This window comes from Gopherus flavomarginatus, chromosome 1 (assembly GCF_025201925.1).
Source record: "Gopherus flavomarginatus isolate rGopFla2 chromosome 1, rGopFla2.mat.asm, whole genome shotgun sequence".
Classification (NCBI taxonomy): domain Eukaryota; kingdom Metazoa; phylum Chordata; order Testudines; family Testudinidae; genus Gopherus; species Gopherus flavomarginatus.
In genome coordinates this window covers 374,604,201-374,665,293 of record NC_066617.1, presented here as the reverse complement: position 1 = coordinate 374,665,293, position 61,093 = coordinate 374,604,201, and the positions used below count along the sequence as shown (strand labels likewise).

The 61,093-nt window shown below is 48.2% G+C and overlaps 3 protein-coding genes across 3 annotated transcripts; all 3 read left to right on the top strand.

Annotated features, from left to right (window-relative positions):
- The first annotated feature begins 10,372 nt into the window (after positions 1–10,372).
- Positions 10,373–11,308, top strand: LOC127058093 (olfactory receptor 52B2-like). Its single transcript, XM_050967579.1, has one exon. It carries the CDS (start codon positions 10,373–10,375, stop codon positions 11,306–11,308), a length of 936 nt encoding a protein of 311 aa, XP_050823536.1.
- A 13,321-nt stretch (positions 11,309–24,629) lies between these two features.
- LOC127044501 (olfactory receptor 52B2-like) lies at positions 24,630–25,595 on the top strand. The gene has a single exon (XM_050939484.1). The coding sequence runs from the start codon at positions 24,630–24,632 to the stop codon at positions 25,593–25,595; it is 966 nt and encodes a 321-aa protein (XP_050795441.1).
- A 12,269-nt stretch (positions 25,596–37,864) lies between these two features.
- Positions 37,865–38,719, top strand: LOC127044497 (olfactory receptor 52B2-like). Its single transcript, XM_050939480.1, has one exon. It carries the CDS (start codon positions 37,865–37,867, stop codon positions 38,717–38,719), a length of 855 nt encoding a protein of 284 aa, XP_050795437.1.
- The last annotated feature ends 22,374 nt before the right edge of the window (positions 38,720–61,093 follow it).

Below are 61,093 nucleotides of genomic sequence, written 5' to 3'. Positions count from 1 at the left end.
ACGTTTGGGGATGGGGCTTCCAGCTACAAACTGACCATGCTGCGCTATAGTGGCTTCATACTGACAAAAGAAACAACAAAAAACTGCTTCGATGCTCTCCAAGATTTTGATTTTGAAATTCAACACATTTCAGGAGCTTTTAACAAGTAGCTGATGCACTCTCCCATGAAAGTTTCCCAGAATCCACTGGTTAAAAATTGTCCTTAAAATGTAGAAAGTATTGTAGTTTACATACTTAATAGTATATGTAAAGGTGCATGTGTTGTATTAATCTGCTTATTCTAAAGTTCTAGGAAGAAATCACTGCCAGTGAGGTTCCCCACTGTCTAGGATTTGGGGGTGTGTGTCATAAACAGATGGTTAAGGGTTAATGTCTCTTTTACCTATAAAGGGTTAACTAGCAGTAAACCTGGACCACCTGACCAGAGGACCAAATCAGGAGACAAGATACTTTCAAATCTTGGTGGAGTGAAGCCTTTGTTTGTGCTTCTTGGTTTTTTTTCTGTGTATTCTCTCTGGGTTCTGAGAGGGGCCAGACATGTAAGCAGATTCCTCCAATCTTTCTGAAAAAATCTCTTCTGCTCAAATTAGTAAGAACCAGTGAGAAAGGCGGTTTAGTCTTTTTTGTTTGTTGTCTTTATTTGCAAATGTGTATTTTGCTGGAAGGATTGTATTTGTGCTAGGGGGAGGACTCTGCCTAGTGTCTATAAGCTGAAAGACCCTGTAACATTTTCCAACCTGATTTTACAGAGACAATTTTTACTTTTTCTTTCTTTTATTAAAAGCTTTTCTTTTTAAAAGACCTGACTGATTTTTTCCCCTGTTTAAGGTTCAAGGAATTGAATCTAAACTCACCAGGGAGTGGGGGGGGAAGGAGGAGGGGGAAGGCAAATTTCCCTTTGTTTTAGATTCACGGAGCTTGAATCTGTCTCTCTCTCCAGGATAGCCCAGGGAGGGAAAGCCTGGGAGAGGACCCAGTGGGGAAAGGGTTTATTTTCCCTTGTGTTAAGATTCAAGGAATTTGGATCTTGTTTCACCACGGAGTTGGTGAAGCCTCTCCGGATGACCCAGGGAGGGAAAGTCTAAGAGGAGGAAAGCTGGGAGGGAGAGTCAGTTCCTCCTTGTTTTAAGATCCAGGGGGTCTGGATCTTGGGGTCTCCTGGGAAGGTTTTTGGGGGACCAGAGTGTACCAGGCACTGCAAGCCCTGGTTGATGGCAGCCCTATCAGATCTAAGCTAGTAATTTAGCTTAGAGGAATTCATGCTGGTACCCCATCTTTTGGACTCTAAGGTTCAGAGTGGGGGTTCATACCATGAGAAAGGCGAACTAGGCAATCGCCTAGGGCACCAGGATTTTAGAGGGGCGGCATTTTGCCGGTGCGGGGGGGAGCGGCAGGCAGCTCCGGTGGACCTCCTGCAGTCGTGCCTGAGGAGGGTCCGTTGGTCTGCGGCTCCGGTGAGCTGTCGCAGGCATGCGTGTGGACGGTCCTCTGGTCCCGCGCGGCTCCTGTGGACATCCATCTAGCGCCAGTCCTGCAGGAGGGAGTGTCATGCTAGGACCCCCAAAGGAAAAGGTCAGGGCTCAGGAACTGCTGAGAGAAAGGGAGAGTCTCCTTCATTCTTCCGCAGAACTGGGAAGCCACACGCTTCCAGGTGGGAGGGAGGTTGAGACCAACTCCTGCACTGCAGCTGGAGGAAACACCACATCAGGAAGGGACAAGGGGGTAAGGCCTGCCACAGAGGGCATTGTCCAGGTTGTTAGCTGCTGGCAGGTTGCAGCTGAACCAGAGACAACCCAGGCTCCTGGGAGCAGAGAGAAATGTGTCCCAGAGGATGGCCGAGAGCAGGGGGAGGGAATCTCCAAAACCACTGAGCTGGGTGAGGATTACGGCTACTCTGTAACACAGGGAAGCAGGGTGCTTCCAAGCATGGGAGTTGCTGAGACTGGCTCCTTTCCAGCAGAAGGCAACATGCCCTGAGGCGCAGGGGCAGGAGAGGAGCTGTCAGAGATTAGGGATCCTGTTCCTGTTGTTAGCTGGCAGAGCTCTGCAGCTGAGCAAGGGATAGAGCCCTTCCTAGGGAGCACCAAGAAATGTCTCTTAGGAGAGAAGGAAAGAGAGCACAGATCACAGCCCTCAGGGGGCAGGGAACGACTCAGTGTCGGGAGGGAGAAACACAGGGTAACCCCAAAGGTGGAGCTGGATTTTCTGGATATGTACAGTCCTGGGGCTGGGAGACTGTTCCCCAAAGGGTCAGCCTATGTACAGGATCCCTCTGAACACCTATCTGGCCAGACCTGAGGCACCAAAAATCCAGGAACATGATTAAATAAAGAGCCAACCCAGAGGGGAACATTGAAGGGAAAGAAAAGCCAGTGACTGATTACATGGGAGAGAGTCAAAGGACAGCGTGGGTAATGAACAAACTAACCTCAGACTGCACCATCTGATCAGAGGGTGTGGTATCATACAGATACTTGTAAGTGCACATGCGTGATAAAAAAAATTGGTACTAATGTTGGTTTGGGGGATAAGAATTTTGACACGGATGTTAATGCTACACTTCAATTAATACCTGTAAACAAACTTCTAGCTTACCACGGTGAAGACACCTGTTCCGCTAGGTGAGTGAGAAACTGAGACATGCTGCCTCGTGGCCTTAATGGCTTGATGCCAAGAGAACTATAACACAAACTGCCTTCAAGATAGTCAGTGACTAACCCTTTTGCAGTAAAATAAGGGGACAAGTGTGTGACACTCTGTATTTCAGGGAATACCCAGCACCCCCATGTTCATCCTTATAATACGATTGTGTGCTTTCCAATGCAAAGTTTGCAATGTCAGGTGTTTCGGAAGGCTTATGATGCACTGAACATTGTTGTACTAGTAATTTTATCTTATAGGTTGTAATTTCATGTATATAGTTAGGAGGCTGAAAATGTTTTCTCGTGGCTTACAACAAACGCAGGCAAAACTCTCCGGGAACAGAGGTGCAGTTCACACGCCATCAGGGCATTTATGGGACAAACCCAGCCCAGTCTCACAGGAACAAAGGACACTGGCCTAGGCAGCAGCAAAAGATCTGTTGGATTATCGAGTGAATTACCCCCTTCCCCTTGGTCACCTTGGGACTACGATGAGGTAGTGCTCACCTAACTCTGAAGTGGGGTGGGGGTAAAACCAGGAGGGAATAAAGAACATGATAAAAGGAAGAGACATTTGCCATGCTCTCTCTCTCTCTCTTCCAACTCCATCTACAGACACCACCACCAAGACACTGAAGCGCTGATCAAAGGGGAGAGCCTGGCTGAAGGGCAGCCAGCCAGCCAGTGGTGAGAAGCATCTACATTTGTAAGGGCACTGAAAGTGTTAAGATCAGCTTAGGCTGCATTTTACTTTTATTTCATTTGACCAAATCTAGCTTCTTGAGCTTTAACTTATAATCACTCAAAATCTATCTTTTGTAGTTAATAAATGTGTTTGTTTGTTCTACCTGAAACAGTGCATTTGATTTGAAGCGTGTCAGTGACTCCCCTTGAGATAACAATCTTGGTACATATCAATTATTTTGTTAAATTGACAAACTCGTATAAGCTCGCACTGTGCAGCGAGAATAACTGGATAATGCAAGACGGAGGTTCCTAGGGCTGTGTCTGGGACCGGAGATATTGGCTAGTGTCATTTGGTTGCACAATCCAAGCAGCACCTGTACAAAAGTGCTGACTCACGGCGCTGGGAGCAGCTTACATGCTGGAGGCTGTGCGTGAACAGCCCAGGAGCGGGGGGTTCTCACAGCAAAGCAAGGCAAGGCTCTCTCCCAGCTATGAGGATTGGAGAGCACTAGCCTATCACTGGTCCAGATAACATCAGGAGAACATCACAATAGTATGTCACAACCAATTTTGTCATAAATCACCAATCTTGTATTACTCACGGTGCTTGGGAGCACATATAATAAAACAAGTCTGTTTAATTAAGAAGAAAGGAGAGGTAACTAGAAACGAGAGAGACATTGAAACAAATGGTTACAGGATAACATCACAAAATGCAAAGTTTGGTCAATAGTTCCTTTTCCTAGCTAATAAAGTAGGTTGCACACTCTCCAAGTTTAGTGTGTTTGCAGAGCTGGCTGGATTCATAAGAACCAATACAGGGAAGTCGCATCTTACGTGGGATTAGGTTCTGAAGTCAGCGTGTAAGTCAAAATTGCATAGAGTCAAATGCTCATTGAGTGGAATGGCGGGCGAAATCGCCCACAATACAAGTACAGGATTTAAATTGTTATTTTTCACTTTTTTGTTTTGTTTTGCCGAGTGTGTATAGCTAAAATCGTGTGAGTTAAATGCGCCTATGATGCGACTCCTCTCTATCCAATTTTTCATGAGAATGTCCCTGCATCATAAGATGTCTCCTCAGTGAAAGGATCCAGGGGGCCTTTCCCCACTCTGTGTTATCCGGAAACAGTCTTTTGTCTCTGTTCATATGCAGGGCAATCCCATGTGTTGTAATGTCCCTTTATTTACTTCCAAAAGGTGTTGATTGTCTGCAGTTGTCTCTGATGGTTTTCCATTGATAATCTTGGGGTGGAGCAAGGCTGGAGAACTGAGCTTGGCATTACATTCCAGCTAATCAGGATTGGGTGACGACGCCCTCCTGGACGATGCCATCACCTCGACACTCTATGCCATGGTGACTAACTTATACTCCAAATCCATAACTGTTACCTGGACATGCATTTTGCAATGGTTATGAAGCTTGACAAGTTACAAGCTTTCTAAACCCCCTTTATATGCTACTTGTTAGGATATAGATATTCAGGCCTCTCTGCAAAGGCCTATACTTTTAAGAATTTCGGTGTATTCTTATCACTTAGGTAGTTATAGAGGTATAAAAGAAAGAATCAAAATCACTGTCTGTCTGTGTAATGGCCTTCTCTTACTGTGACAGTCTGAGGCCTGGTTCTTCGGCTAAGCAGCAGAGGCAGCCATAAGCTGGGAAGTGTATGGTCACATCCTCACTTTAAAAACTAGTCACATTGAAAAAAGGTGCTATTGGGCTATTAGGAATACAATCCTGCCCTGATATTCCATCACCTCCAGAGAAAGGGAAGAGCCTAGAAGATGAAAAAGGAAACTTAGTTTGATAGCATCCTGTCTGGCAAGAACTCACTTATCAATAGAGAGAGCTGGAAAACCCTTATGTCTGTATTGATGTCGTTATGAAATCCTCACTTCTGTATTGTTTTGTATGTTTATTTGCATGGTCTCTGTCTGGTTCTGTGATTGTTTCTGTCTGCTGTATCATTAATTTTGTTGAGTGTAAAGCAATGAAGGTGGTGGAATATAATTGGTTAAATAACCATGTTACAATATGTTAGGATTGGTTAGTTAAATTTCAGTAAAATGATTGGTTAAGGAACAGCAAAGCAAAACTCAGGTTTTACTTTATAGTCTGCAGTCAATCAGGAAGAGGGTGGGGGCAGGAATGGAAACAGGGACCAGGGATGGGGGAATTAAAATCATGTCTTGCTGAAGGATAAAATAAGGGAACAGGGCATGGGAACAGGAAGAGGAACACAGGCAAGGCTCTGTGGTGTCAGAGCTGGGAAGGGGGACACTAAGGAAGGAAACTGGAATCATACTTGCTGGAAGTTCACCTCAACATACGTCAAATTGTTTGCACCATCGGACTTGAGGTATTGTTGGTCTCTGTTCATGCGAGAAGGACCAGGGAAGTGAGAGGGTGAAGGAATAAGCCCCTAACACTACACTTTATGGGTAAACATTCCATAGGACTTGGTGTGGTGTAGTGAGTTTGTCAGGCCTGAGATGAGAGGTGTTTGCAAAGAACAGGGAACTCTTTGCCAGGGCCTCAGTGTCACAAGGACCTTTCTAAATAACGTACAAAGGGAGAAATGATCAGATCAAACAAGTGAGAGGAGGAAAGGGTTAATTCTTTGCTGCTTTTCCCCACCTGAGCCAGGCACAGAGGCAGGTCCCTGGGGCTCTGTTCTGGCTCTGAGCTCCCCCTGGGATTCCCAGGGCAGCAGTATAAATATCCCTGTACCTCAGCCCCGGTCAGTACAGATTCCCTGCCGCCTGCAGCTCCCCGAGCCGGTCACAGGCAGAGATTCCTCCTCCCCAGCTCAGGCCGCAGCCTGGTGAGTTGTTTGCATGGAATGAATCTGTGAAGGGCGAATGGAAACACATGAAACCTAGGAAATGTTTGAGCTGGAGTTGGCTAGAATGGGGGTGCGTAACTCTGACTGCAGGGGCAGGACGGGAACCGGGACTCTGAGATACGCTCCTGTGACTATGCTGAGGTTCGGTGCTGGGAAGAGGTCGACGGGTTACCATGATCCACTCCCACGGACGTCACTGGGGGTCTTACTGTTCAACTCAGTGGGCTCTGGACTAGGACATTCTTGGTTACGTTACTGTTCAGAGTAAATCTCACTGGAAATCTACTCAGGCCCTGTAATATTCTACACCCCAAATCCTGAGGCCTTCACTCAGGCAGCACTTCCATGAAAATCAATCAGGACCCCAGGACTGAGTCTGTTCTGGTTTGCAGAAATTAGCTGGTTTTAAGCAGCATAGCTGTAAATGTCCAAAATAACCCAGGAGCAACCAATTCTAAGGGCTGCTTTGATACTGATTGTGACAGGTTCCCCCGAGGGTGGCATCTGGAACTGTGGTACCACTGAGCCCACTGACCCTGCAGCCTGGGCTCCCTCTCACCCTGTACTGCTCTGACAAACTGCATAATCCTCCTGCCTGCACTTTCACCAGCATTCACACAGGTAGAGACACACCCAGCTGCAACTGGACACAGGCTTTTGAACTACCAGCTTTCCAGGCTAGGACCCCAGAGCAGTACCATCCTGCCTGGTTAAATCTGAGCAGTGTGTGTGTTTAATACCCCGTTGGCCTCTCCCTCCATGTGAAGAGAACCATGCACACTTGTGGTAACCAAGTCGAGATTTTCCCCAATCACTCCAGTCAAAGCTCACGGTTTAGATTATAACAAAACAAGTTTATTAAATAGAAAAGAGAGATTGTAAGTGATTATAAGTGATGCCAAGCAGATTACCTAGCAAATAAATAAAAATGCAACCTAAGCTTAATATACTGAACAGATTTGATAGGAACTAGCATATTCTCACCCTAACCGTGATACAGGCAGATTTTTAGATTCTTAAGGCACAAGCTGCATTTCTTTGCAGCTTGGGAATCTCCAGGTGTTTCATACACAGACTAGAAATCCCTTTAGCCTGGGTCCAGCATTTCTCCCTTTTGAGTCTTTGTTCCTCAGCTGTTTCCAGAAGTCTTCTTCTGTGGCGAAGTAAAGAACCCCAGATCACGTCACTCCCTGCCTTATCTAGCTTTTGAATGTGTTGGGATCCCTTTATTTCAAAACTTGGTTCCCAGACAGTTCTATGGAAGAATATTGACATCCCAAGATGGAGTCCAGAGACATGTGGTCTCATCACATGTCGTTGTAGAGTCATAGCAGTCATTACTTGGAGGCTGTCTGGAGCGTTCACAGGAAGGCTCCCCTGATTGAGAGATAAGCTTCTCCTAAGGCCTATTAATTTTTCTAATGGTCCATTGCCCTGAATAGGCCATTCTCCCCCAGCTATCTAGACTGAAAGTATCGTGGCTAGTGGGTGTCACCCGGGTGTCACTACTTTTGAAATACAGACACATAGTCAATTTTCATAATTTCAGATAGAAAAATGATACATGCACACAAATAGGATAATCATGTTCAGCAAATCATAACTTTTCCGATGATACCTTCTTGCATAAAATACATCATAACTATGCCATACTCATATCATAATAATATCACCGTGAAGGATATGGGGTGCAGTGTCAGACTACTCTTTATGGGTAAAGATTGTGTGTGGTGTAGTGAGTTTGTCAGGTCTGAAATGAAAGTTGTTTGCAAGGAAGAGGAAACTCTTTGCCTGGGGCGTGAGTGTCATAATGAGTTTTCCAAATGATGTACAAAAGGAGAAATGATCAGATCTAACAAGTGAGAGGAGGAAAGGGTTAATTCTCTGCTGCTCTTGACCGTCTGATTCAGTCACAGAGGGGTGGTGCCTGGAGCTGCATGTTGGCTCTGAGCCCTGACTGTGCAGAGTAAACTTCATTTGAGATTTACTTAGGCCCTGTAATATTCTACACCCTAAATCCCGAGGCCTTCACTCAGGTAACACTTCCAGGCTTAAAATACTGCAGCAGCGCAGCTGCACCGCTGTGGTGCGTTAATGTAGACTCTGTGCTGATGGGTGAGAGCTCTACTGTCAGCGTTGTTAATCCTCCTCTCTGAGAGGCAACTCTCCCGCTGGCAGAGCGCTGCCTATATAGGGGATTAGGTCGCTCAGGAGGCGGGAGGGGTTTTCCACACACCTAGGCAACGTAGTTATCCCAGTGTAGATCTGGAGTGGCGACCAGATCTTAACTGAGATTGTCCCACATATTTAGGACCAAATCCTAAAAAAAAATTGCAACTTTACTCAGGTGAATATTTTCATAAAACTCAATGGGAGTTGCTTGTGAATGAGTTTTCTCGTAGGCTTGAGTGTCGTTTCGGTCAAGGCCACAGAGCCAGTAGGATCCAGTAGGAGGATTGTGAAGGAAAGAGGTTCTGCTCTCACCCCATTATAAACTGGGAGAGACTCCGCAGTGGTGAGTATGAAACCAGTGTAAGTGAAAGAAGAACCAGCTGTGTGGCTGCTTTAACTCACTTTCGCAGTCACCGCTGGAGCCCTCAGGGTGACTGCAGCAAATGCGAGGAGGAGACATTCTGCTGTGAACAGCAACACCAGGAGGGCGCGACCTGCTTCACCTGGGGCCAGAACCGTCCAAACCTGGAGACATTCCGTAGCAGGAGCGTGTTTCTGGATTTATGGTCCCACCCGACAGGCTGCTGTCACATGAAGTTTTTCATGGAATCTATAATTCTCTCTGTGACACTGCACCACATATTCTTCACGGTGATATTATTATGATATAATTGTGATGCATTTTTTGTATAAGAAAAATCATGTGAGGTGTCATTGGAAATGTTCTAATTTGCTGAATATGATTATCCTATTTCTGTGCACATACATATTTTGTAGCTAAAGTTATAAATATTGACTATGTATCTATACTTCAATTGTGGGTACACCTGGTTACGCCCACTAGGCAAGATGCCTTCAGTCTAGATAGCTGCTCCGGAAGGGGCTTTTCAAGCCAACGACCCATTAGAGTAAACAATAGGCCTTAGTAGAAACTTCTCTCCCACGTGATGAGCCTTCCTGAGAGTGCTCCAGACAGCCTGTGGATAATGGCTGCTATCACTCTGCAGGGGTGTGTGACCAGCCCATGTGACTCTGGACTCCATCTTGAGATATCTGAATCTTTCAACAAACTGGTGTTGGAAACAAGTTTTGACACAGAGGGTTCCCATCGTATGCTAAAGCTATAGCATATAGCTTCATCTTTTCTTCTTCACTCTCCGCACAAGAAGACTCCTGGAAACACCCAAGGAACAAAGTGTGAACTGGGGGGAAGTGCTGGACTCAGGCTAAAGGGATTTCCAACCTGCGTATGAAAGATCTGGAGCTTCCAAGCTGTAAAGCAAGTGCAATTGTATCTTGAGAATCTGCCACCCTGGTTCTACCATCTGCCAGGGTGAGAATTTGCTATTACATAAGCCTATCTTTTTAGCATTTTAGGACTAGTTTCAGGTTTTGTTTATTTGCTAGGAAAGCTGCTTTGATCTGCTTGGTATCACTTATCATCACTTAAAATCTATTTTTGGTATGTAATAAACTTGTTTTGCCTTTATCTACACTAGTGAGTTGGAATGAAGTACCTGGGAAAATCATAGCTCAACTGGCAGAGGCTGTTGTATATTCCTTTCCACATTCAGGGAGGAGGCGAATTCTATGAGTTTACGCTGTACAGTTCTCTATGCAGGGTGAGACTGTAACATTTTGGGTTTACACTCCAGTGGGGGTACGAATCTGGGAAGCTGGTGATTAATTTGGCTGCAGCCTCTCTATTGTTGTTTCATGCAGTGGCTGGTCAGTGAGCCTATATGTAACTGCAGCGGGGTGTGACCCTGCGTGTGTAGATGCTGGTGTAAGTGTAAGATGGGGAGCAGATCTGCAGCTTGTCACAGCAGCACAGTGTGAGGGAGGCACAGACTGGGGGAGTCAGAAGGCTCAATGAAACCCCAGTTCCATGTGGTTCCCCTGGTGGAACCCATCACACTGTAACAAATGCAGTCCAGTCCTAGCCGACACTCACCTTCTCACTGATTGTCTCTTTTGCTATTAATTACAGGAAACTGAACAGAAAATCCAAATGATGGCACATGATGACAGCTGACAATCACACCTTTTCTGACCCCATGACCTACATCCTGACCGGCATCCCGGGTACGGAGGAGTTTCATGTCTGGATCTCCATCCCCTTCTGTCTGATGTACATTGCAACACTTTTTGGAAACTCTCTCCTACTATTCATCATACTAACAGAACAAAGCCTCCACGAGCCCATGTATCTATTCGTGTCCATGCTGGCCACTGTTGATCTGCTGTTATCTACCACTACGGTGCCCAAGATGCTGGCTGTATTCTGGTTTAGAGCAGGGGAAATTTCTTTTGCTGCCTGCCTGACCCAGATGTTCTTCATCCATATCAGTTTTATGGCCGAGTCGGCCATCCTACTGGCTATGGCGTTTGATCGGTACGTTGCCATTTGCAACCCCCTGAGATACACCATCATTCTGACCAAGTCTGTGATTGGGAAGATAGGGCTGGCAGTTGTCACAAGAAGTTTCTGTTTCATTTTCCCTGTCATCTTTCTTGTGAAGCAGCTGAAGTTCTGCAGAACCAACCGCCTGCCTCACAATTATTGTGACTACGTGGACATAGCCCGGTTGGCCTGCGACGACATCACAGTCAGTATCTGGTATGGCATAGCTACGGCTATTTTAGTAATTGGTTTGGATGCTGTGCTCATTGCTGTATCTTATGGACTGATCCTCAGGGCCGTATTCCAGCTCCCCACCAAGGATGCCCGGCTCAAGGCTCTCCACACCTGCGGCTCCCATGTCTGTGTCATATTGATGTTCTACATCTCATCTGTTTTCTCCTACTTTGCACACAAGTTTGGGCACATCATCCCAGGTTATATTCTCAACCTCCTGGCCAACCTCTATGTGCTTTTCCCCCCCATGTTAAACCCCATTGTTTATGGGGTGACAACAAAAGAGATCCTGAAACGGGTGATCAATGTGTTTCATTGATGCTGCAGCAGAAGCTCCCTGCTGAGCTAAAGGAGGCAACAGAAAATGCTGTGGGACTTGGAAATTAAAGTCAGGTTTTCATTGGAATTATAGGGGTGTTTGAACTATGTCCTTCCACTTCGTAAGGTTGAAAGCTGGTCTCTCTTACCTCAGAATTTGGGTCCAATGAAAGCTCTTTCCTCCTCATGTTGTCTCTGTAATATCCTGGGATACACATGGCTACAACAACACAGCTCACTTCCACAAAAAGCAGCCAAACTGAATAAGTCTCTGTTCTAAATTGAAGGGAAACCACAAACCAAGAAAGCACAGGCTTAAAGTGACCATGAGAGAGAGAGAGCACGGTGTGTGCATGGAAAGCAGCAGCCAAGGGGGAGGTGCCATACAGCATGCAAAGTGCACTGTGCTGAACTTTGGGAGACAGGTGCTCTAGACTTCGTTCTCCCTCCAATCTGCTGTGTCATCTTGGATTCGTTTCTTTCCTTCTTAATTTCCTCTGTGGCAAAGTGAGCACACTTTGGGGCCAGCATGGAAGTCAGGAGAAAGTCTCCTGAGGGAGGCAGCACAGGGATTGCATGGCCCTCCAGTGCACATCCCAGAACCTGAGCAGGGGTGGCTTTGCCTGTGTCATCATAGGCCTCCTCGACCTGGAGATCCACCCCAAGAGGACATGTCTAGGGCAGCACAGTCTCCCACACACCACCCAACAGCAAACATGGAGATTCATAATGTTTAAGGCCAGAAGGAACCACAATCTGACCTCCTGTATAACACAAGCCCTAGAATTATACCCAGTCACCCCTGGATTGAACGCATTAACTTGATTTTTGTTACAGTACCTTCCACAAAGAGATGCAAACTCCAAAATCCCTCTCAGGGTCACTGCATTCTATCCACCTTATAGTCCATTCATCCAGCCCATACTTCTTTAACTTGCTGGCATGAATACTGTGGGAGATTACATCAAAAACTTTGCTAAAGTCAAGATATATCACATCAAGCACTTTCCCTATATCCACAGAGCCAGTTATCTCATCACAGAAGGCCATTAGTTTAGTCAGACATGACTGGCCGTTGATGAATCTATATTGACTGTTCCTAATCACCTTTCTCTCCTCCAAGTGATTCAAAATGGATCCTTTGAGGACTTGTTTCAGGAATTTGCCATGGACTGAAGTTAGGCTGACTGGTCGGTAGTTTTCTGGGTTTTCTTCCTTCTCTTTTTAAAACATGGTTAGATTTGCCTTTTCCCAACCATCCGGGGCCTCCCTCGATCACCAAAAAATTTTGAAGAGACTAGCCAATGTCTCTGCCATCGCATCAGCCAACTCCCTGAGCGTCCTTGGATGCATTAGGTCTGGACCCATGGACTTGTACATGTCCAGCTTTTCTAAATAGTCCTTACCCTGTACTTTCACCACTGAGGGCTGCTCACCTCCACCCCACACTGTCTTGCCCAGTGCAGCAGTCGGGGAGCTGACCTTGCCAGTGAAGTCCGAGGCAAAAAAAGCATTGAGCACTTCAGCTTTTACCATATCCTCTGTCACTACGTTGCCTGTCCAATTCAGTAAGAGTTGCACAACTGTCTTGGCTAATAGCCATTGATGGATCAATCCTCCATAGACTGTTCTATTTCTTTGTTTTTCCAGTTATACATGTGTCTAGTTCTTTTTTCAATGCAGTTGTACTTCTGGCCATCACTTCATTCTTCTTACAATGAGTTCCCCAGGTTACATCTCTGTTGTGTGAAAAAATATGTCCTCTTGTTTGTATTAAATCTGCTGCCTCTTAATTTCATCGGGTATCCTCTGGTTTTGTATATTGTGAGAAAGTAAATAACATTTCTCTGTTCACTTTCTCCACGCCAGGCATGATTTTATAGACCTCTGTCATATTCACCCTTAGAGGTCTTTTTTCTAAGCTGAACAGCTCAAGTCTTTTTAGTCATGTTGAAAACCCCCAAGGTAAGGAAGGATTTTGTGCGGAAGCCAGAGGGCCTTGCACCCCAACTCCACAGTCAGCCATGACTCTCAGACAGAATGGAAAAGGAAGAACAGAACTTGTTAGCAAAAAAACCCCTGTCTTTCAGAAAATTCATCTTGGGAGGACCAGGACAGACATCCTGGACTTCCATCTCTCCGAGTCCCCCACAGCAGACTGCCTAGCTTCCAGTGGCCTGACTTCTGACATGCCCATTACTCCTCCTCCTTGTCTGTGTCTCTCTTCCTAGGCAAATTGTCACATGGTTGCATCTCGCTCCTGGCTCTCAGGTAACTAAGGTCACCGACCATTGCTTACATGCAGACAGCTGGAGCGACGTCACCTGACCCCAAAGGCCTCAGCAATAGTCACACACCCGTATTCCCACCACCTCTGCATTGGTGCAGCACTCAGGGAAACTGAGACACAGACAGTATTCATGCAAAAATGTAAGAATCAAATACGCTCACATATAATGTTATGACTTTGTAACAGGTGTGTGCTGGTGCCTAAGGGCCCTCTAGACTGATGTTCAAGACCTGTGGTCCCTGACACACAGACACTAATCGAGACAGAGTCAAACACGCCAATGTCAGCCTTTTCTTCTGCCACCTTTTACTATTGCCGCCTATCAAGTCTGGACTGAGAAGACAAAATCTCTGACTTTGCCCGTCACTGGCAGAAGCTATCAGGACAGTCGACCTGACCTGAAACACCAAGGGGACATTACCCAGTGATAATCTTAGACTTGCAGGGCTGGAAGGGATCTCATGGGTCATCTAGTCCAGTCCGCTGCACTCCAGACAAACATTTTCCTAAGTGGCTGCTGATTTAAAGGGTTTCAGGTTTGGACGCTGGGGCACCGGAATGTGGGGGGCCAAGGCCCATGTCCCCATCACTTATAGAAGTTAGAGAGTTAAGCCCTCCCAATGCTTACAGCCAGAATGGTGAATGACAGAGGGAGGGGTTAGAGAGAAATGAGTGGGGGAAGGGGATTGGGGAGCAAGGGGTGGGACTGGGACCCAGGGGAAGGGGTGGTACAGGGTGGGGGCTCGGGGGACGGATGATGCGAGGGTGGGGCCCCCTGAACTCTGCAGCCTGGGCTATAATTCTCAATGCCTTGCTAATGACCAGCAACAAACCCCTCAAGGTGCTGTTATCACTCAGCACAACTGAATGAGGAGCTCCTCCCCAGCCTCGCTAGATTGCATGAATGCTCCCAAAGCCGCTCATGAATCACACAGGGAAAGGCCCCATCCAAATCCTCCCAGCTCCCAACCTTCTACCTCAGGAACACACCGACTTCCACTGCTGAAGACGAGCAGTGCACATTTATTAACTGGTTCCCTGCCTCATCAATGGAAAGTGGATATACACCAGCCTTTGCAACACCTGTGGAGAGTTACCACACGCTTCAGGCAAACTCGTTGGTAAAGACAAACTGTCAAATATATTTATTGACTATAAATGTTAGATTTTGAGTGATTGTAAGTGATAGGCAAAAAATCAGCTTTAGTCATCAAAATAATATAAAATATAAACCCTATTAGATGGGGCAAAACCTGGATTAAGCAGTTTCTATAACCCCACTGGATACTGTAGTTCTTAGCACACATATTTCACCCTTGAAACTTGGGCCAGTCCCCTCTGTTGGAGTCTTCAGTCTTCTGTCCTTGCTGCTTGCAGCAGAGGTGGGGGCAGGAGAAAGGCCAAGCATGGGGTCCCTTTGTTCTGTTTTATACCCTCAGTCCCATGTGCTGGGAGAACACAAGTCCAGGCATGTCTGGGACACTCCTGATTCTCCAGGCAAGGTTGAGCAGTTCCCCTGGGACGGCCTTATGCAGGTGAGTCATTGAATTGTAGCTCCCTTGCTGGACAATGGCTGCTGATGGGCTATTTCACAACCCGCCCGGATGCAGGTTACTTTCCTTGCTGTTGTCCTTGGGGAGCTAATATCTGGTTGGTTCCCCACCTTACAGCATGTTTTAGTGACAACCATAAAACACAAGTCCCATAACTTCATAGACACTAAAACATCCATATTTAGAGAGAAGAGTGACTTTCAGCTGATCATAATCTTTCCCCTGACAGCTTGCATGGCCTGCTTTATAAGCAATATCACAATTATATACAGATGAGGAACATGGGAGTTACAAGAAGCTGATAAGCAGCAAAGAGTCCTGGGGCACCTTATAGTCCTGGGGCAGCTTATAGTCCTGGGGCAGCTTATAGACTAGCAGACGTATTGGAGCATGAGCTTTCATGGGTGAATACCCACTTTCTCAGTTGCATCCGACGAAGTGGGTATTCACCCACGAAGGCTCATACTCCAATACGTCCGTTAGTCTATAAGGTGCCACAGGACTCTTTGCTGCTTTTACAGATCCAGACTAACATGGCTACCCCTCTGATACAAGAAGCTTATAGAATGTCACACTCAGTTTTGCTGTAAATCACCACTCTTTTATTACACACGGTGCTTGTGAGCATCAATAATAAAACAATAATCAGGTTAGTTAAGCAAAAAGGAGAGTTAACTAGAAATGAAAGAGAGGTGGAAACAAATGGATACAATATGAAATCACAAAATGAGAACTTGGGTCAATAGTTATCTTTCATAGAATCATAAAATTATAGAATATCAGGGTTGGAAGAGATCTCATTAGCTCTCTAGTCCAACCCCCGGCTCAAAGCAGGACCAACACCAACTAAATCATCCCAGCCAAGTTTTCACAAGTTGGGCTTTAAAAGCCTCTAAGGATAGAGATTCTGCCATCTTCCTAGGGAACCCATTCCAGTGCTTCACCATCCCACTGGTGAAATAATGTTTCCTAATATGCAACCTAGACCTCCTCTTTGGGACCCTTCTTCAGGTAGTAGAAGCCTGCAACCAAATCCCCCCTCACTCTTCTCTTCTGCAGACTAAATAACCCCAGTTCCCTCAACCTCTCCTCATAGTCATGTGCCCCAACCCCCTAATCATTTTTGTTGCCGTCTGCTGGACTCTTTCCATTTTGTCCATCTCCCTTCTGTAGTAGGGGGACCAAAACTGGATGCAATACTCCAGGTGTGGCCTCACCAGTGCCGAATAGAGGGGAATAAACACTTACCTCGATCTGCTGGCAATACTCCTACTAGTACAGCCTTATAAGCCGTTAGCCTGCTTGGCAACAAGGGCACCCTGCTGACTCATATCTAGCTTCTTGTCCATTGTAATTCCTAGGTCCTTCTCTGCAGAACTGCTGCTTAGCCACTTGTAACCTGGAGTGGTGCATGGGATTCTTCCATCCTAAGAGAAGGACTCTACACTCTGCTAATAATGTAGGCTCTCCTCCCCGCCGAGTTTAGTCTGCTGAAGAACTGGCTGGATTCACAAAAACCAGGAACCAATTTTTCATGAGAACTTCTCCGCCCCACAAAATGGCTCCTCAGTGAAAGGATCCAGAGGGCCACTCTTTATGGATAAATATTCCATAAGACTTGTGTGTGGTGTAGCGATTTTGTCAGGCCTGAGATATGGGCAGTTTGCAAGGAAGAAGTAACTTTTTGCTTTCGGCCTCAATGTCACAACGACCTTTCTACATAACATACAAAAGGAGAAATGATCAGATCAAACAAGTGAGATGTCACGGCGTCCTCGGGCGATGCTCTGGAACTGCTCCCCACAAAGCCAGTCCGGACTTTGGGGAGCCTCCTCTCCCTCGGAGCACACTCTCTTCAGGGCAAGAAGCTCACATGGCTTCACCTCCTGGGTCTCTCCTTGAAGCATTCAGCATGTGCCCCTCCGTGCAATTCCCATAGCGAGTCTGCCCAGGCGGGGTCCTGGTGAAGCCACTGGGTCCTGCACCCCCACTCTGTAGTCAGACATGACTCTTAGCCAGCCAATAAAACAGAGATTTATTTGGATGACAGGAACACAGTCCAGGACAGGTCTTGCTGGTACAGACAACAGGACCCCCTTTAGTTTTGTCCTTCTGGGGCCCCAGGGAGGCCCCAGTCCCGTTGAGAGACTAGACGCATATTGGGCGCCCATCTCCATTTCCCAGCCAGCTTCCAAGCTGAAAAACTCCCCCCAGCCTCTTCTTCAGCCTCTGTTCAGTTTCCTAGGCAGAGGTGTCAGCTGGCCTCTAACCTCTTCCTGGGTTCTAGCGTTAGTAAGAACAGTCCCATTTCATCACATCTCTCCCCCTTCGAGACCGAACTGAGCAGGGTCACTTCAGCCAGTGACCTGGAGAAGTTTGAACCAACCCACGTTTCCATGGATGCCCCAACATCCCTCCCATTCGTTGGTGAGAATTACACCAGCCCCTTCTAGTTTCATGCCCCCTCTAGGTCAGGGGTGCTCCATGGCACCTGCAGTCTGCAGTGGGAAGGTTTATGCGGCCCGTGCCCTTTTCCCACCCCAATACCCTGGGGTTCAAGCTGGGCTGGGGTCTTCTCCCAACGTTCCAGTCTGCAGGGCTGTGATTCAGGCTCTCTTGGTTCAGAGCCCCCCTTCAGACCTTGGCCACCCTCTGAAAAGGCTCCTTTATGATGGGCAAGGGTCCTAAAGCCATTTTCCCCTTGTCCTGGGCCTTCCTCACCCTCTGGCAGGGGTCTCAGAAGCGGCAGTGCTGTCGGACATGAGTAATGACCCCAGGCCAGTAAAAGTTGCGTAGCAGCCTCTGCTGGGGACGCCAGGTTCCCTGGTGCCCTGAGAGGGGGATGTCATGGGCCAGGCACAACAGCTGACGGCGATACTTCCGGGGTACCACCAGCTCCCCTGATCCCCCCGACTCCATTTTCCCTGGGGGAGCCCATTCTCAGTACAGAAACCCCTTCTCCCACAGGAACCTTTTCCGCCAACCTCCCCCCATGGTCTGTACTGCACTGAGGTTGGCCAGGTCCCCAGGGCCGGCTTTAGGCCGATTCGACCGATTCCGGGGAATCAGGCCCCGAGCCTAAGAGGGCCTCGCACCTTAGGCACCTTTTTAGTTTTTTTTTTTAACTTACCCCGGTCCCCGGCTGCAGTCTGCTCTGGGGTCTTCCATGGTCCCGCTCCTTTGAGCGAAGCGCTGGTGGTAGCGTGGGGCGGCCCCGCTCTCCCAGCTAGAGCTCCAGCCGGGGCGGCAGAGCTTGATGTGCTCCAGCCGGGGCTCCAGCCGAGAGAGCGGGGCGACGGGGCTTTGCGCTCTCCGGCCGGAGTGCTGCAATACTGGCAGCTCCGGTTGGAGCGCGGCAAGCCCCGCGACCCTGGCTGGAGCTCTGGGCCCTTTAAATAGCCCCCAGAGCCCTGAGGCAGTGAGGGGCTCCGGGAGCTATTTAAAGGGCCCAGGGCTCCAGCTGCCTTTGCCACCCCGGTCCTTTAAATAGCCGCCGGAGTCCCCCGTCCCCCATGCATTCCCAGCGCTCCTGCGGCTATTTAAAAGGTCCGGGACGGGGTAGAAGGGGGTTTGGGGGCTACTTAAAGTGCTGGGGTTCCAGCTGCATCTGCTGCACCTGCTGACCTGCCCACACCAGTCCGGCCTCCGCTGCCTGTAGCCAGCTCTACACCCCATACCCACAGCCAGCCCCTGCCAAACCCCCTGTCCTGTCTCCAGCCAACCCCTGCCACACACCCCTGCAGCCCTGCCCAAAGCCAGCCAGCTCCCCACACTCTGCTGCCTGCACCAGCCCTGCACACCCTGTCCAGCCCGCACCCTCTGCCCTGTCTCCAGTCAAGCCCTGCTGCACCCCACTGCCTGAAGCCAGCCAGTTCCAAACTTCGCTGTCTCCAGACCTGCAAACCCCTGCTGCACCCCCCTGCAGCCCTGCCTGAAGCCAGCACGCCCCACATCCCCTGTCTCCAACCAGCCCCACACCCCTTGCCCTGCCTGTAGCCAGACCCTACCTCCAGTCAGCCCCTGCCCTGCCTCCAGCCAGCCCCTTATCCACTGCTGCCCTGCAGTTTCCAGGGCAGTAACCCTGCACATCTGCTTCAATGAGGGGGGCAGGGAGCAGCTGGGACCAACACATGTGCACACCCCCAGGGAGTGGCGGGGACCCACACATGTGAAATGGCGCTCATTAATAGCCAATCAACAGCATATATGATGCAATGTATATAATATATAATTTTATTATTCATATAGTTATGGAAAGTAAATAATGCATGAAAGAAATGAAAGGCTTTTTTTTCCACTTTTTTTTTTAAGTCATCCCTGCCAGGGCTCCGCCGAAAATGTTCAAATTGGGCCCTGCACTTCCTAAAGCCAGCCTTGCATGTCCCTTATCTTCCGCAAGGAGGGATCTTTCTGCAACTCGGCCTGGAACTCAGCAGCTGGGACAGGGATGGACACCTGCTCTCTCTCACCGGCTGGGTCTGAGGCTGCTGCCTCCTTGAGCTGTGTCTCTGGGCACTCCCTCCCAACCAGGTTAGGGGCTTGTGCCTCAGGCAAGGTACCCTCCCCGTTGTCAGGGTGCAGTGCCCCTCGCCGGCTCTGGCTACGGGTTACGACTACGGCACCCTGGGAGTTGCTTGGGCAGTCCTCCAGATCCCCCCCATTAACACCTCCGTGGGCAAATGGTGGTGTACCCCCACTTCCTTGGGGCCCTCCTTGGCCCCCCACTTCAGGTGTACCCTCGCCATGGACACTTTGAATGGGGTCCGACCCACTCTCCTGTCAGGATTAGGTAGATATTCAACATCACCTGATCTGGAGCTACCACCTCGGGCCGGGCCAGCGTCACCTCAGCATCCGTGCCCCAGTATCCATTGACGTTCCTCCCATCCACCTCCAGGGGAACAAGACATTCGCTCCGCAGGGACCGCCCCGTGTCCACCCTGTAAATGGAGAACCCTGTATCCGGAGCATCCAGCCCCCCAAGGAAGCTGGCCTGGGGCACTTCTCCCTCCTGAGCAGTTGGAAAGCTGTAAGCGCCCCTTGCCTGCGCCGTCGTCCCTTCGTCCAACTGGATGTCTAACAAGTTGACCATCTGTAGGTTTGTTCTGCTCAGTCTGTCCCTGAGCCTGGGGCACTGGGTCCGTATGTGGCCTCTCTGGCCACAGTAATAGCAGCCCATGTCCCATGGGTCCCCTCAAGCAGGTCGGTTGGCCCTGATGCTAGATGTTCCCTTAGGAAGAGGTTCTCCATGTTTCCTCTTTGGGAGATCCCAAGGTCACCCTCTTTCCACATCGTGGTGGGCCTGTTCCTTTGGGACTCCTCCCTCTTATCCCGTGCCTGACTGTTCACAAACTGGTCGACCAGCTGGCCTGCGTGCTGCGGGTGCTCTGGCTTCTGGTCTATTAACCATCACCTCAGGTAGGACGGGCACTGCTCAGACAGGTGCTTCAGTACCAATAGGTCAAGTAGGTCCTCTTTAGCTTGGGCCCCACCTCTCCACTTGTGGGCATACCCCTGCGCCCGGTTGGCCAGTTGTAGCTATGTGACCTCATGGGTTTTGCGCTGACTCTGGAACTTTTTTCAGTACATCTCAGGAGTCAGCCCAAAGTTGTGGAGCAGGGCCTTTTTGAACAGTTTGTAGTCCTCTGCTTTTGCCCCTTTCATTTGGCTGTACACTTCCATGGCTGTGGAGTCCAGTAAGGGGGTGAGAATCTGGGTCCTGTCTTCAGGGTCAACCCTGTGCACCTCGCAGGCATTCTCAAAGGTCGTTAGGAAGGTATTTATGTCCTCTCCCTCCTTACACTGGGCCAGGAAGCACTTACCAAAGCTCTTTATAGTCTTGGGTCCCCCCTCACTCACCTCAGCCAGGTGCCCACTGCTCCTCAGCCGGGCCAGCTCCAGTTCATGCTTTCGCTGTTTCTCCCGTTCCTCCCACTCCTACTTCAGTTGTTACCTCCTTAACTTGAGTTCTTCCCGTCTCAGCTCCCTATCATATTCCAGCCGAATCCGTTCCAAGGACGGGGAGCTCCGCTGCAACGATCCCCTGCTGGCTGCCAGGGTCAGGGTGCCCTCGGTATTCACTGGGCTTCCCCCAACCCCTCCCCTAGGTATAGGTAGGCAGGGTCTCGGGATGTCCTCTGCAGCCGTCTGACACCTCCCATCCATGTCAGGCTCCGGGGCCCACACTGCATCCGCTGGGCGGCTTCCCTGAGGGACAGGGCTCTGTTCACCCAAGCGATCCTTCTCCTCAAGCTGGGCAATTAGCTGTTCTTTGGTGGACCTCCCAGTGCGCAGCCCCCTCTGCCTGCACAGCTCCACAAGGTCGCTCTTAAGGCGTTTAGCATACATCTTCCTGCTGGCCACTCGCCGGCCTGTGCTCTCAGCTTTCCACCATTCCAGGGAGACCTTTAGTGCGCCAGCCCTTCTTCAGGTCACCTCCTCTCTGCCAGGGTCCAGCTGCAGACTCCTCCGCCCATGGGACCGCTCGCTGCGATCCCCCAGGGGACCCTGTTACTGCGAGAGCCTTTTCTCTGGTCTCACACTCCCAGGGGTGAATCGCCCCCTGAAACCATCTCTCTCTGAATCTCCAGCCCACCTGGTCCCCATCAATCCCCTTCGCTTTACTGCTCCCCAGTCACTTAGTGCAGGAAGCTCATAGACTCATAGACTCATAGACTCTAGAACTGGAAGGGACCTCGAGAGGTCATCAAGTCCAGTCCCCTGCCCTCCTGGCAGGACCAAATACTGTCTAGACCATCCCTAATAGGCATTTATCTGACCTACTCTTAAATATCTCCAGAGACGGAGATTCCACAACTTCCCTAGGCAATCTATTCCAGTGTTTAACTACCCTGACAGTTAGGAACTTTTTCCTAATGTCCAACCTAAATCTCCCTTGCTGCAGTTTAAGCCCATTGCTTCTTGTTCTATCATTGGAGGCTAAGGTGAACAAGTTTTCTCCCTCCTCCTGATGACACCCTTTTAGATACCTGAAAACTGCTATCATGTCCCCTCTCAGTCTTCTCTTTTCCAAACTAAACAAACCCAATTCCTTCAGCCTTCCTTCATAGGTCATGTTCTCAAGACCTTTAATCATTCTCGTTGCTCTTCTGTGGACCCTCTCCAGTTTCTCCAAGCTCCGTCCACAGGGTGCAGTAGATCCCGCTGCTGCCACCAGTTGTCACGGAGTCCGCGAGAGATGCTCTGGAACTGCTCCCCACAAAGCCAGTCCAGACTTTGGGGAGCCTCCTCTCCTTCGGAGCAGACTGTCTTCAGGGCAAGAAGCTCACATGGCTTCACCTCCCGGGTCTCTCCTTGGAGCATTCATCATGTGCCCCTCCATGTACTTCCCACAGCGAGTCCGCACAGGTGGGGTCCTGGGGAAGCCACTGGGTCTTGCACCCCCACTTCGCAGTCAGACGAGACACTTAGCCAGGCAGTAAAACAGAGGTTTATTTACATGACAGGAACACAGTCTGGGACAGGTCTTGCCGGTACAGACAACAGGACCCCCTTTAGTTAGGTCCATCTGGGGCCCCAGGGAGGCTCCAGCCCCGTTGAGAGACCTGAGCCCCATCTGGTGCCTGTCTCCATTTCCCAGCCAGCTTCCAAGCTGAAAAACTCCCCCCTCCAGCCTCTCCTTCAACCTCTGTTCAGTTTCCTAGGCAGAGGTGTCACCTGGCCTCTAACCCCTTCCTGGGTTCTAGCGTTACATGCTCAGGTCTCCTCCCTGAGGCCAGTCTCCCATCCCCCAGTGCAGACTGTCCTTCCAGACCAACACCCCCCACTCAGCATTCACAGACCACAGTAAGAACAGTCCCATTTCATCACATAAGAGGAGGAAAGGGTTAATTCCCTGCTGCTCTTCCCCACCTGAGCCAGGCACAGAGGCAGGTCCCTGGGGCTCCGTGCTGGCTCTGAGCTCCCCCTGGGATTCCCAGGGCAGCAGTATAAATATCCCTGTACCTCAGCCCTGGTCAGTGCAGATTCCCTGCCGCCTGCAGCTCCCTGACCCGCTCACAGGCAGAGATTCCTCCTCCCCAGCTGGGGCCGGAGCCTGGTGAGTCGTTTGCGTGGATTGAATCGGTGAAGGAGCAAATGGAAACATGAAACCTAGGAAATGTTTGAGCTGGAGGTGGCTAGAATGGGGGTGTGTAACTCTGACTGCAGGGGCAGGACGGGAGCCGGGGCTCTGAGATACGCTCCTGTGACTGCGCTGAGGTTGGGCGTTAGGAAGAGGTCACTTGGTTACCCTGATCCACTCCCACATTAGTCACCAGGGGTCTTGCTGTGAACTCAATGGGCTCTGGACTGGGCCATTCTTGGTTATGTGACTGTTCAGAGTAAACCACATTGGAAACCTCCTCAGCATAGCTGTAAATGTCCAAAATAACTCAGGAGTAACCAATTATAATTGCTGCTTTGATACTGATTGTGACAAAGTCCCCCCAGGGTGCCATCTGGAACTGGGGTACCTCTGAGCCCGCTGACAGCCTGGGCTCCCTCTCACCCTGTATGGCTGTGACAAGCTGCAAAGCCCTCCCACCTGCACTTTCACCAACAGGTAGAGACACACCCAGCAGCAAATGGACACAGACTCTTTAACCACCAGCTGTCCAGGCCAGTTCCCCAGAGCAGTACCATCCTTCCCTGGTCAAATCTGAGCAGTGTGTGTGTTTAATACCCCTGCACCTATCACTCAGTGTGAAGACAACCATGCACACTTGGGTTAACCAAGCCAAGATTTTCCCCAAGCACTCCAGTCAAAGCTCAATGGTTTAGATTATAACAGAATAAGTTTATTAACTATGAAAAATAGATTTTAAGATTCTATATGAATCTTAGGTTGCATTTTTGTTTATTTGCTAGGTAATCTGCTTTGATCTGTTTGCTAACATTTATAACCACTTAAAATACATCTTTGGTAGTTAATAAAGGTGTTTTTGCTTTATCTACACTAGTGAGTTGGAATGAAGTGCCTGGGAAAATCATAGCTCGACTGGCAGAGGCTGTTGTATATTCCTTTCCACATTCAGGGAGAGGGCGAATTCTATGAGCTTACGCTGTACAGTTCTCTGCGCAGGTTAAGACTGTAACATTCTGGGTTTACACTCCAGTGTGGGTACGAATCTGGGAAGCTGGTGGTTAATTTGGCTGCAGCCTCTCTATTGTTGGTTCATGCAGTGGCTGGTTAGAGCCTGCATGTAACTGCAACGGGGTGTGTCCCTGCGTGTGTGGATGCTGGTGTAAGTGTAAGATGGGGAGCAGGTCTGCAGCTTGTCGGAGCAGCACAGTGTGAGGGGGGCACAGACGGGTGGGTCAGAGGGCTCAATGAAAACCCAGTCCCAGGTGACACTTAGGGGGGAACATGTCACGCTGTAACAAATGCAGTCCAGTCCTAGCCACTACTCACCTTCTCACTGATTGTCTCTTTTGCTGTTAGTTCATGGAAATTGAATAGAAGATCCAAGTGATGGTGCATGATGCCAGCTGACAATCACACCTTTTTTGCTCCTATGACCTACATCCTGACCGGCATCCCAGATACGAAGGAGTCTCATGTCTGGATCTCCATCCTCTTATGTCTGATGTACGTTGTGGTACTTTTTGGGAACTCTCTCTTACTATTCATCATAGTAACAGAACGAAGCCTCCATGAGCCCATGTATCTATTCGTGTCCATGCTGGCTGCTGTTGATCTGCTGTTATCTACCACGGCAGTGCCCAAGATGCTGGCTGTCTTCTGGTTTAGGGCAGGGGAAATTTCTTTTGCTGCCTGCCTGACCCAGATGTTCTTCATCCATGTCAGTTTTATGGCCGAGTCGGCCATCCTGCTGGCCATGGCGTTTGATCGGTACATTGCCATCTGCGACCCCCTGAGATACACCATGATACTAACCAAGTCTGTTATCGGGAAGATGGGGCTGGCAGTTGTCACAAGAAGTTTCTGTATCATTTTCCCTGTCATCTTTCTCGTGAAGCAGCTGAAGTTCTGCAGAACCAACCTCCTGCCTCACAACTATTGCGAGCACCTGGCCATAGCCTGGCTGGCCTGTGACGACATCACAGTCAGCGTCTGGTATGGCATAGCCATGGCTATTTTCGTATTTGGTTTGGATGCTGTGCTCATTGCTGTATCTTATGATCTGATCCTCAGGGCCGTCTTCCAGCTCCCCTCCAAGGACGCCCGGCTCAAGGCTCTCCACACCTGCAGCTCTCAGCTCTGTGTCATACTGATGTTCTACACACCAACCTTTTTCCCCATTTTTGCACACCGATTTGGGCACATCATTCCAGGTTATATTCTCAGCCTACTGATCAACCTTTATGTGCTCATTCCCCCTATGTCAAACCCCATCGTTTATGGAGTGACAACAAAAGAGATCCTGAAACGGTTGATCAATGTGTTTCATCGGTGGTGCAGGAGAAGCTCCCAGCTGAGCTAAATCAGGACACAGAAAATGCTCTGGGACATGGTAATTAGGCCCAAGTTTTCATTGGAACTATAGGGATGTTTTTATTATGTACTTCCACTGCTTAAGGTCGTAAACTGGTCTCTCTCGTCAACAGAATTTGGGTCCAATGAAAACTATTTCCTTTCCCAGTTTGTCTCTCTAATATCCTGGGGCACACATGGCTGTAACAGCACAGCGCCCTGCAACAGAAAACAGCCAGACTGAGTGAATCTTGTTCTAAATTGAAGGGAAACAACAAAACAAAAATGCAAAAAGGCAAAATGACTTTGTGAGAGCGAGAGCACGGTGTGTGCTCCTCTGTGACAAGCTGCATCCGAGTTGCACTCTTAATGGCCAAGGAGAGCAGCAGCCAAGGGGGACGTGCAATAAAGCCATGGGAAGTGCACTGTGCTGCACATTGGGAGATGGGACCTCTAGTGTTCATTCTGGCACTGACCTGCTGTGTCACCTTGGGAGAGTTTCTTTCCTCCTCAATTTCCTCATTGGCAAAGTGAGCAAATTTTGGGGCCAGCATGGAAGCCAAGTACAAGTCTACTCAGGGAGAGAGCACAGAGAACATACAAAAAGACATCTACTGGGACAGATAAATGGTCCATCTAGCCCAGTGTCCTGTCTTCCTACAGTGACAAATGCCAGGTGCTTCAGGGGAGTGAGCAGAACAGGGCAATCATTGTGTGATCCATCCCTTGTCTTCCCATCCCAGCTTCTGGTGGTCAGAGATTTTGGGACACCAGCAGCATGGGCTAACATCCTTGACCAGCGTGGCTAATAATCACTGATGGATCTATCCCCCATCAACTTATCTAAGTCTTTTTCAATCCTTTCCCATCAAAACATCCCCTGGCAGTGAGTTCCATAGGTTAGCTCTGTGTTCCATTAAAAAACATACATTCTCTTTTTTGTATTAAACCAAGTACTCTGGTTTTTGCATTGTGTGAAAAAGAAACTAACATTTCTCTATTCACTTTCTCTGTACCAGTCATGATTTTATAGACCTTTGTCATTTCCCCCCTTAGCTGTCTCTTTTCTAAGTTGAACGGTCCAAGTCTTTTTAGTCTCACCTCATATGAAAGCCATTCTATACCCTTAATTATCTTTCTTGCCCTTCTCTGACCCTTTTCAAGTTACACTATATCTTTACTGAGATTGGGTACCAGAACTGCACACACTATTGAAGGTGTGGCCGTACCATGGATTTATATAGTGGCAGCATAACATTTTCTATCCATATCCTAATGGTACTTAACGATCCATTAGCCTTTTTGATCCTGCTCTGCATAGAGAAGAAATTTTCAAAGAACTACCCGATGACAGTTCCAAAATCTCTTTGTTGGGTGGTATCAGCTAATTTAGACCCCATCCTTATATATGTGTATTTAGGATGATTTTTTCCAGTGTGCCTCATTTTTCACTTATCAATGCTGAATTTAATTGGCCATTTCATTGTTCAGTGAGATCCCTCTGTAAGTTTTTTCAGTCAACTTTGGATTAAACTATCTTGAAAAATTTTGTGTCCCCTCCAAACTTTGCCACTTCACTGTTCACTCCCTTTTCAGGAGCATTAAGGAATGTGTTGAACAGCGCTGGTCCCAGCACAGGATCCTTGGGGGACCCCACTGTTTACCTCTCTCCATTGTGAAATGGACCATTTATTCCCCCTTATTTCTTATATTTTAACCAGTTACTGATGCACAAAGGGGCAGGGCGATGTAGACCCTGGATGACATCCATACAGGCTGTGAATATGGGGTGGAACTCAGGACATCTGCATTCTATTCCCACACTCTGCCACCACCCTGCTGGAGAACCTTGGGCAAATCACTTTGCCTCCCTGTAACTCAGTTTCCCCTTCTGTAAAATGAGAATATTGACACTGACATCCTTTATAGACTGCATTGAGATCCACTGATGAACAGTTGCATATTATTATTTAATCTTGTTTCCAGTGCGGCCCAAAGGTCTGTGCCAGACACTTCCCAAACTGAGACGTGATCCCTATACTGAGGAACTCACAAACTAGACATCACAACAAGGCCAAGGAGAATCTGACTAAGGGAACTGGCCCATTGGTGGCTAAACATCCCCGTTATTCACTGATTCACTAATTCCAAAACCAGAAGGCAACATTATGCTCATGCCGTCTGATCCCCTGCATCTCACAGGCTGGAGACCTGCCCCCAAATAATTCCCAGAGCAGAAATTTTAGAAAAACATCCCGCCTTGATTGAACAATGGTTAATGATAGAGAATCCACCAGAACCCTCAGAAATTGTTCCAATGGTTATTTCCTCTTGCTGTTAGAAATCTCCTGTTAATTTCCAATCTGAATGTGTCTAGCTTCCACTTCCAGCATTGGACTGTGTGAGACCTTTCTCTGCCAGGGAGAAGAGCCTGTTGTTATATGTGTGTGCCCTGGGTAGGTACTTAGACACTGGGATCAGACTTCACTTTCTCTTTGTTAAACTGAACTGACTGGGCTCTTTGAGCCTATCACTATCAGGCAGGGTTCCTAATCCTTTAATCATTCCCGTGGCTCTTTTCTGAGCCCTCTCCGATGGATCAGCATCTTTCTTGGGTCTGTCCGTTTTGGGGAGCAGGAACAGAGTGTAGAACAGAGATTGTTAGCACAGAAATCAGTGACTTTCAGCAAAATCCATCTTGGGAGACCCTGGGCTGGACACTCTGGACTCCCCTCTCTCCAAGTCCCCCACAGCAGACTGCCCAGCTTCCAGAGGCCTGACCTCTGACATGCCTGTTGCTCCTCCTCCTGTTGTTTGTCTCACTTCCTGGGCAAAGTGTCACCTAGTTGCATCCCCCTGTGACAGTTTGGATCACAGAGATCTCCTTGGGACTGCCACCTGATGAGCTGAAATTACCTCTGAGCCCGTTATCCCTGCCAGCTTGGGACTCCAGAACCCTGCCTTGTTGTGCCAGATACACCAGCCTGCTGCAACACAGGCCTGGGCCACCCCCTCAAAGGTGCAGACCTTAACCAAATACAGTTCAGCAGATTACCGCACTAGCATCCTGACACCCATTTCCCAATGGGATCCAAACCCCAAATAAATCTGTTTTATTCTGTATAAAACTTATGCAGGATAAACTCATACATTTTCCACCCTCTGTAACACTGATAGAGAGATATGCACAGCTGTTTGCTCCCCAAGCCTGGTCACTAAAAGCTGTGTGCTGTAGACAAGCCCTTATTCTCCTAACTCTAGACAGAGAAATAATACCTGCAAACAAATAGGATGAACACTCTCAGTAGATGATAAGCTTTGTAATGATACCTTTTTGAATAAAGCATATTCCAGTTACATCATATTTACATTTATAAGTATATATTCAAAAAGCATATGGAGTGCAACATCACACGCCCTCTTTGGTCCCAGGTGAGGAAGGGCACCAGCCATCGCTGACATGCAGGCAGCTGGAGCCAGCTCACCTGGTCCTGAGGCCCTCAGCAAACGTCACCCAGCCTTATTCCCACCACTTAGTCATTGGTGCAGCACAACAGGGAAACTGAGGCACACACAGTAGTCATGCAAAAACGTAAGACTCAAATACGCTTGTGTACAACATAATAAGGAGGAAAAATCCACTTTGTCACAGGGGTTTACTAGTGCCTAAGGGCCCTGTAGCCTGATGTTCAAGACCTGTGGTCCCTGACGCCCAGACAGTAATGGAGGCAGAGTCAAACAGGTCCATGGCCACCTTCTGTCCTGGGGCACTTTACTATTGCTGCCAATCAAGTCACGTTGAGAAGACAAATTATGTGCCTCAGTCCCTCATTGACAGAAGCCATCAGGACAGTTGACCTGACCTGAAACACCAAGGGGACATTACACAGTGATAATCCTAGACGTATAGGGCTGGAAGTGTTCTAAACAGATAGCTAAGGGTTAATGTCTCTTTCACCTGGAAAGAAGTAACCTGAAACACCTGATCAGAGGACCAATCAGGAAACAAGACTTTTTCAAGTCTGGGTGGAGGGAAGTCTGTGTGTGAGTCCTTTGTTCTTTGTCTTCTGCCTGTGTCCCTCTCGGCTATGGGAAGGATTTTTCTGTTTCCTGCTTTCTAATCTTCTGTTTCCAAGTTGTGAGTAGAAAGATCATAAAGCAGATGAGGAAATTTCTGGAGGCAGAGTTGGCTTGATGGGGGTGATAGGTTGGGATGAGGGGATCCCATCTGGGGGCTGCCCAGTCTGCAAGTGGGGAGCCAGGCTGGGGAGTGGAGGCAGGACTGGGGCAGGTCTCATAGAATCATAGAATATCAGGGTTGGAAGAGACCTCAGGAGGTCATCTAGTCCAATCCCTAATTCCCTACACTCGTGGCTTTGAGGGAATGGCTGGGTGGGAGAGAGGTCAGGGGTGCTGTGGCCTGCTGCACCGGGCAAGGGACTCATTGACACATGGTCTCTGGTTCCCCTGACTGTGGGAGAGAGAGAGGGAGAATAGAACGGGTGTGTGTGATTAGCTGTCAACTATCTGAAAGGAGTACCAAAGAGGATGGATCTAGACTGTTCTAAGTGGTGGCAGATGATAAATCAAGGAACAATGGTCTCAAGTTGTAGTGGGGGAAGTCTAGGTTGGATATTAGGAAACACTGGGATAGTTTAGTTGGTACTGCTTTGAGCAGGGGGTTGGACTAACACTATTTCACTAGGAGAGTGGTGAAGCACTGGAATGGGCCTTTAAAAACTCTAAGGATGCAGATTCCACCACCTCCAATTTGTCTAGGTCACTCTGGACCCTACCCCTACCCTCCAGCACATCTACCTCTCTCCCTCAGTTTAGTGATCATTAATGAAGATGTTGAACAAAACCAGCCCCAGGACAGATTGTATCAAAAGCTTTGCCTAAGTCAAGACACATCACGTCACCGCCTTCCCCATATCCACAGAGCCAGTTATCTCATCATCGAAGACAATCAGGTTGGTCAGGCATGACTTGCCCTTGCTGAATCCATGCTGACTATTCCTAATCACCTTCCTTTCCTCCAAGTGCTTCAAAGTGGATTCTGTGAGGACCTGCTCCATGATTTTTCCAGGGACTGAGGGAGGCTGACCTGTCTGTAGTTCCCTGGATTCTCCTTCTTCCCTTTTTTAAAGATGGGCACTATGTTTGCTTTTTTCCAATCGTCCTGGACCTCCCCCGACTGAGGTTTGTACCTCAATGAAATGGAAGTTCACAATCTGTTTAATTTTCCCATTTTTCCAGTAGCTTCTGATTGTTGCTGAGGGGGCCCTCTGGGTCGGGGAGAAAGAGGCAGGTGAAGAGTTAGTTACAGACCCTGTTACACACCACCTCTAGGTTCGTTGCCTCTTGCTCTCAGTGTACATCACCGAAGGACAAGAGAAAAGGATCCTTCCTTTCTCCCCTGGCCAGTCCTGTAACCCCAGGGTAAAGTATCTGCACGGCAGGGAGATGGAGAACCCTGATGACATCCATACAGGCTGTGAATATGGGGTGGGACTCAGGAGATCTGCATTCTATCCCAACGCTCTGCCACTACCCTGCTGGAGAACCTTGGGCAAATCACTTTGCCTCCCTGTAACTCAGTTTCCTCTTCTGTAAAATGGGAATATTGACACTGACATCCTTTATAGACTGCTTTGAGATCTACTGATGAAACAGCTGAATATTATTACTTAATCTTGTTTGCAGTGGGGCCCAAAGGCCTGTGCCAGGCACCTCCCAAACTGAGATGTGATTCCTGCACCAAGGAGCTTCCAAACTAGACATCACACCAAGGCCAAGGAGAATCTGACCAGGGGAACTGGCCCATTGCTGGGTTCACATCCCCATCATTCACTGATTCACTAATTCCAAGGCCGAAAGTGCTCATCCAATCTGATCCCCTGCATCTCACAGGCTGGAGACTTGCGTCCAAATAATTCCCAGATGCGAAATTTTAGAAAAACATCCCACCTTGATTGAACAATGGTCAGTGATAGAGAATCCACCACAACCCTTATAAATTGTTTCAATGGTTATTTCCTCTCACTGTTAGAAATCTCCACTTTATTCCCAATCTGAATGTGTCTAGCTTCCACTTCCAGCATTGGACTGTGTGAGACCTTTCTCTGCCAGGGAGAAGAGCCTGTTGTTATATGTGTGTGCCCTGTGTAGGTACTTACACACTAGGAACAGACTTAACTTTCTCTTTGTTAAACTAAATCGATTGGCTCTTTTAGCCTATCACTATCAGGTAGGGTTCCTAATCCTTTAATCATTCTCATGTCTCTTCTCTGAACCCTCTCCGATGGATCAGCATCTTACTTGGGTCTGTCCATTTCGGGGAGCAGGGAGAAAGAGGCTGCCAATGACATTACTGCTCACAAAGACGTCATCGGTGAAGTTACAGTCGGCCCAGCCTGGGGGGCAGTGAGGTGAACTGCTGGAGGAGCAGGAGGGCAGGCGGGAGCTGGTGCCCTGAGAGTGAAGAGGTGGAGGCTGGTATGCATGATTTGGGCCTGGATTCTGGCATTACGCAGGGCAGGGGGAAGTCAGTTCCCTTCTCCTGCTTCCCCTCACTCAGGGATCTATGATCACAGCAGCAAAAACAATGCTAAGAATTTCACCACAGTGAAGCAGACCCTGCCCCCCTCACACTCTGGATCTCCTCAGCCCTCCCTGATCCTTGCTAAGTGTGGCTGACTGCGGAGAGAACACCATCGTCTTCTGTGACGTTATTGACATAATGTATGGGTCAGTGTTGCACCCACTGTTATATATTTGTAGAAACTATTGTATAGAGATTGTCGTGTAAGGGGTCTATGGAGAGGTTAGGGTTTGCTGGTTATGATTATGCTGTCTATATGTGTGTATCATTTTTGAAGTTGAAGTTATGAATAATGGCTCTATACTGTCTGTAGTTCAAATTTATGCTGTGCTTCAGGGTGACACCCCAGAAAAGTTGGTGTCAGCTCTCCGTAGCCTGCTTGATGGCCCATTAAGGACCATTAGCTACACAATTGACCCACTGAGAGAAAGCCAATACGCCTTGTGACTCAGCAGGGTGTGCAGGGACTTCCCCATGTGACTCCAGACTCCATGTTGCTGTAATTTTCCACAGTAAGAACTAAGAGGTTCTTACACCTGGAAAAGCCTATAAAATGCTGATGCCTCATCTCCATCTTGTCTTCAGTCCTGCTTCTTACCTCTGGGGGGACTTTGCTACAAATGGAAGCTCTACACAAATGACTGATGACCGATCAGAGACTTGATTTGAACCTGCAGTTTACAATAAACCTTTAGATTTTAGATTCTAAAGGACTGGCAACAGCATGATTTGTGGGTAGGATGTGATTTGTATACTGACCTGGGTCTGGGCCTTGGTCCTTTGGGATCGGGAGAACCTTTTTTCTTTTACTGGGGCTTTGGTTTTCAACACCATTTGTTCCCATAACGAGTGGAACTGGTGGTGAGACTGGGAAACTGGAGTGTCAAAGGGAATTGCTTGTGTGACTTGTGGTGAGCCAGTGGGGTGAAACCAAAGTCCTCTCTGTCTGGCTGGTTTGGTTTGCCTTAAGGGTGGAAAATCCCAAGCCTTGGACTGTAACTGTCCTGCTTTAAGCAATTTGTCCAAAATTGGCACTCTCAGTTGGGTCCCACCAGAACCAGCATTGTTACACCTGCCCTGTCATTGCTGCCAACCCGTGCATCATCCGAGTCATGGTGAAACCCCCCATGGTGAAGGAGGAGTTTGTTGGGAAGCCAGAGGGCCCTGCACTCCCACTCTGCAGTCAGCCGTGACTCTCAGCCAGCGTGTAAAACAGAAGGTGTATTTGTAGAAGGAACAGAATGTAGAACAGAGCTTGTTAGCAGAGAAATCAGTGACTTTCAGCAAAGTCCATCTTGGAGGGACCTTGGGCAGGACACCCCAGACTCCCCTCTCTCCAAGGCCCCCACAACGGATTGCCCAGATTCCACCAGCCCAACCTCCAATGTGCGCATTCCTCCTCCTCCTGCTCTTTGTCTCCCTTCCCAGGCAAAGAGTCACCTGGTTGCATCCTGCTCCTGGGTCACAGGTGATGAAGGGCACCGGCCATTGCTATGTGCAGGCAGCTGGAGCCGCCTCACCTGACCCCGAGGGCCTAAGCAGAAAAGTCTCACACCCTTATTCCCACCACCGAGGCACTGGTACCGCACACAGAGAGACTGACGCACACACAGTATTCATGCAAAATTGTAAGACCCAAATAAGCTTGCATACAACATAATAAGGAGGAAAAACCAACATTGTCACAGGTGTGTACTAGTGCCTAAGGGCCATATAGACTGATATTCAAGACCTGTGGTCCGTGATGCCCAGACAGTAATGGAGGCAGAGTCAAACAGGCCCATGAAAGCCTTCTCTCCTGGCACCCTTTACTATTGCCACCAATCAAGTCTGCGCTGAGAAGAGAAATTCTCTGACTCAGCACCTCGCTGACAGATGCAATCAGCAACTCTGACTGGGCCGTTAAAAATCTGGATGACGGCGCAGTGGGGTTAAGGCAGGCTCCCTGCCTGCCCTGGCTCTGAGGGGCTCCCAGAAGCAGCCAGCATGTCCGGTCACAGGCAGGGGGCGGCCAGGGGGCTCCCCAAGTTCTCCCCTCCCCAAGTGCCAGCCCCACAACTACCATTGGCTGGGAACTGTGGCCAATGGGATCTGCAGGGTTGGCTCCTCTGGACTGGGACAGCACGCACCATGCAGCGTCTCCTGGCTGTGCCTCTGCCTAGGAGCCAGAGGGACACGCAGGACTCTTCCAGGAGCCATCTGAGATAAACACCACCTGCACCCCAAAACTTATCCTGCACCCCAGCCCCCTACCTCAGCCCAGAGACCACTCCCATACGCCAAACTCCTCCTTCCTGGCCCCTCCCTGGATCCTGCACCCTCAGCCGGAGACCTCACCTCCTCCTGCACCTCCAAACCCTTGAGCAAGTGAGCAAGGGTGGGGGACAGTGAGTGAGGGAGGGAGCAGGGATGGAGGGAGCAGGGGGCAGGACCTCGGAGAAGAGGAGGGGCAAGGCAAGGGTGTTCAGTTCTCTGCAGCTGGAAAATTGGCATCCCTATCCACCACTCCTGTTTGAATGCTGAGCTTGTGTCATCCAGGGTCTGGTTTTTCACAGCTGCTGAGCACCCGCCACGCCAGTGGCAGAGAGTGGGAGCTGAGAGAGCTCAGCACCTCTTGAAATCTTGGCTGAGGTGTGTCCTAGGTTGGGGGCTCCCAAATCAGCAGCTCGCTTTTGGAAAGTTCCAGCTCCAGTTGTTGTTAAACAGCAATTATCACAGAACGTAGGCGCTGTGCAGTAGGTCAAACTTGCACCTTGGTAGAGGAACATGGAAACCACCAGACTGGATGAGAGCCGGGTCCAGCTAGCCCAGTAGCCTGTCTCCAGCAGCGGCCAGCACCAGATGCTTCAGAAGAAGCTGTGAGAATCTCTCATGAGGGGATATGGGATAATCTTCCCCTCACACCCTGCATCCCATCCTTATCTCTAACAGAGATTGGCGTAAACCCCGATCCATGGGAGTCACTCTCCCTTACAAAATGTGTGTGGTCATTAACTCTGGGAACTCTTCTCTCCCGGCTCCTGGTTCCTTTTAAATCACTGCCAGAGTCTGGGCAGTGGAGGCCAGGGAGCGCACATGGGCTGACTGGGGGAGGCTCTTTTGGGGCCCAAAGTCTGTCCACGTACCAATAAGAATTTATTATTAATTTCACCCCTGTAGACAGAGCAATTCTGTCTGTTGTAATGTTCCTTCATTTACCTCCAAGTGGCGTTGACTGCATTTGTCTCTGGTGGTTTTCCACTGATAATCTTGGGCTGGAGCAAGGCTGGAGAACTGAGCCTGGCATTACATCCCCAGCTAACTAGGGTGGGGTGACAACACCCTCCTGGAAGTGCCATCAGCTAGACACACTATGCCCTCTACTCCAAGTCCATAAAGCTCACTGTCAATATCAAAATGTTATTTGTTAACTATTACCTGGACATGCATTTTGCAATAGTTTTGAAGCTTGACAAGTTACAAGCTTTCTGCACACACCTTACAGGCTACTCTTTATGGCTCAACGTTCCATAAGACTTGTGTGTGGTGTACTGAGTTTGTCAGGGCTGCAAAGAAAAGGGGGCTTTTTGCCAGGGCCTCAGCGTCTAAATAACATACAAAAGGAGAAACTGATCAGATCAAACAAGAACCAAAGCATCAGCTTTCGTGGGTGAATACCCACTTCGTCAGATGCATCATTTCATGGGTATTCACCCACGAAAGCTCATGCTCCAAAACGTCTGTTAGTCTATAAGGTGCCACAGGATTCTTTGCTTCTTTTACAGATGCAGACTAACACGGCTACCTATCTGATATAGATCAAACAAATGAGAGGAGTAAAGGGTTAATTCTCTTCTCTTCCCCACAGTCACAGAGGCAGGTCCCTGGGGCTCCGTGCTGGCTCTGAGCTCCCCCTGGGATTCCCAGGGCAGCAGTATAAATATCCCTGTTCCTCAGCCCCGGTCAGTGCAGATTCCCTGCCGCCTGCAGCTCCCCGACCCGGTCACAGGCAGAAATTCCTTCTCCCCAGCTGGACCCGGAGCCTGGTGAGTCGTTTGCATGGAATGAATCTGTGAAGGGGTGAATGGAAACATGAAACCTAGGAAATGTTAAGCTGGGGTTGGCTAGAATGGGGGTGTGTAACTCTGACTGCAGGGGCAGGACGGGAGCCGGGGCTCTGAGATACACTCCTGTGACTGCGCTGAGGTTGAGTGTTGGGAAGAGGTCGCTGGGTTACCCTGATCCGCTCCCAAGGGGTCACTGGGGGTCTTGCTGTTGAACTCAGTGGGCTCGGGACTGGGCCATTCTTGGTTATGTGGCTGTTCAGAGTAAACTTCATTGGAAACCTCCTGAGGCCCTGTAATATTCCCGAGGCCTTCACTCAGGCAACACTTCCATGAAAATCAATAAGGACCCCAGGACTGGGTCCATTCCATTTGGCAGAAATTAGCTGGCTTCAAACAGCATAGCCGTAAATGTACAAACTGTATAATCCAGGAGCAACCAATTGTAAGTGCTGCTTTGATAATGATTGTGACGGATTCCCCCCAGAGTACTATCTGGAACTGGGGTACCACAGAGCCCACTGACCCCCCAGCCTGGACTCCCTCTCACTCTGTACTGCTCTGACAAGCTGCAAAGCCCTCCTGCCTGCACTTTCACCAGCATTCACACAGGTAGAGAAACATCCAGCTGCAATTGGACACAGACTCTTTAACCACCAGCTGTCCAGGCTAGGACCCCAGAGCAGTACCATCCTGCCCTGGTCAAATCTGGGCAGTCTGTGTGTTTAATACCCAGTAGGCCTCTCCCTCCATCTGAAGAGAACCATGCACACTTGGGTTATCCAAGCCGAGATTTTCCCCAAGCACGCCAGTCAAAGCTCACTGCTTTACATTATAACAGAACAAGTTTTTTAACTACAAGAAAGATATTTTAAGATTTTATATGAATCTTAGGTTGCATTTTTGTTTATTTGCTAGGTAATCTGCTTTGATCTGCTTGGTATCACTTATAATCACTTAAAATCTATTTTGGTACTTAATAAACTTGCTTTGGCTTTATCTACACTAGTGAGTTGGAATGAAGTGCCTGGGAAAATCATAGCTCGACTGGCAGAGGCTGTTGTATATTCCTTTCCATATTCAGGGAGGGGGCGAATTCTATGAGCTTACACTGTACAGTTCTCTGTGCAGAGTAAGACTGTAACATTTTAGTTTTACACTCCAGTGGGGGGTACGAATCTGGGAAGCTGGTGGTTAATTTGGCTGCAGCCTCTCTATTGTTGGTTCATGCAGTGGCTGGTTAGAGCCTGCATGTAACTGCAGCGGGGTGTGTCCCTGCGTGTGTGGATGCTGGTGTAAGATGGGGAGCAGGTCTGCAGCTTCTCACAACAGCACAGTGTGAGAGGGAGCACAGACTGGTGGGTCAGAGGGCTCAATGAAACCCCAGTTCCATGTGCCCCCCCCCGGGTGAACCAATCACACTGTAACAAATGCAGTCCAGTCCTAGCCGACACTCACCTTCCACTGATTGTCTCTTTTGCTGTTAGTTCCTGGAAATTGAATAGAAGATCCAAGTGATGGTGCATGATGCCAGCTGACAATCACACCTTTTTTGCCCCCGGGACCTACATCCTGACCGGCATCCCGGGTACGGAAGAGTCTCAATTCTGGATCGCCATCCCGTTCTGTCTGATGTACAGTGTGACACTTTTTGGGAACTCTCTCCTACTATTCATCATACTAACAGAACGGAGTCTCCATGAGCCCATGTATCTATTCGTGTCCATGTTGGCTGCTGCTGATCTGCTGTTATCTACCATGGCAGTGCCCAAGATGCTGGCTGTATTCTGGTTTAGGGCGGGGGAAATTTCTTTTGCTGCCTGCCTGACCCAGATGTTCTTCATCCATGTCAGTTTTATTGCCGAGTCGGCCATCCTGCTGGCCATGGCGTTTGATCGGTACATTGCCATCTGCGACCCCCTGAGATACACCATCATACTAACGAAGTCTGTGATCGGGAAGATGGGGCTGGCAGTTGTCACAAGAAGTTTCTGTTTCATTTTCCCTGTCATTTTTGTCCTGAAGCAGCTGAATTTCTGCAGAACCAACCTCTTGCCTCACACCTATTGTGACATGGCCATAGCCCGGGTGGCCTGCAACGACGTCCCAGTCAGAGTCTGGTATGGTGTAGCTGTGGCTATATTAGTAATTGGTTTGGATGCTGTGCTCATTGCTGTGTCTTATGGGCTGATCCTCAGGGCTGTCTTCATGCTCCACTCCAAGGACGCCCGGCTCAAGTCTCTCCGGACCTGTAGCTCTCACCTCTGTGTCATGCTGATGTTCTACATCTCATCTGTTTTCTCCTATTTTGCACACCGATTTGGGCACATCATCCCAAGTTATAGTCTCATCCTACTGGCCAACCTCTATGTACTCATTCCCCCCATGTTAAACCCCATCGTTTATGGGGTGACCAGAAAAGAGATCCTGAAATGGGTGATCAATGTGTTTCATCAGTGGTGCAGGAGAAGCTCCGTGCTGAGCTAAAGCAGGACACAGAAAATGCTTTGGGACTTGGAAATTAAACCCAAGTTTTCATTTGAACTATAGGGATGTTTTTATTATGTACTTCCGCTGCATAAGGTCGAAAACTGGTCTCTCCCGTCAACAGAATTTGGGTCCCATGAAAGCTATTTCCTCTCCTAGTTTGTCTCTCTATTATCGTGGGCACACGTCTGCAACAGCACAGCGCCCTGCCACAGAAAACAGCCAGACTGAGTGAGTCTTTTCTAAGTTGAAAGGAAACAGCAAAACAAGAAAGCAAAAAGGTAAAATCACGTGGTGAGAGCAAGAGCACGGTGTGTGCTCCTCTGTGACAAGCTGCATCTGAGTTGCACTCTCCATGGCCAAGGAGAGCAGCAGCTGAGGTGGACATGCCATACAGCCAGGGGAAGTGCACTGTGCTGCATACTGGGAGAAGGGAGCTCTAGTGTTCATTCTGGCACTGACCTGCTGTGTCATCTTGGGAGAGTTTCTTTCCTCCTCAGTTTCTTCATTGGCAAAGGAGCACACTTTGGGGTCAACATGGAAGTCAGGAAAAAGTCTCCTCAGGGGGACAGCACAGAAATTTCAAGGCCCTCCTCCGCAGAGCCCAGAACACGAGCAGGGGTGGCTTTTACTGTGTCATCATGGGATTCCTTGACCTGGAGATCCACCCTAAGAGGACATGGCTCGGGCAGCAAACACCCCCCAACACCATCCCAATGCAAACATGGTGATTCAGTGTTTAAACAAGCCCTAGAATTTCAACTCATCACCTCTGTATTCAGCCCAATAACTTGTGTTTGGCTAAGGCACCCCCCACAAAGATATGAGAACTCCTGAATCCTTCTCTGGGTCACAGCTTTGCTGGCCTTAGTCCCCCATTCCGTAGCCAAGGCCTGCGTCCTGTTGTGGAAAATTGACAGCATGGTTGATTTTGATATACAGATATTTGGATTGGGGCTTGTCTGGGATCCACAGATGACTTCCCCAAATCAGAAGACAGCGGGCAGTTTCCTACCAAACCCTGCGCCCATCTGAGAGGTAAGAGACCTTTAGAAATTTCTGTTGTGGGTTGTTGGTGAAGGACTGATCCGTAGACTCAGGATTTGGGTGAGTTATAAGCTGGATCTAAACTCTTTTTTTCCATCAGACACGCCAGATGCCCTTTAAATTGGTTCTGTTTAATCCAGATTTTTTCAGGTCAGCTGGACTAGGTTTGGTCAGCCGGATCTCAGTTTTCTAGGTCAGCTGGACCAGGTTTGGTCAGCTGGATCTCAGTTTGTTCCCCGGGGAAGAGTCACTGGGTGTGACTCGGTAGGCCTTGGACCAGCTCCTGTCGGTCTGTAGATTTGATCTGGCCTTGGATGGCCGGATGCTGTTTTCTTCCCTGACAGCTGTGTCAAGAACGTGCCTGTACGTGAGTGAAGGCCATGAGGCCAGTGTGAATGCCAGTTGTGGGAAAATGCCCTGAGCCTCCTGCGAAGCCTAACAGTTTGTGACTGGAAGTGTCTCGAAAGCAAGCCTCACAACCATGCTTGGAGAGATTGTGAGGACCTTGACTGGCATGTCCGACGAGAGGCCTGTCCAGATCTAGGTGCATGTGTGACCCTATCCTCTTTCCCAAAGCCCTTTGCCATTCTCCCACTTGAAGTCTTGGGCTCCCTGCCCTGCTCGGAGAGAGGGTGAGTCCCAGGAATCCGCCCACCATCCCTGAGATACGAGGATAGCTGACACCGGTCTCTAGAAGACGGGTCGATGCTCTTTGCCAGAAGAGGGTGTGCGGGGACCGCACCTTTCACCCTAACCTCTTCCCTTTCCCCTCCCCTGCCAAGGGCCGGCTGAAGCCACCGATGGGTCCTAGCATCTTAACATGGATATGGATAGTCATGGAACCATCGGCGGGTCCAAGATCACTCTGACCAAGGTGTAGACAGTCAGGGCAATCTGAAATAGGCATTCCTAGTGTGTGAGCGAAAACGAGCTGAAATAAGAATGGGGGTCAGAGAGCCAAAGGGCATTCCAGTCCCACCTAAAGGCACGCCTGCTGCTTATATGTATACGAATTATGGCCAGTCAACAAGTAAATACTTAAAGAAATAGAATTGGTACACCAGAGACGATCCAAAACTGCAGTTCCCCCTGGAAGGGAGTTTCGACCTTGACAAGATTGTTTCCTGCGGGGCGCACTTCTTGCCAACGCCGTGCCTCAGAGGCAATTTGATGTGTATTTTAATCAGTATAAAGAAACAGAAAAAATGGTACCGCACAATTAAAAGAGATAAATCCTTTCCAATTCCTGTGTTGTGAAGGTTATTTTGTGCTTGTCATAGGTTCAGGGCTGGAACCCCATCCCGAGGTAGGAGCCACTATGAACCCCGGGAAAGTGAGTGATCCCGGAGTGGTCCTAAAAATAAGGTTGACCAAGGCTCCTGTCAGCAATAGGCAGACAGTGGAGGGGCTGAAAAACTAGCTGCCAGTAAATGGAGCTAAAAGCCTGTAGGTGTGAATGCTGGAATGATTGAGAGTTACACCCTGACTGATGGTGACAGGAGGTGAAAGGGCACACGGTAAATGTGGTGTGTTTTGTTGCGCGTTTTGTCCACTGTGCTAGCCTGTCTGTTAAGTGTTTTACATTTTGCCCTTTGAGGATGCCTGTCAGCTGGGTTGTGACTGTTTGCCAGGTATCCATAATGTGGGCAAGAGGGAATCTAAGCAGATTCCCATGTCACAGAAGGGCACTCCTGCCACGTACATATACTCAAATGATGGTCCTAGGAACTAGGCAGAGAGCTGCTGCCCAGCCCCCACCGGCCCCAAGGGTAAAGAATATCAAGTGCCCTAAGGATTAAAAGCCCTACATGTAACCCTCAAACAGTGTCATGCCCTGTTATAACCGCACCTGGGCAAACTTAAACCAACTCATGAAGTGAATGTGGCTACCACCCTGCCCACTCCACAAGTGGCATCAGTGGGCAACGTTCTTGTGCCCCACCCCACCTCTTCACCTCTGACCATTGTTGTTGGTCCTCTGTCTAACTATTATGCTTCCCTCCTCAGTTCTTGTTCACTTGATGATCTTTTGGGAAAAGATTTGCCGTGTCAGTTAAATTGCACAATCTGTTGTACCCCAAATGGTGTGTCTCTGGATGTGCCTGATCCTGCTCACAGTGAGGTCCTGGCAGTTTTTCAGAAGGACACTCTAAAGGAGAAGACCAAGGCCAGCCCTTCCTCGTTGCAGCAGGAACTGCTGGTTAAGGTCTCTCCCTCCCTGTGGGCCTTGTGAGCCGATCATGCCAACCAGGTTGGGCACATTGGATCTGCCCAACTGGCTGAAATTTGCCTAAACCCAGCAAGTCCACTTCCCCAAGTGCAGTGGATCCCTCTCTCAAACTAGACCGAGGAAGGAATTTTACCGTGCTGTTCATGCAGTTGTTCTCCCTACCTTTCCCGTTGTCTGTAGCCCTGCTACTGTCCTTTCTCGCAATGCACCAGTGCTGAGCAGTTTGTATCGCCTCAAGAGAGAGAAAACGTTAATTATTAGACAAGATGCATCTAGATGTAATGTGTGTCTAAATAGATCAAAGGGGAGTTAGTCAAAAAGCCCACCTTCCTTGCTAAATTGGTAGTGAAACAATGTCTGTGCCCATGAGAAGAAATAATGCAGCAAGAAAAAAGGATCGGGCCCAAGCAAGCAGGCAACCCCAGTTTGAGCAAGTTAAAAGAAAACAAGTTAAAGGTTAACTCTGTAGTTATTGGAGGAAATTAAGCAGTAAAACTACGTACAACTGTTAGAAGAAGGTGTTATGAAAAGAAAAATCTTGGTTTCTTTGGAAGTGTCTGTAAATAATCAGCAAAAGGTTATTTAAGTAAGATCTTTTGACTATGAAAAAGTTAGTCAAATTTGCTAAAGAACACTCCTGGTGTGTACAATCTTCGTTTTAGAATAAATTGGTGTTGTTTTGGGATTGTAAAAATAAAATACTTTTGCCAAACAGAAAGAAACTAGTGTTTAATTTTGGAATTTAGTATTTAATCTTTAAGATAACTTATTGTGTTACAGGATTTAAATTGTTGTTTTTTAATAAAATAATACAAACATAAAACAAAACAAGAAAACAACCCAAAGCTGTGGCTGCCACAGGGCTGTCAAGGCCAGGAGAATGGTAAAAGATTTTAAATCTGTTTTGGTAACAAATAGCAGATAGAAACTGTAGTGAGTACCCCACACTCAAGCCTTAAGGTGGCTCTGTGTAATTAACGGTCACGTTGCCAAAGGGAAGCCAAAATGGATTGTGTTTTCCATTTCAGATCAACATGTATTCAAAAGCGGAAGTTAAAAAGATAGAAGCCATTAAAACTTAACCTGGCTATAAAACAAATACAGGAAAATATGGGGAGTAATTTGAGTAATTCCTCAGTTTTACCTGCAATCAGCAAGGATATCTGTATAGAAAGAAATATTTTAAACAGATTGATTTTATTCAAATGTTTAAATGTTGTAATTGCAAGACTTGACCTTAGACAAGGTCACAGACCTCATCCCTTGGACATCGGTGGCTAATGAGGCTTTCACAGGGGCTACGTCTACACTACAGCATAAAATCGAAATAACTAAAACCGGTTTTATAAAACCGATATTATAAAATCAATTTTATGCGTCCACACTAGGGCACATTAATTCGGTGGTGTGCATCCATGATCCGAGGCTAGTGTCAATTTCTGGAGCGGTGCACTGTGGGTAGCTACTGTAAAATGATGAGGCCAATAACTTCGATTTCTGTCCACACTAACCCTAAATCGATATAGTAATATCGATTTTAGCATTACTCCTCTCGTTGGGGAGGAGTACAGAAATCGATTTTAAGAGCCCTTAAAATTGATTTTAAGTGTGTTGTAGTGTGGACGGGTACAGCGTTAAATCGATTTAACGCTGTTTAAATCGATTTAACTGCGTAGTGTGGACCAGGCCTGAGGTTAAGCATGTTCTGGCCTAGCACCAGCACTGGGCCTCCCTGATTACAAGAAGCCCTTTACTCTCTATTGTCATGAAAAGGAGGGGCTGGCCCTGGAGTTCCTCATGCAAAGCCATGGAAATAAGCAGAGACCCGTTGCATATTTTAGCTCCTCTTTGGACCCTATAGCTGCTGGATTCCCTCCTTGCCTTAGTTCTGTAGCCGCTGCTGCGGCCCTCGTGGAATCTTCTGCTACCCTTGTGCTGGGGAGCCCCTTGACTGTGGCAGTCCCCCATGCTGTCACTGCTCTCCTCACTAAGGGGAAAACTCAGCATCTCTCTAACTCCAGGCTCACTAAGTACCAGATGCTTCTTTTGAATGCATCTAATGTTACCTTAACTAGGTGTCCTGTACTTAATCCGGCCTCTTTGTTGCCTGCGGCAGGGGATGGTAAACCCCATGGTTCTTTAACTGGAACTGCAGAGCTCTTTTCTCCTAGGCTTGATTTCCAGGACACTCAGCTTCAAAACCCTGAACTGATGTTTTGTGTGGATGGCTCATGTCTTAGGAAGCCCTCGGGCCAGCCTGTAGCTGGCTATGCAGTTTGTGCCCCCCACGGCCCGGTGAAAGCCTACTGTCTTCCAAAGGCCAGCTCTGCCCCAGTGGCAGAACTGGTCGCCCTTACTAGGGCCTGCTCCGTAGCTGAGGGCAAGTCTGTTACCATCTCGATGGATTCCAGATATGCCTTCAGGGTGGTGCATGATTATGAGCAGCTCTGGAAATATAGAGGATTTCTTACCTCTGGAGGAGCACCCATAAGTCATGGCCCTTACGTTAATGCCCTTTTATCTGCCCTTCAGCTTCTGTCTGCAATTGCTGTTGTTAAATGTTCTGCCCATCAAAAGCCCTGGGATAATGGTACGCGTGGAAATGCCCTGGCAGACGCTGCTGCTAGGCAAGCAGCCCTTTCCGGATCTCCAGCTCCCTCTGAAATTTTTCCTCTTTGTATGCTTCAACCTCTTTCTCCGGCTGCGTCCCCTCAGGATCTGGTGCTTATGCAAGAGTCAGCGTCTGTGGGGAGAAGGAGAGTTGGAGGCAGAACAGGTGCTCTCTACACCCTGAGGATGCCTTGTGGCATGCTCCAGATGGTCTCCTGGTTGCGCCCCAGGCTTTGCTCCCCTACCTTGCTCAAGTGGCCCATGGTTTGACCCACGTGAGCAAAGGAGGGATGATTGCATCAGTAGTACAGCATTGGTATGCCCCAACGTTTTCGATCATGGCTCAGCAATATTGTAATTCTTGCCCTATTTGTCTGGCAAACAACAGTGGAAAGCCAGTCCGGACTAGACCGGCAGCTCACCCTACTCCATGGGGACCCTTTGTAAATATTCAGATTGACTTTATAAACATGCCAAAATACTGCTCTTATGAGTATGTGTTAGTTCTAGTAATGTATTTCCTTGTAAAAAAGGCAAATGCCAAAACTGTTGTAAAACTTTGGCATACCTGTGAGTAGCAACAGTGATTGTAAACATAATTTTACTGGACAAATAATAACTAAGTTATGTGCAGCTTCACAGATCCAGTATGGCCAAATGCCCTTAAAGGGCCACTTCCAATTGAAAAACCGTACTCAGCCCTCATAAAATTTCTACCATGACACCCAATGCAACTACTGACAGTGCCCTGCTGGCTTTGGCTCAGATGGACTTTCATTTAATAAATAACACAATGCTTAATTATTGCAAGGCACTAATGAAATGTGTTAGGTTTTTTTATATACAGTAGCTCTGCCACTCGCTGAAACCAGAAGACTGGGTCTACATGGAGGTCCACTAGTGAGGAACTGCCCTGGCCCCGTGCTGAAAGACCTTTGTCAAATCCTGTTAATTACCAATACTGTTGTGAAGTGCCACGAATTGACTACCTGCCCATGTTTCTCATTGTAATGGCTCTCTGACTGATGATGAGCTATCTTTCCTTCTGGCGTTGTTGCCCCTTCTGGACAGCAGGAGTGAAGGACAAGATAAAAGAGCTGGTAACCTCTCCTTTGTCTGCTGACAGACCCATTGAGCCTTTGAATCTTGCTAAGAAAACAACCTCTCCACCTGAGGACATAATAAAGCTTCCAAGCAAGCAGGGTGATTGTGCTAGTAACCTCTCCCTTGCGGCCTCTCTGCTGGACAGCTAAGTGAATTAAACTACGAAATCTCGAAGAATAGCTTGCAGAAGCTAGCCAAAACTACCTGAAAATGAAACTTTTAATGTTCCTTAACCTCTCCTCCTTCATGAACTTAGGGTGGGGATGGGAAAGTAATATTTTTCTAAATTTTAGCCAATCAGTGGCCTCACTAGTAAACAACCAAACATATACCCACCACAGGACTTGCCTGGCCACGGGAATATTTTCCTGCCTAGAGGCTATTCCAGTAACCAACGACATAACCTGTACCCTGTTACAGTATTCTCCCACCCCATATGACGAACCTAGAGGCATCCCGAAGAAATATCCAAGTGTATTACCAGCAGCTATGGCATGGTTCTTCTAGAAAAAGAAACCCAGGCGGGTTTAGATGGACCATACTTAATGCCACTCTGGAAACTATCAAATTTACCCTGCTCTTATCCCACTTCCAGATCACTGCTACCTACGCCAATTGCTCCCGAGTGGCTGCACTTAGGTGAGTACAGCAGCAGACTTGGGGTGCATCATCCCGCCAAAGGAGGGTCTTAGCTGGCTCCTTGTGGGACGGGGAAAACAGTGCCACCTCTGTTTGGAATATTTACAAAAAATCAACAGCACAATGAAAAATTGAGCCAACTGGAACAGGCCACAGGGCTTATTACCAGGGCACAGGTGAGTGGGGTCCGGGCTGGTGTGGGCGAATTACGTGTTGTCCCCACTCTTAGTGCCTTGACCCAAGGTTTACTGAGAAAATTGATCTTTAGTACTGCTGAGGCTGGAAAGGTATTGCAGTGGGATGAGGCCTGTTCTGAGATGCAGGATTATCTGAATGACCAGCTAATGGCCATTCGGAGTGATCTCAAGCACTAGGCCTGGCACATTGCCCTGATTAATCCTTCAGGCGTACCATCTGATTGGGGCCTTGGAGACACACTTGGAAATGTTCTAGGTGGAAATGTTGGTGCTCACAGTGCTCCTTCCAGGTTTATGGGCCAGTGAAAGGAGTGTGGGCTCCCACATACCGAATCCTCCTGGGTCCTTGGGGGGGATGTATGTGGGATTGGGTAATCCACTGGGAAGAAAGGGAAGTGAGACGGCCCAACAGGCGTAACCGATTTTTGATTGGGGCTCCGGAAATAACACCTAATATTTGGATAGGATTAGGAAACCAGCAGACCTTCTGGCCAGTAGAACCCCCACAGCTCCAGTGTATTCGTAAACTTAAGCCAGGAGAAATTGTCACTATTAATGATCATATTTGTTGGGAGGGTAATGGACCGATAACAACCGTTGCAGCACAGCCACTTATCCAGGCAAATAATAGCTGTGTATGTCAACAATACTATTTTGCGAGATGTACATTTTAATCTGGCACAGCTACAGGAAATCACGACATATACTGGCCTGCTGATAAAACCGTGCAGGTGACCCTCCGGTTTCAGGTGCCCTTTGACTGGATCACTCTGGTACCTGATAGGTTCCATAATTTACTCTCACTGTTACCGGAGGTCCAGCAAATTTCTGATCTATAGGAGCAAGTCCACCAGCTCCAAAACATCTATCAGGCCGAAAAAATTAAAAAAATGCTTTTCAGACAGCCTACAGGGTCTCGACTCTGTTCACTAAATATGATGCCTTATGCTTTATAATTATAACCCTTCAGCAGTCCCCACCCCATCATTTTGTTGTATGGGGAGCAATTGCAATCCTCTTATTAGTCAGTGTGGGATGCTGTTATTGTTGCTGTAAGAGATGTTTCCCCTGCCATGCACCCGCTTTGAAGGTCACCTCTGACCAAGTGGCTCTAATCCTTCTTAGGGACTTAGACCTCAAAACACTGGAGTCACACACTTCTGAGAAAATGAGGGCCGGAGATGGAGAGCAGGAAATAATTAAGGAAATTAATAATTTGATGAACATTGAAGTCAGAATTGGAATGATGCCAATTAGGGCATCAAAGGAGGGAAATGACTGGGAAAAGTCAAGCCTCCCCTTGTTGTAGGCCTGAAGCCTTTTCCCTGTAGGCCTTAAGCCTTTAGCTATAAGCAACATTTAGAGCTTCTGCTTAGCTTGTTTGTCTGTATAAAGGGCATGCAGGGACAGAAAGGCGGTCAGGGCCCCAAAAAGAGGAACTGGAATTGGATAAAGAGGAATCAGGAGATCTGTTAAGTTACAACAACTGAGCTTGCTGTCGGGACTACAGAAAAGGTGTTAGAACAGTCAAAATGCACACTTGACTGCCAAAGACAAGAACAGGAAAAGCCAGAGATGGAAAATTGAGGCTCTGCAATAGATGGAAAATTAATTGCTCAGCATGCTTCTTATCAACATTATATTTCAAATAAGGCAAATAATGTGTAACCAGCATGCTACGTTCTGCGGTTTTAACCTTTATAAGCTTGGTAACATTTGTAGCAAGCGGAGCAGCTTCCCTCTTGCATGGGGTCATGCTGTCTCTCCCTGCATATATGCTTGTATGAACTAAAGGAGCCTCAGGCTGTCTGATCCAAAATCAACCCTGTGGTCAATTTTCCACAACAGTCCCATGGACCTTGTATTTGGCTGCCTTACGGATCATTTCGCGTGGATGGGCCCGGCTTACCAGGCTGATCTCATGCTCGTCCCTACACAGGTGGCTTTGTGGGGCTGACCGAGTGGGAGGGAGGTCAGGGGGTGCTGTGGCCTGGTGCTCTGGGTGAGGGTCTTATTTGCACGTGCTCCCTGGCACACCGACCATGGGAGACAGAGAGAGGAAAATCTTGTGTGTGCGATTAGCTGTGTCTTACCCCCTGCTAGTGGAATATTTTGCCACTGAGGGTAATGTGATGAGTCTTGTGTAACCATTTGCTAGTGCCACAAAAATGCTGCGGGAAACTTTTTCTGCTTTTATTCCTACCTTCCATTCCTGGAGCTTTGGAGTAGAAATGTCTCACAGGAATATAAAAACAGCATCTACTGGGACAGACAAATGGTCCATCTAGCCCAGTGTCCTGTCTTCTGACAGTGACAAATGCCAGGTGCTTCAGGGGAGTGAGCAAAACAGGGCAACCATTGTGTGAGCCATCCTCTGTCTTCCCATCCTGGCTTCTGGTGGGCAGAGGTTTTGGGACACCAGCAGCATGGGCATACAACGTTGACCAATGTAGCTAATAGCCATTGATGGACCTATCCCCCATCAACTTATCTAAGGCTTTTTCAATCCTTTCCCATCACAACATCCCCTGGCAGTGAGTTCCATAGGTTAGCTCTGTGTTCCATTAAAAAGCATATATTCTCTTTTTTCTATTAAGCCTGCTACCCTAGTTTTTGCATTGTGTGAAAAAGTAAATAACATTTCTCTGCACAATCATGATTTTATAGACCTCTGTCATATCCCCCCTTAGTTGTCTCTTTTCTAAGCTGAACTGTCCAAGTCTTTTTAGTCTCTCCTCATATGAAAACCATTCTATACACTTAATTGTCTTTGTTGTCCTTCTCTGACCCTTTTCAAGTTACACTATATTCTTACTGAGACTGGGTACCAGAGCTGCACACACTATTGAAGGTGTGGCCGTACCATGGATTTATATAGTGGCAGTATAACATTTTCTATCCATTTCCTAATGGTTCTTAACAATCTATTAGCCTTTTTGACCACTGCTGTGCATAGAGCAGAAGATTTCAAAGAACTACCCGATGATAGCTCTACAATCTCTTTGTTGGGTGGTATCAGCTAATTTAGATCCCATCCTTATATATGTGTATTTAGGATGATTTGTTTCCAGTGTGCATCATTTTTCACTTATCAATGCTGAATTTAATTGGCCATTTCATTGTCCAATGAGATCCCTCTGTAACTTTTCTCAGTCAATTTTGGATTAAACTATCTTGAATTATTTTGTATCCTCTCTAAAGTTTGCCACTTCGCTCTTCACTTTCTTTCCTGGATCATTAAGGAATGTGTTGAACAGCACTGGTCCCAGTACAGGATCCTTGGGGGACCCCACTGTTTATCTCTCTGCACTGTGAAACTTATCATTTATTCCCCTTTATTTCCTAAATTTTAACCAGTTACTGATGCACGAAGGGGCAGGGAGATGTAGACCCTGGATGACATCCATACAGGCTGTGAATATGGGGTGGACTCAAGAGATCTGCATTCTGTTCCCACACTCTGCCAACACCCAGCTGGAGAACCTTGGGCAAATCACTTTGCCTCCCTGTAACTCAGTTTCCTCTTCTGTAAAATGGGAATAATGACACTGACATCCAGGGCCGGCTCTAGCCATTTTGCCGCCCCAAGCATGGCAGCACGCTGCAGGGTGCGCTCTGCCATTTGCCGGTCCTGCGGCTCCGGTGGACCTAAGACAGGCATGCCTGCACGAGGTCCACCTGAGCCATCTGCTGCCCTCCCGGCAACCAGCAGAGCATGGCATGCCACCCCAAGCACGGGCATGGCACGCTGGGGCCTTGAGCTGGCCCTACTGACATACTTTATAGACTGCTTTGAGATCCACAGATGAAACAGCTGAACATTATTATTTAATCTTGTTTCCAGTGGGGCCCAAAGGCCTGTGCCAGGCAACTCTCAGACTGAGACGTGATCCCTGCACTGAGGAGCTTACAAACTAGACATCACACCGAGGCCAAGGAGAATCTGACCAAGGGAACTGGCCAATTGGCGGTTTCACATTCCTATTATTCACTAATTCCAAAACCAGAAGGCAACATTGTGCTCATCCAGTCTGATCCCCTGCATCTCACAGGCTTGAGACCTGCCTCCAAAAAACTCCCAGAGCCGAAATTTTAGAAAAACATCCTGCCTTGATTGAACAATGGTCAATGATAAAGAATCTGCCATAACCTTTATAAATTGTTCCAGTAGTTATTTCCTCTCGTTGTTAGAAATCTTCACTTTATTCCCAGTCTGAATGTGTCTAGCTTCCATTTCCAGCATTGGATTGTGTGAGACCTTTCTCTGCCAGGGAGAAGAGCCTGTTGTTATATGTCTGTGCCCTGTGTAGGTACTAACACACTGAGATCAGACTTAACTTTCTCTTTGTTAAACTAAACCGATTGGGCTCTTTGAGCCCATCACTATCAGGCAGGGTTTCTAATCCTTTAATCATTCCCGTGGCTCTTCTTTGAACCCTCTCCGATGGATGAGCATCTTTCTTGGGTCTGTCCATTTTGGGGAGCAGGGAGGTCACTGATGATGTCACAGTCGGCCCAGCTGTCAGGCAGTGCGGTGAACTGCTGGAGAAGCAGGAGGGCAGGAGGGAGCTGGTGCCCTGGGGGTGAAGAGGTGGGGGCTCGTATGCATGATTTGGGCCTGGATTCTGGCATTAGCAAGGGCTGAGGGAGCTCGGTTCCCTTCTCCTGCTTCCTCCACCCATAGATCTGTGATCACAGAAGCAAGAACAATACTAAGAATTTCACCATAGTGAAGAAAACACAGCCCCCACCATACTCTGGCTCTCCTCGAACCACCCTGAGCCTCCCTAAGCATGGCTGACAGTGGAGAGAACACCATCGCCTGCCCAGTCATCACCGCCAACTCCCGCATCATCTGAGTCATGGGGAAACCCCTCATGATGAAAGAGGAGGTTGTGGGGAAGCCAGAGGGCCCTACACATCGACTCTGCAGTCAGCCATGATTCTCAGCCAGCGTGTAAAACAGAAGGTTTATTTATCAAAGGAACAGAGTGTAGAACAGAGCTTGTTAGCACAGAAATCAGTGACTTTCAGCAAAGTCCATCTTGGGGGACCCTGGGCTGGACACACCAGACTCCCCTCTCTCCAAGTCCCCCACAGCAGACTGCCCATCTTCCCGAGGCCTGACATGTTTGTTGCTCCTCCTCCTCTTGTTTGTCTCACTTCCTGGGCAAAGTGTCACCTGGTTGCATCCCCCTGTGACAGTTTGGATCACAGAGACCTCCTTGGGACTGCCACCTGATGAGCTGTAATTACCTCTGAGCCCGTTATCCCTGCCAGCTTGGGACTCCAGAACCCTGCCTTGTTGTGCCAGATACGCCAGCCTGCTGCAACATAGGCCTGGGCCATCCCCGCAAAGGTGCAGACTTTAACCAAATACAGTTCAGCAGATTACCTCGCAAGCATCCTGACACTCATTTCCCAATGGGATCCAAACCCCAAATAAATCTGTTTTATTCTGTATAAAACTTACACAGGATAAACTCATACATTTTCCACCCTCTATAACACTGATAGAGAGATATGCACAGCTGTTTGCTCCCCCAGCCTTGTCACTAAATGCTGTGTGCTGTAGACAAGCCCTCATTCTAATAACTCTAGACAGAGAAATAATACCTGCAAACAAATAGGATGATCACACTCAGTAGATGATAAGCTTTGTAATTATACCTTTTTGCGTAAAGCATATTCCAGTTACATCATATTTACATTTATAAGTATATATTCAAAAAGCATATGGAGTGCAACATCACACGCCCTCTTTGGTCCCAGGTGAGGAAGGGCACCAGCCATCGCTTACATGCAGGCATTTGGAGATAGCTCATCTGGTCCTGAGGGCCTCAGCAAAAGTCACCCAGCCTTATTCCCAGTACTTAGTCATTGGTGCAGCACAAGAGGGAAACTGAGGCACACACAGTGTTCATGCAAAAACGTAAGACTCAAATACACTTGTGCACAACATAATAAGGAGTAAAAACCCACTTTATCACAGGGTGTCAAGTATCAGAGGGGTAGCTGTGTTAGGCTGGATCCGTAAAAGCAGCAAAGAATCTTGTGGCACGTTATAGACTAACAGAAGTTTTGGAGCATGAGCTTTCGTGGGTGAATATCCACTTCGCCATGCGTCTGTTAGTCTATAAGGTGCCACAGGATTCTTTGCTGCTTTGTCACAGGGGTTTACTAGTACCTAAGGGCCCTGCAGCCTGATGTTCAAGACCTGTGGTCCCTGACACCCAAACAGTAATGGAGGCAGAGTCAAACAGGCCCATGGCCACCTTCTCTCCTGGGGCACTTTACTATTGCTGCCAATCAAGTCATGCTGAGAAGACAAATAATCTGCCTCAGCCCCTCACTGACAGAAGCCATCAGGACAGTTGACCTGACCTGAAACACCAAGGGGACATTACACAGTGATAATCCTAGACGTGTAGGGCTGGAAAACACCTCATGGGTCATCTAGTCCAGTCCCCTGCACTCCAGGCAAACATTTTCCTAAATGGCTGCTGATTTAAAGGGTTTCAGATTTGGACGTAGGGGCATCGGAATGAAGGGGGGCAAGGGCCTTGCTCTCATCACTGATAAAAGTTGGAGGGCTAAACCCTCCCAATGCTTACAGTCAGAATGGCGAGTGACAAGGAGAGAGTGGAGAGGAGGGAATGGGGGCTCGGGGAGAAGGGTTGGGATGGGGCCTCAGGGGAAGGGGCTGTGTGATGGTGGGGCCTCATGGGGACGGGAGGTGCAGGCAGCGGCTCGGGGAGAAGGGGTGAGGTGGGTTTTCAGGGACAGAGACGGGGCAAGTCGGGGCCTTGAGTAAAGGGACGATGCTGGGGGGCAGGCCAGATTTCAGGCACCAGTGGGCTCCCTCCCCACACACACACTTTTTGGGAGCATCCAACGCTTCTGTTTGGATTCTGAGTTGAGTCATTCAGGGTCTGTCTTTTCACAGCTGCTGATCACCCATCACTCCAATAGCAGAGAGTGGGAGCTGCGAGTGCTCAGCACCTATTGAAATCTAGGCTGAGGTGTGTCCAAGGGTGGGTGCTGCAGCAAGTCAACTCTGCGCCTTGGTAGAGGAGAATGGGAATCACCAGACTGGATCAGACCCTGGTCCATCGAGCCCAGTAGCCTGTCTCCAGCAGTGGCCAGCACCAGATGCTTCAGAAGAAGCTGTGAGAATCTCTCATGAGGGGATATGGGATAATCTTCCCCTCACACCCTGCATCCCATCCTTATCTCTAACAGAGATTGGCTTAAACCCCAATCCATGGGGGTCACTCAACCTTCCAAAATGTGTGTAGTCATTAGGTCTGGTAATTCTGGGTATTTTTGGTAGATAAATGTCCAATCGCTTTTTTAATCTTTCCAAAGTTTTGTCCTCAACAAAATCCTGCAGCAGCGAGTTCCACAGTTTGCTTATTTGTTTTGTGGGAAAGTATTTCCTTGTATTGGTTTTTATTTGCCACCTTCTACTTTCTTTGCATGTCCCTTGTCCTAGTACTATGAGAGGAAGAGCAGCTCCAGATTTCCCCTCTCTCTACCACCTATCATCTTACATAAACACAGAGCGAGAGAAGGTGGGGGAGGGGATAACTTTTATTGGACCAACTTCTGGTGGGGAGGGCAACACGCTTTCGAGCTACATGGAACAGTTTTTCAGCTCTGGGACAGGTACAGATAGTTTAGTGTGAATAGTTTGCACCTATTCAAAGGGACCATTCAAAGTGATAAGGCCGACAGAAGTTGGTCCAGTGAAAGATATTCCCTCCTCCACCTTGTCTCTTTTATATCCTGGGACTGATGGAGCTACAACGACACGACACACACACACATGCAGGTTTTCAGGATGGTTGGACTAATGGAGACTATAGGCAGCGTGTGTAAAACCAACTTCGATGGTTCTATTGGCTCCCAGGACTGTAAGTCACCCCGTTACCCGCTAACTCAAGGATCCAATTTTTCCTGAGAACGTCCCTGCACCAGGAGATGTCTCCTCCTTGAAAGGATCCAGGCTGTCGCTCCCCACTTGGGGTTATCATGAAACAGTCATTTGTCTCTGTTCATAGGCCGGGAAATCCTGTCTGTTGTACGGTTCCTTTATTTACCTCCTGGTGGTATTGACTGCAGTTGTCTCTCGTGGTTTTCCACTGATAATCTTGGGCTAGAGCAACGCTGGAGAACTGAGTCTGGCATTACATCTTCAATTACCAGGGTGGGGTGACAACACCCTCCTGGAAGTGCCATCACCTAGACACACTGCCCTGGTGTCTAACTTCGACTCCAAGTCCATAAAGCTCACTGTGAATTGCAATATGTTATGCTATTACCCAGACATGCCTTTTGCAATGGTTAGCAACCTTGACAAGTTACAAGCTTTCTGCACACACCTTATATGCTACTCTTTATGGGTCAATATTCCGTAATACTTGAGTGCTTTGTAGTGAGTTTGTCAAGCCTGAAACAAGACCTGTTTTCAAGGAACTCTTTACTGGGGGCCTCAGTGTTACAAGGACCTTTCTAAATAATGAACAAAAGGAAAAATAATCAGAACAAACAGGTGAGAGGAGGAAAGGGTTAATTCCCTGCTGCTCTTCCCCACCTGAGCCAGACACAGAGGCAGGTCCCTGGGGCTCCGTGCTGGCTCTGAGTCCCTCCTGGGATTCCCAGGGCAGCAGTATAAATATCCCTGTAACTCAGCCCTGGTCAGTGCAGATTCCCTGCCGCCTGCAGCTCCCCGACCCGGTCACAGGCAGAGATTCCTCCTCCCCAGCCGGGCCGGAGCCTGGTGAGTCGTTTGCGTGGAATGAATCTGTGAAGGGGCGAATGGAAACATGAAACCTAGGAAATGTTGAGCTGGAGTTGGCTAGAATGGGGGAGTGTAACTCTGACTGCAGGGGCAGGACGGGAGCTGGGGCGCTGAGATACACTCCTGTGACTGCGCTGAGGTTCGGTGTTGGGAAGAGGTCACCGGGTTACACTGATCCACTCGCAGGGGAGTCACTGGGGGTCTTGCTGTTGAACTCAGTGGGCTCTGGACTGGGACATTCTTGGTTACGTTACTGTTCAGAGTAAATCTCATTGGAAATCTACTCAGGCCCTGTCATATTCTACACCCCAAATCCTGAGACCTTCACTCAGGCAACACTTCCATTAACTCCATAACGACCCCAGGACTGGGTCTGTTCTGGCTGCCAGAAATTAGCTGGTTTCAGGGAGCTTAATGGTGAATGTCTGAACTGGAGAACACACAAGCAATGAATGATAAGGGCTGTTTTGATAACCAGTGTTCCTCCTGCTGAGGGTGATCATATCTCCCTATGCTGAATACGGGACACCCGGTAAAATTACTCGTATTCAAGCAAGTTGAACAGCAAGGAATCAGAACTGTGCAGTACAAACAGTCAAATTAACATCAAATAAACTGAATTCCCATTAAAAAAAGTACAACACAGAGAGGGGTGACACATACTCTCCTAACCCCTCCAGACACAGGGAGAAGTGATACACACACACTCCTGTACACTTCTCTCATACGGGAGGGGGGGTGACCGACCCACCTACCTGACCCTCCCTGTCTGCATGCTCTGCCCTCCATGCCTGGCTGGTCCCCTGGGATGGACCTGCCTCTCCTGGTACCTTGCGAGTGTCTTCCTGAGGCAACATGTGAGGGATCTGGAAGATCACATACCTCCCCCCGCCAGATTTCTGTCAGGGTTCACACCAGAATCTGGTCAGTGGCAGCCTTTTAGCACAGAGTAGGAGGGAAGGGAGGGGAGCTGCCTCCACCCACAGGGGAGAGGAAGGGATAAGAACATAAGAAAGGCTACGCTGGGTCAGACCAAAGATCCACCTAGCCCAGTATCCTGTCTGCCGACAGCGATCAGTGCCAGGTGCAGAACAGGTTATCATTAAGTGATCCATTCCCCGTAGCCCATTCTCAGCTTCTAGCAAACAGGCTAGGGACACCATCCCTGCCCATCCTGGCTAACAGCCACTGATGGACCTATCCTCCGTGATCTTCTTTAGTTCTTTTTTGAACCCTGCTATTGTCTTGGCCTTCACAACAGCCTCTGGTAAAGAGTTCCACAGGCTGACTGTGCGTTGTGGGAAGAAATACTTCCTTGTGTTTGTTATAAAACTGCTGACTATTAATTTCATTTGGTGATCCCTAGTTCTTATGTCATGAGAAGGAGTAAATAACACTTCCTTATTCACTTTCTCCATACCAGTCATGCTTTTGTAGACCTGTATCGTATCCCCCTTAGTCATCTCACTTCCATGCTGAAAAGTCCCAGTTTTATCAGTATCTCCTCATATGGAAGCCATCCCTTACCCCTACTCATTATTTTTGCCATTTTCTGTACCTTTTCCATTTCCAATATATCATTTTTTGACATGGGGCGAGCACATCCGCACACAGTATTCAAGTTGTGGGCGTACCATGGATTTATATAGAGGCAATATGGTATTTTCTGTCTTATTATCTATCTCTTTCTTAATTGTTCCAAACATTCTGTTCAGGTTTTTGGCTGCCATTGAACATTGAATGGACATTTTCAGTGAACTATCCACAATGACTCCAAGATCCCCCCCTTGAGTGGAAACAGCTCATTTAGGCCTCATCATTTTATAGGTATAGTTGGGAGCATGTTTCCCAAAGTTCATTACTTTTTATTTATCAACATTGAATTCCATCTTCCATTTTTTTGTCCAATCACACAGATTGAAAGATCTTTTTGTAATTCTTCACAGTCTGCCTGGAACCTAACTATCTTAAGTAGTTTTGTATCATCTGCAGATTTTGCCAGCTCACTGTTTACCCCTTTTCGAAATCATTTATGAATATGTTGAATAGGACTGGTCCCCCAATAGATCCCTTGGGGGACGTGACTATTTACCTATGACCATTCTGAAAACTGACCATTTATTCCTGCCCTTTGTTTCCTATCTTTTAACCAGTTACTGATCCATGAGAGGACCTTCCCTCCTATCCCATGGCAACTTACTTTGCTGAATAGCGTTTGGTGGGGGACCTTGTCAAAGGCTTTCTGAAAATCTACGTACAGTCTATCCACTGGATCCCCTTTTGTCCACATGCTTGTTGAGCCCCTCAAATAATTCTAGCAGACTGATGAGGCATGATTTCCCTTAAGAAAAAGCATGTAGAGTCTCTCGAACAAATTATGTCCTTTTATGTGTCTGATAATTTTGTTCTTTACTATAATTTCAACCAGTTTGCCCAGTTCTGAAGTAAGGCTTAGCGGCCTGTAATTACCGGGATCGCCTCTGGAACTCTTTTTAAAAATTGGCCTCACATTATATGTCCTCCAGCATTTGGTACAGAAGCTGATTTAATTGATAGGTTACAGAGTACAGTTAGTAGTTCTGCAATTTCACATTTGAGTTCTTTCAGAACTCTTGGGTGAAGCCATCTGGTCCTGGTGACTAATTAATGTTTAGTTTATCAATTTGTTCCAAAACCTCCTTTAATAACATGTAAATCTGGGACAGTTCATCAGATTTGTCACCTAAAAAGAATGTCTCAGGTTTGGGAATCTCCCTCACATCCTCAGTCGTGAAGATGACCTGGCTCATGTCTTTGCAGAGCTCATCTCTTCTCTCCCCCATCCCCACCCTTCCTTCCCATGGGAAAAGGCAGACAAAACCTCCAGGCTCCTGTTGGCCATAATGTTACTATCTGTCTCCTGTCCTCCCGGCTACAGTGAGGGCAAGAAGGGGTTAAGCCCTAAGCATGCATTTTGCACCATGTCCCAGGGAACCTGACTGTAGGGGCTTCAGTGAACATGGCCAGAGAGGTGGCTCAGCAAGGGAGGATGCCTAGAGCACCCCAGCGAACCGAGGGACAGAATCCAGGGTGGGAGCTTGGGGGGTGAAAAGGGTGCTAAGACCCTGCCCTGGGTCGCTGCTGTGAAACCTGCAGGTTCAGGTTATGAACAGGGTGGAAAATACTTCCTTCTTCCCTCCCGCCGCTCCAGAGCTTAGCTGAGGGGCGGAGAGTCTTCCCCGTACCAGCGCTGTGAGAGGCTTTGGCTCATGCAGATCTCAGCCCTTCCTGGCCAGTGCTCTGGGCCGGAGGGTCTTGGACTTTCCCGGCGTAGCGGCCCAGCCAGTGGCAGTGGGGGAAGGAAGGCGCCTGCCAGACAGGCTTTTGATGAGCTGAATGCTCTAACAAGGGGCTGGTTCTCCACACAGCGCTGGGAGCGGGACGTGCCCCACTTGGGATTGGGATGTGGGGGAGCAGCGAGGTTTGGGGGAGTGAAAGGGCAAAGCAGAGAGAGGACAGCGAGAGGAGGAGCATGTGAAGGGCTGAGAGGTGGGGAGCAGAGGCGACATGTAACCGGTCACTGCCTGGTGCCTGCTCGCACCCACCTGCCACTGTAGCTCCCAGTGTGCAGCCCATGACAATGGGAAATGGGATGTGGGGGTGACAGCCCTGCTGTCTGAGAGCCGGCACATAGTGGGGGCTGAGCTGATGGACCAACAGGGGGAGCGGCTGGCCCCATGTGCTGCATCTTTGCCCTGTCATCAGCCTTGCATACCCACCCCCCTCGTCATCCATTGGACACTCCCGACTCACCGCTGGTAGGTGGGCAACTGGGAAGCAGGGATCTGGCCAGCAGCAGGACCTGCTAGTATGAATGGGGGACAGACAGATAATACGGGACAATTTGCCCGTTTTTAAGAAAAAGTTGGGCCAGCTGCAGGAGGGCTTAAATATAGGACTTTAAAAACCTTGAAAAAACTCAACATCTGTTCCCCCTAGAGCTGCACTGCTGTGGTGCGTCAGTGGAGATGCTCTGTGCTGATAGAGAAGAGCTCCCCCCAGCAGTGTAGTTATTCCACCTCCCCCAGAGGCTGTAGCTATGTCTACACAGGGCATTAGGTTGATATATTTATGTGGGTCACAGGTGCAGATTGTTCACACCAATGAGCAAAGTAGCTATCCCAATATAGGTCTGTAGTGCAGACCAGACCTCAACTGAGATTGGCTTCACATATTTAGGATCAAATCCTGAAAAACTTGTAACTTTATTCAGATGAGTATTTTTATAAAGGTCAATGATAGTTCCCTGTGAATGAGTTTACTTGTGTGCTTGAGTGTTTGCTGGGTTAAGGCCACAAGCCAGTAGGATCCATCAGGAGGACTGTGAAAGATAGAGGTTCTGTTCTCATCCCATTATAAACTGGGAGTGACTCCACAGTTGTGAGTGTGAAACTGGGGGAAGTGCCAGAAGAACCAGTTGTGCGGCTGCTTTAACTCACTTTCACAGTCACTGCTTGAGACCTGAAAACAACTGACAAATGTGCAGAGGAGAGATTCTGCTTTGGACAGCAACACCAGGAGGACACACCCTGCTTCACCACGGGCCAGAACCATTCAAACCATCTTCCCTCTTCTGGAATGGAGATGGTATGTCAGAGGGGCAGTACGTAACTTGTCGTGGGTCACCAGTGTGGTTAGATGTTTGGTTGTGAATGAGTGTGTTCTCGCTTTGTCCTGTCCTAACTCTTTGCAGACAGTTGGCCCAACAGACCTCCAGCGAACCACCCAATGACTACAAGCTCCTTAAAGTACAAAGGCACCCAGCCAGGTTTATTGTCGATGAAGCATGGTACTAGTATCCTGCAGACTCTACTGGACAATTAATACATGTGTGCCCATTAGAATGAACCAGCTCAGTGAACAGTGGGACTTTCCATTCCTCCTTAGGCTAGACAGAGACACTCCCTTTGAGGCTCCATTTCATACTTCAATACAAACAAGTTGCATACTGACCCTCTAACGTAGTTAATTGACACCCTCTGACGTAGCCGGTTACAACCCATCTGTCATGATATAATTCCCCAATCTGAAACTTAGAGTCCAAAAAATGGGAAACCAGCATGAATTCCTCTAAGCTTAATTACCAGCTTAGATCTGCCACCACCCAAAAATATAGTGTTTTGGGGCACTGTGGTTCCCCCCAAGAACTTGCCCTGGGGATCCCAAGACCCAAATTCCTTGAATCTTACAACAAAGGGGAATAAACCATTTCCTGTCCCCCATCTTTCTTCCTCCCAGATCTTTCCCACCCTGGGTACACTAGGAGATCACCGTGATTCAAACTCCTTGAATCACAACACAGCGAAATCAGGTTTTTTCTCCCCCTTCTCTCCCTCTCCCAGGCGTTCCCTCCCTGGGCTATCCTGGAGAGATAGACAGTTTCAAGCTCCGTGAATCTAAAACACAGAGGAAATTCATCTTTCCTCCCCCACTCCTCCTTCCCTTCTCCCATCAATTCCCTGGTGCGTACAGACTCAGTTCCTTTGAGCCTTAACAAGGGGAAAAAAAATCAGGTCTTTTAAAAAGAAAAGCTTTTAATAAAAGAAAGAAAAAAATAAGAAATCTCTGTAAAATCAAGATGGAATATTACAGGGTCTTTCAGCTTATAAACACTAGAAAGAAGTCTCCCTCCGGCACAAATACCAATCAAAATCCATCCAGCAAAATACACATTTGCAAATACAGAAAACAATCAAAAGACTATA

Coding starts and splice junctions, on each gene's coding strand:
- LOC127058093 (XM_050967579.1), top strand. CDS start 10,373: ATGATGACAGCTGACAATCACACCTTTTCTGACCCCATGACCTACATC.
- LOC127044501 (XM_050939484.1), top strand. CDS start 24,630: ATGATGCCAGCTGACAATCACACCTTTTTTGCTCCTATGACCTACATC.
- LOC127044497 (XM_050939480.1), top strand. CDS start 37,865: ATGTACAGTGTGACACTTTTTGGGAACTCTCTCCTACTATTCATCATA.